This window comes from Heterocephalus glaber, unplaced genomic scaffold (assembly GCF_053883595.1).
Source record: "Heterocephalus glaber isolate CG9 unplaced genomic scaffold, H.glaber_assembly_v1.0 deba00001461, whole genome shotgun sequence".
In the NCBI taxonomy this organism is placed as follows: domain Eukaryota; kingdom Metazoa; phylum Chordata; class Mammalia; order Rodentia; family Bathyergidae; genus Heterocephalus; species Heterocephalus glaber.
In genome coordinates this window covers 46,988,050-47,060,138 of record NW_028258308.1, presented here as the reverse complement: position 1 = coordinate 47,060,138, position 72,089 = coordinate 46,988,050, and the positions used below count along the sequence as shown (strand labels likewise).

Here is a 72,089-nt window from a genome sequence, read left to right as displayed (position 1 = left end):
AAATTCAACTTAACAACTTCATCCCTTAAGACCTTGTTCTGCCTGTTAGAAGAGAATGTAGGGGCATTGATCCCCTCCTTCAGCTGGGCCAAAACCACCTGGATTTGACTCCTAATCTCAGACAACAACACAACCAAGCAAAAATACACATGAGAGTACGCTACACTAATTGTTTTTTTTAATAACAAAGACAAAAATGTAGAAAGTGAAGAAACAATTTGCAGACTGGGAAGAAGTGTTTGCAATCCATACACTAATATGTGACTAATATGGAAATGTATAAGCAAATGAAGCAACTCAATATGAAGAACACAAATAATCAAGTCCAAGAAGATATCACCTACATAGTTCTCAGAAGAAGATGTAAAGTGGCAATAGATACATGGAAAACATCTCCTCACTACCAGTCATCAGGAAATGTAAACTAAACCTGCAAGGAGGCATCACCTGACATGTATTAAGATGGCTATTGTCACAAAGACAAAAGGTGATAGTGTGGGTGAGGTGTAGAGTAAAATCGACCCTGGGCCCCTTTGGTGGGTTTGCACATTAACACAGCCATGGAAACAGCATGGAGGTTCCTCAAAACACTAACTACAGAGTTACCATATGGTAGAGGAAACTCCAGCCTTGTATCTATGGACTGTAATCAATCTACTGAAGGAATATCTGCCCTCTCTTTCTGGATGCATTTTAACATAGCTAAGATATGGAAGCAGCCCAATTTCCTCATCAGGTAAGTGGTAAAGAAAATGTCCCATATATACTGGGTGGAATAGTATACAGTCTTAAGAATGGGAGAAATCTTTTCATTTGCACCAACATGGCTGCACCTGGAGGACATTCTGCTATGAGACATAAGCCAGGCACAGGAAGATAAACACTCAATGAACTCATGTGTATATGAAATATAATAATGTTGAATTCACTGATCTACAGAGTAAAATTCATTTTACCGTATCCTTGCACAGTGTTTGATTGCAATGGGGAAATATTGAGCAACATACATAAAATTTCAGTTAAACAGAAAGAACTAGTTTTAGTTTTCTTCTTAGGGAAATACCACTATAAGAGTCATGCATTATATAGTTTTCATTTCCTGAAGTAAGTAGATTTTAAAAGTTTCACACTCCAAAGTGGTAAATATAATGGATGAAAGATTTTTTAATTTGTCTCATTTAAACATTCCACTTTGCAAAACTTATATCAATGCATAATATAAGTACATACAACTGTTATTTGTCAATGACAAAATGAACAAATAAATTTACAAAAAATGAAAAAATATATAAATAAAGTGATCCAGGGAGAGAGATTAAATCATAATACTATATTACCTGAAAATATAAAAACACATATTTAATATGGAATATTTTAAATGCCTTAATAAAAAATAAGTTCTATTTAGAAAGTGAACCCAAAGAAGAACTTGAGTGAAATAGGTTTGTAAATTAACACTGGAAATTAGAAATGAATCTACTTGTTCATTCAAATATTTGGAATAAAATCCTGGACAGAAAGTTTACCTATAAATTTATATAGAAATAAAGAAATAGGCAAAATAAATTCACATAAAACATTTAAAGATTCAGAATTGTTAACTCCCAACTTTTGTAAGAATGTTATTTAAATATAAATTTCAAAGTAATTTTTTCCCTTCAAAGCAGCTATGAACATGACCTAGGTACAGACACATTTTGAAAAGAAATGTGAATATGTTGGTTAGCTTGCTTGGGGAAAATATTTTAGAAAAAATGCAGAAATTAAATCAATATTTGCACCTTACACTCACATAATTTTCAATGTCACCTATACCTAGGTAAAGCAGGAGAACAGATGTAGCCTCCTCAGTGTTGAAAAACTGAAAGTTGAGGTATCTCAGGCATCAAAGGAGAGTGAGATCCTCACCTGAAAAAGAGCTCTGGATGACAGGAGGTCCATGGTGGCAAACACCACTTGCTTCTGTGAGGAGCAGTAAGTACAGAGATGCAGGGAGCCTGATGCACCTGTTGTTCCAGTGCTGGACTAGGTCTAAATGGGCACCAGAGCCTCGATGCTGAGATTTTCCCAGACAAGGCTTCTAGATCAAAAAGGAGGAAAATTTGGATTCAGTTGTCAAATAGAAAATTGCTAATATGTACTTCAGTTAGGAGAATGCAGGTTCAGCTCTTGAGAGTCAAAAAATAAAACATTTTTCATTTTGAGTTAATCCATTTGATGAGAAAAGTGTTCCACACAGTGCAAGCATCACAGGCAAATCACAAAGGCAGTCACCATTCCATCTGTCTCCATCCTGTGATCTGACTCATTCACTTCCTTATGCAGATAGCTTGAGTGAATTGGCATAGCTGCATCTTTTCATCCAGAGCACAGAGAGAAGCCAAACACTTCCAAACTACAATTTTTTAAAGGTCAGTTATTATGTGTCTTAATTTGCATTTAAGGAAGCAAAATAAATTCAGCAGATCCAGCAAAGTGACCTGTGAGGGTCTGAGTGTTGATTGTCCCATCATGTCCTCAGGTCAGAGTTGTCCCCCTGTCTAATCTCCTTGTTACTGATCCCAGCCTGAGTGGAAGACCAAGTGCAAAGGGCACAGTGCACACAATAGGGTCTTCTCAGAGGACCACTCACTATGGTTCTCTAGGTTGGGCAGATCCAGCACCTGAGATTTTTCTCTCAACAGCAGAGGTGTCTATTAAAGGGGGATACATAACACATACACTGCTCCCTAAAATGCCTTTGCTTTTAGATAAAAATCGTCCTAAATATTTTCAAACATTCTGTTAGTATAGACCAGACTTCTTGTGTCTCAGAAAGCAAGAAATATACAACAAACTCATCATGAAAAGTAAAACCATGATTTCTACTTCACCATAACAAATGCAGAGAAAAATATACAGACAACTAAAAGGAGATAATTTATAGGTTAGACTTCATTCTTAAAAACATACATCAAATATGAATTAAGCTACTTTCAACTGATACATTTCTATTTGTGTTTTAATTGAGAAAGACTTTGACTGGGAAATGAGAATATCTGTTGAATATTCTTTGCAAAGCAGCATTGATCTCCCTCTTGCAGAGACAGTATATGATGGGTTTCACAAAAGGGGGCACCACGGTGTAGAACATGGCAGTCAGTAGATTTGTAAGGGATGGTTTCTTTGCAGTGGGCCATAAGACAGCCACTGACTCAGAAATGAGAACCAAAAAAAGAATGGCCAGCTGTGGGATACAGGTGGATATGGCTTTCTTACGGGCTTCCATGGAATGCATGTTAAGAACTGTTGAAAATATACTAACATATGATATGAATATAAATGTTAAACATAATAAGACAATGCAAACACATAGAACAATGGTTACAAATTCAGAATACTGGACATCTGGTGATGATATCCTCAGAATTTGAGGAACATCACAGAAATATTGCTGGATCACATTGGTCTTGGTGAAGGGAAGCCTGAACAGAGCACCTGTGTGGATAGCAGAGTAGACCAGACCAGAGCCCCAGAAGCCAGCTGTGGCCTGGGAGCACAGACTCGGGGTGATGGTGAGCCCATAGTGCAGAGGGTGACAAATGGCCATGTAGCAGTCATAGGACATGACCACCAGGAGGGCAATCTCCACAGCTGCAAAAAATGTAAACAAAAAATCTGTGCAGCACACTCTGTCAGGGATATGGTCTTACTGCCTGTCATGGAATTCACTACAGACTTGGGAACAACAACCTAGATGCTGCCATGGTCTAGCAGGGCCACATTGCTTATAAAAAAGTACATGGGTGAGTGGAGATGTTTGTCTGTCCTGATGACAGTGACAGTCACAAGATTCCCTGTTAGTGTTCCCAGATAAATCTCTAAGAACAGCACACCTTGCAGAACCTCGAGCTCCCGGGAACCTGTGACATCCATGAGGAGGAATTCTGTGTAGATGGTGAGGTTATCCACATCTGCCCACCTGCTTTGATCTCTGCAGAGTCAGAGGTTAAAGTGAGCAGAGGATGCTATGAGCACAATGCAGAGCACCCATTAGAACTATAGTAAAATGCTCACATTGGTACCAGTGTATGGACTCTAATTGTGAATTCAGCATAGAATAAATTAAGAAATGTGTCCTGAAATCTAGTGAATTTACATCTTTCTGTTTTGATTTTCTTTTTCTAAATGTCTGATATCCAATTAGATGGCAAATTCATAGGATGAAATACTTAAGCACTGTGGTGGTTAAAATGAACTAAAGCCCCAGCAATGTTTCATTTATTCAGTATGTATAAATGTCTTTCTAATCCTCTCTGGACTCCTCAAGCAATTTTCTCAGTCATTTAATCTTCCCATGACCATCCCCTAGTTCCTCTATGCAAGCTTCCGTATTAGCCCTGGGGCTGGGGAATTTCACATCTCCTACTTGTTCTCTAGCTGCAAGGGCAGGTGAATGACTGTGATGTGGTCCTTCTGTGGCTGATGCTGTCCTCTATGCTCTTCTAACAGATCTAAGGCAGGAACCTGAGATTCCTTTGCCAAGGACTTTTGATCTAAAGGACACCAGGCTGGTCATGCCTCCCTATTCTCTTGCTTCAGGAGCTCTTCAGGACTCTTTGAGCCCTTTCTTTCCCTCTTTGCACCACTATCTGTGAAAGATGTGATCTCAGTGGAGATGTAAAATTCTATTTTCCTATTGGCAACTTATGGTCAGTTCCCCTCCTGTACATTCTGGATTGCATATTTTAATTTTAAAAATTCCCAAACAACATAAAGCTGTTTGAAATAGAGCTGTAAGTCCAAGCTTAATTTAGGAATGGATTCTAATATGTAATGAGGTTCCAACATTCTATGCAGACCTTTTCTCTACTTGCTTTCGTAGGTTTTGATAAAATCTCTTTGTGCTGGAATAATTAATATGATAAAATTTGCTTATGTGGGCTTGTTTGAAACATTTTAAATCATAAACATTCCATTTAAACATTAGTTTTGCAATACTAAAAATGGTTGTACTGAGAGTTGAATACCGCTATTATTTTATTTTCTTTGGTAAAACCCAAAATTGAGGAATTATAATATTGAAAATATTATCATCAGCATTTTTGTTAATACTTGAAATTTAATTAACTTCCATTGCAAAACCATTCTCATTTCTCTGTCTTTTATGTGCATAATAGTAATGGTTAGCTTACAGTGATCTCTTACATCTTTGTGTGGTTTTACCTAAGTATTTTCCATGAACTGCTTTCTCTGCTCATCCTCTGAGTTACCAGCAGTTTCTTCTCTTAGCCTTATTGCTCTACATGAAGAGAACATCCTCTGAGGACATGAAATTACTATGGAAACCAATGCTGATTGACTAAGTTAATAGTCCTTACCTGGTGAAGGTCACAGATGCAAACCACACTTCAGGCTATTTTTCATTTTCTTTATCATAATAAGAGATTAGATATGGTTCATTAGTAGTCTCCTTTCCATCTCAATCTCTCCTTATCACCTGTCCTTTCTCTGCAGTCCAAACAAAGCCTTAGGTTCCTTTTGATAAATTCACTCAACATTTCTACTTAACACAGTGCATGACAATCCTCCACAGAAGAGAAAATATCCCAGAATCTTGCCTCCTTCTTCATTATCCCAGTGATATTTTGAAATTATTTGGCTCACAATTTTAACTTGTGGGCTGAGGGAGGAGTATGATGCATAATTTCCCACAAATTATTAAATGATGACATATAATATCTAAAAGATCAACATTATGATTTAATACTTTAAAAGATTGAACAGTTAGAAAAATGGCCCATAATAATGACCATCCTAGACACTTCAACTTTTTTTGCCAATTCAAAGACTGTTTTGGCTCATGTGACATAGTCTCCATGAAATGCCCCATAAATTTTATCTGCTTATAGATTTTTTTCATTACTCTTTTAAATCTAAATCAAGAAAATAGTTTATGGGACCTGCTGCTTAAACCAAGGTAATTTCCAACCAGTTGAATTTCTGTCCTGTGAACTGGGACATATGTGAAATGCAGATCTTTGAAGAGGATTTGAGGAACTGATTTCCTAAAACAAACATTAGAATCAAGAACAATCTCTCTATTCTAAGAGAACACATACATCCTATGTGGCTGAAATAGTTAAATTGGCTTAAGAATTCGAAGTATTTCACAGGTATTTGTGTATGATTTATTCATTACTAATGTTAAGGAAAACACATTAGTTACTATGTAAAAACTTGCCTTAACAGTGGAGTAATGAGTCTAACCTCCCTGACATGAATACCGTTTTGCACAATGTTAAGAAACTTGGTAGAATCCTTGCTCCTGCTTCCTTCTTCAGTGAGTAAAACACAAGCTCCTCTTCTCAGTGAGACTCCCAGTACAGCCCACACTCAGCTCTGCTTCTAAACTAGTTGTGAGCCCAGTGAGTCTTCACCAAAGATGAGTGGGGGTCACACATCTGATGAGCTCCAGGGACCTGGTGATCCCAGCCTCCAAGTAGTCCACATTTCCTCCAGCCTCTAATTGGGAAGATGCTTTGGCCACACCATTGAGACCAATTAAATTTCCAACAGAGTTCTGAAGAGGTAGTTTGAAGGTGTGGCATTTAGTAACAAGGACGCATTCAAAAATATTTCATAAATCACTGGATTCCATGAATTTTCAAGTTCATGTCTGTTCATGAAGGAATTTACTTACACTATAGTAAATCCCTTTTGCATCACATAGCCCAATATACCATGCTTGGGGAGACTGGCTTTGGTCTGTGGTTTGCTATGTTTCAGAGAACCAGTACATCTTGCAGAAAGTCATGTACCTTGCTGCACACTAAAAAATTCATGTCAGAGTTTGAAATATTCATCAATAGCACTCAGTTCCCAATCTTTGATTATTCATTAATTTATTATAAGTTGTTCTTGTTCTGAGTTGGTATAGAATAAATGAAGAAGCCCAAACGCCCATCAACTGGAAACTGAATAAAGAAGATATGTTTTATAAAATGGAGTACTACTCAGCCATAAGGAATGAAAAACTGGAGTAATTTATAGCTAAATGGATGCATATTGAGGCCATACTCTTAAGTGAAATAAATAGGACACACGTGTGTAAATACTGAATAGTTTTTCTAGTGTGAGAGACTGATAGTGTAAATAAGGGTTAAAATGATTAAAATGAATAATTGATCATTTGAAATAGGAAAAAACGGTCCAAAGATGTAGGGGTGAAGGGAGGGGAAGGGAAAGGAAAATTATGAGAAAAGAAAAAAAATGGAAATGATGTCTATGTAAATAGGGAAGGGTGGAGGGGGTGAAGGGTGCACAGGTAATGGGGAAAAATAAGAATCAAGATACATCATGTATAGGTACAAGCACACAATGATACATGTAAATGAATTGTATACCTAAAATGTACCAATAAAAGAATTTAAGAAAAAAGAATAACTGAAGAATACCACCACTTATATGAAAGTACAATCACAATGCCTCTTCCTCTAAGTGTAAAACAATGTGAGGTAGGTCTTTGTGTGTATGTGTGTGTGTGTATATGTGTGTTCAAACAAGCCCACACAGTGCAACAGAATGAATGAAGAAATATGTGAATTCAATTGCCATCTACAGACCCAGAAACCAAGCATATTTTGAAAAGAATCAAAGTTTTCCCCTTCGCATTAATTTAATGTTAGTTTTGGAATGCAATGGATTTTCAAAAAAATCTATCTCTGGGATTATGTAACAGGATGCTCACATTTGTTAAACTGAGCATTGTTTGAGAAGACTTGGCATTAGTTCATTAAATGTTCAGTAGAGTTGTGGCTTGAACCTACCTGGTCTTTGGCTTTTATTTGATGGGATACTTGGTATTGCTGATTAAGTCTCTTATTATTTGTCTGTTCAGATTTTCCATTTCTTCTTTATCTGAATCTCAGTAGACTATACGTTGGTAAGAATATGTCCATTTATTCTAGCTTATCCAAAACATTGGAATATAATGGTTCATTGTACTACATTTTTTGTATTTCTGTTCCATCAAGGGCAGTATCTTCTCTTTCATTTCTGATTTTATTCTTTTCACTTTTTTCCTTCTTTGAAAATCATTTTGTATAAGTTTGATGACTTTTGTTTATTTTTTTCAAAAAAATCAATTCATAACTCTATTCCTTTTTCTATTATCTTCATATTCTCTATTTCATGTATTTATGGTTTATCCTTTCATATACCTATATCTTTTAATTTTGGGCATAGTTTATTTAATCTTTCTTGTTAAAATGTATATTAATTTGAGATATTTCTTTTTGGATATAGGTGTTATGAAATTCTAATATAGATTATCTTTGCTGCATCCTCTATTTTATGTGGCTTACTTCTATTTTCACTGATTTAATGATATTTTATAATTTCTCTTTTAATTTCTTCCTTGAAATTTTGGGCATTCAGGAACATAGAGTTTAAATTCCAAGTATTTGTGGGTATCCAAAATTCATCTGGTTTTTGAAGTGTGTTTTCACTCTATTATATCAAGAAAAAATATCTTACATGATATTAGTATTCCAAAAACTGTGAACATTTTTGAAGAGTAAAATATGATCATCTTTGAGAATCTTCCATGAGAGACTGAGACCAATGTGTTCTGTGTCTGTTGGATGGAACTGAGAACAGGAGATGGAGAAACACTGGATGGGGAGGACAAGGACCTGAGGAAACCAAGACAAGCCCTGAGAAAGCAGGAACTCATGGGATAGAACCTCATGGATGTCTGCTCCAGACATTAGCAAGCACAGAGTCTGTTCTCCTGACATCAGAGGCCTGGCTGAAAAGGGCAATGACAGGGTTCCACTTTCATGTGCCCAGCAACACAGCCCACTGAAGTCTGCATAGAAAGCCCTGAGCTTGTCACCTGTGCAGCTGCCTGCCCCAGTGCTCCCGCAGCTGGCAAGGCCTTTTCCTTTTTTTCTCTAAGAAGCTACCTTGGTTCATCCCCACTGCTGCTGTCCTATTGTTACTTCCCAATAGTTTTGTTTCAATATAAAACTCTTTGAGGCTGTCTTCTCAGTCCTGCCTCAGGTCAGTGACCTCCCTCAGCTTTGGTGGTCTTATGTATTTATCCCTTCTTCATTTCTAAAGGTGAGAATTGCACTGTAAAATAGTCATGATGGAGATTCTTTTCCCCTTCAGCATTTTGAAGCCATTGCCCCATTTTCACTGGGCTTGAAAGGTTTCTAATCAGAAGTCTACTCCACTTTCGGGAGATTGTTTTACCTGTATGGCTCTCTTTTCTCTTCACTGGTTTGCACATTCTTTTTTCTTTTGACAATTTATAATATATTTTGTAGTACGATGATTTTTTTTGTTTTTGTTTTTGTCATGGTTGGAGTTTTGGCACTTCCTGAATCTTCATGTCTACATCCTTCCCATGATATGGAAAGTTTTGGCCCTAGCAAAAATAAAAGACAAGAGCCCATGCCAAGCACACTGGTGGGGACCAGCCAGAAGGTGAGGACCCCTCACCACTGACCATGCCCTCAGCAGTGATCCACTTAGTCACACAGGTGCCTGCAGGAACCCCCCCTTCTCTGGCCTCTTGGCTGTACTGGTACCTGTTCCCACACTACAGAGACACAGAGGACACCAGAACACTAGACCACCATACTGGGCAAGTTGGTGGGATCAACACCTCCTATTGGAACCTGGACTATCTTCAGGGAAGGGCAGCTGGAACATAGAGTACAATATTGCACATTTCAAACCTACAGGAGGACAGGGAACTCAATGTGGGACTTGGAGACAGAAATCTGTCTGAATCTCATGGGTCTGTGACTGGCTTCCTGAGACTATTTGACTTATATCCGCATACTGCTGCACACATTGACCATTTTGACAGCAGAGACATACCCTGAAGGAGGCCCTTCATTTTCATTTTTACATTTTATTTCCAAAATTAATATTATTGTTTTTTTATTTTTTCCTATCATTTCAAGTTTTTATTTTTCTCTTCTTTTTTCTTTCTTTTCTTTTTCTTTTCTCTCTCTCTCACACTCACTCTCTTGCTGTCCCACATTGTTCTTCATCTCCCTTTTTATTCCTTTTCTAGCCCTAATTCAGATTTCATCTTCATTTTTCTTTTACTCTCTTTTTACTTCTTTTGCCTGTGTCCTCTGGTCCCACTGCTAACTTTACCCTATCCTTTTACTATCTATCCCTCCCTCCCCAACAACTTCTTCTAACTCCCCATCACAAAGGGTAAAGTTGCTATATTGAAGAGTTTATTCGCTATAACCATATGTTGGGTTGGTCCTCAATTTTGATTTAATTCACACAGTTAAAGGTGATAGATTAATAACTATTGCAAACTGACACTTTCTAAGATGTACTTGATGCTATGGTGTTGCTGATTGTATCATTTTGGCTGAGGTGTTGTTATTAATCTAGTCAGTGGTCCTTACTGGTATAATGAAAATGAGACAGCCTCAGTGTCATTAGAGGCTCAAAACCTAAAGACCAGCTATATTTACAAGACACCTCTGAGAAGCATTTATTCCATAAGGGTTCAAAATACAAGCAACAAAGATACTTATAGTAAGCAATTTTGAAGTATCAATCCAGGAATTAAACCAAGGAGAGTACCAAAAACAAAAATAAGAAGACATTTAAGCAAGGCATAGCCTTAGACTTCCACCCCACCAAGGGTAAATTCTGGGGGAAACGAGTTGGAAAAGTCTGACAATCAACCTGGGCACCCTGAACTGACAGCACAGAAAGTAACAAAACAGATGAATGTGGCTCTAGAAAAACTCAAAGCAGAAATAATCTCCCAGATAACTACAGAGATGGTGAGTAGAGTCAAAGACATTATTAGAGGCTCTAGAACAGAAACAGATAAAAAAAATACATGAGCTCAAATACATGCTGGAAGCCATGAATGCCCAGAATAAGAAAGAAATGGAAACCATGATCACCCAACATAAGAAAGAAATGAAATCCATGAAACAGATTCAAATAGATTCAAACAGATATTCAGGAGATTAAAAACTCCATTGAAAGTATGCACAGCAGATTAAGGGAATCTGAAGATAGAATATCAGATATAGAATACAGGATTGTGGTTAAGGATGATGAAAACAGAGATTTCTTAAAAATAGTAAGGGACCATGAGAAACCAATCAGCAGATGCTAGAGGATGCAAAGAAGTATAACAAAAGATGGATAGAAGTCTACAAAAAAAGCAGGAGAAAATATAATTGATAAAAAAAAACTGTTCACAGAAGTAATAGCTGAAAACATCCCAGACAGAGGTAGAGAACTGGACATACAGATAAGTGAATCATATAGAACTGCAACTAGCTATGATAAAAAAACTAAACCTAAACATATCATAGTCAAGATCCTAGAAACCCAACAGAAGAACAAAATCCTACAAGCAGTTAGAGAAAAGAAACAAATCACCCAGAAAGGAAAGCCCAACAGAATCACAGTAGACTTCTCAACACAAACCCTCAAGTCAAAAAGAGCCTGGAGTGAAGTATTTCAAGACCTACAAGAAAATAACTTCAAACCTAGACTGTTGTATCCTGCAAAATTATGATTCAAAACTGATGGGGAAATTAGATTCTTCCACATCAAAGAACACCTGAGAAATTTCATGAACATGAAACCAGCAGTCCAGGCAATTCTTAACAATATCCTAGAAAGAAACAATGAAGATCACAACACCATGAGGCTCAAGAGAGGGAAGCCACCAGGCAAGGTAAGAAACTATGCATAAAGGGAGGAAAATAAGAACAGAGCCAACAAAAGTAAACATCATAACATCAATTATATAAAACATCAATATCCATCAATTATAACCAGCAATGCTAATGGGCTCAATTCACCAATCAAAAGAAATAGGCTGGCAGAATGGATTAAGAAGCAATATCCAACAATATGCTGTATACAAGAAACACACCTAAATCAAAAAAAAAATCATATACTGAACGTAAAAGGATGGAAAACAGTTCTCCACATGACAGGAACCCAGAAAAAAGCAGGGGTAGGAATCTTATTTGCAGAGAAAGTAAATTTCAAACCAAAACTAATTAAAAGAGACAACATTGGTCACTACACCCTTGTGAAGGGAACAATCCAAGAGGAAGAGATGACAATCCTAAACATACACACACCAAATATGAATCCCCCCAACTAAATAAAAGATATATTAATGAACATGAAAAATCAAATAAGCACTAACACAATTACAGTGGGACAACTCAAAACCCTACTATCACAAATAGACAGATCATATAGACAAAAAATTAACCTCAAAATTCTGGAACAGAACCAAGCTATTGAACAAATGGACTTAATAGATGTTTACAGAGTATTCCACCCCACAAAATCAGAATACACATTCTTTTCAGCTGCACATGGGTCATTCTCCAAAATAGAACACATGTTAGCTCATAGGGCATATCTAACTAAATGTAAAACAATTTAAGTTACCTTCTGTATATTGTCAGATCATAGTGCAATAAAATTGGAGATCAATAACATAAGAAACCACAAGACCACCACAAAAACATGGAAACTGAATAATACACTCATGAACAACCAATGGGTCACAGACAAAATTAACAAAGAAATTAAACAGTTTCTACAAGTAAATGATAATGCCAGTACAACATACAGGAGTCTATGGGCCACAATGAAAGCAGTTCTATGGGGGAAATTCATAGAAATGAATGCACATATTAGGAAAACAGAGAGAACTCAAATAAAATACCTAATGCAGAACCTCAAGCTCTGAGAAAAAGAAGAGCATAAGAAACCCAAAGCTCATACAAGAGAGGAAATTATAAAGATCAGAGGAGAAATCTATGCCATGGAGGCTAATAGAATGATACAAAAAATCAATGAATCAAAGAGTAGGCTTTTCAAAAGGATAAAAAAAATTGATAAAGCTTTAGTCAACCTTTTCAAAGAAAGGAAAGAAAAGGCTGAAGTATATGCAATTAAGAATGAAAAAGGTGAAGTCACAACGGATCCAGCAAAAATCCAGAGGATCATCAATACCTACATCAAGAACCTGTACTCTAATTAAATGGAAAACACAGAAGGAAGAGACAGATTCTTAGATATATAAGAACTGCCAAAGTTAAATGAAAAAAATATAGAAATTCTAAACACCCCAATTACAATGAGTGAAATTGAAATTGTAATAAAAAGTTTATGAACAAAGAAAAGCTCAGGTCCTGAAGGCTCCACTGCTAAATTCTACAAGACATTTAAAGAAGAACTATCACCATTACTCTTTAAACTCATCCAGGAAATTAAAATTGAAGCACGGCTTCTGAATTCATTCCTGGAAGCAAGTGTTACTTTGATTCCAAAACCAGGGAAAGACCCAAACCAAAAAGAGAACGACAGGCCAATCTCCCTAATGAACATAGATGCAAAAATCCTCGACAAGATACTGGCAAACAGAGTACAGAGAGTCATCAAGAAGATCATACACCCTGACCAAGTCAGATTTATTCCAGCAATGCAAGAATGGCTCAACATTCATAAATCAATAAATGTAATACACTATATTAACTGAGTCAAGATCCAAAACCATATGATCATCTCAATAGATGCAGAAAAAGCATTTGACAAAATCCAATACCCATTCATGATAAAAACCCTATAGAAAATTGGAATAGAAGGTCTTTATCTCAACCTGATTAAGGCTATCTATGAAAAATCAACAGCCAACATCATACTAAATGGTCAAAAACTGAAAACTTTCACTCTAAAATCAGAAACAAGATAAGGATGCCCACTATCACCACTCCTGTTCAATATAGTTCTGGAAACATTAACCACAGCAATTAGAAAAGAGAAAGAAATAAAAGGAATAAAGATAGGAGAGGAAGAAGTTAAACTGTCATTATTTGCTGATGATATGATATTTTACATAGAAGACCCAAAATAACTCCACCAAAAGACTTCTGGACTTAATTGACAGATTCAGTAGAGTAGCTGGATACAAGGTCAACAATCAAAAAACAGCCTTCTTATGCACAAATAGCAGACTCACTCAGAGAGAAATTAGGGAAACAATTCCTTTTACAATAGCATCCAAAAAATGAAATATCTAGGAATCAATCTAACAAAGGAAGCAAAAGACCTCTGCACTAAAAACTACAGCACTCCGAAAAAAGACATCCAAGGGGATATAAGAACATGGAGAGAAATCACTTGCTCCTGGGTGGGAAGAAGCAATATAGTGAAAATGGCCATACTTCCAAAACTACTATATAGATTTATGCAATGCTAATTGAAATTCCAGCAATATACTTGACAGAACTAGAGAAAACAATCCAGAAATTCATTTGGAACTGGAAGAGACGTAGAATAGCAAAAACAATTCTAAGCAACACAGACATGGCAGGGGGTATCACAATCTCCAACATGAAACTATACTACAAAGCTACTGTAATAAAACAGCATGGTACTGGCAAAAGAACAGACCTAAGGATCAGTGGAATAGATTAGAAGATTCAGAAACAACTCCAGACATACTCACCTACCTCATCTTTGACAAAAGAGTCAACCACCATCACTGGAAGAAAAATAGCCTATTTAATAAATGGTGTTGGGAAAACTTGATTTCAACCTTCTAAAGATTAACTTTGGACCCATACCTATCATCATACACTAAATTAAGATTGAAATGTATTAAAGATCTAAATATTAAAACAGAAACACTAAACTTACTGGAAGATAAGTTAGGTAGAACTCTTGAAGACATTGGCATAGGAAAAGACTTTATGAACAAAACCTCAGTAGCACAGGAACTAGCACAAAGAATCAACAACTGGGATATCTTCTTATTAAAAAGCTTATGCTATGCAAAAGTAACCACCAACAGAGCTAAGAGACAACCTACAATGTGGGAAAAAATTTTAGCAGCTGTCTGTACCCCAGAATATATAAAGAACTGAAAAAAGTCAGACCCCCCAAATTAAAAGACCAATTCAAAAATGGGCATCTGAAATGAATAGACATTTCATTAGTCTATTCATCATAGAAGTAAAAGCATCAAATAAACATATGAAAAAATGTGTAAAATCACTGGTCATTGGAGAGATGTGGATGAAAACAACACTGAGATTCCACCTCACCCCAGAAAGAATGGCTGTTATCATGAAATCAACCAATAACAAATGCTGGCTTGGGTATGTGGAGAAAGGAACCCTTCTCCATTGTTGGTGGGAGTGTAGGCTGGTGCAACCACTGTGGAAATCAGTATGGAGATACCTCAAAAAACTAGGACTAGAGGTCCCATTTGACCCAGTTTTCCCCTGCTGGGTATCTTCCTCCCAAAATTAAAAGAATCATACCACAGCGATATATGTGCACCCATGTTTATAGTGGCACAGTTTTTAATAGCTAAAACTTGGAAACAGCCCAAGTGCCCATCAACTGGAAACTGGATAAAAAAGATACGGTGTTTTTATAAAATGGAGTACTACTCAGCCATAAAGCATGAGAAACTAGAGTCATTTATAGCTAAATTGATGCATATCAAGGCCATACTCTTAAGTGAAATAAATAGGATACACATGTATAAATACTGAATATTTTCTCTAGTGTAGGAAACTGAAAGTGTAAATAAGTGTTAAAATGATTAAAATGAATAATTGAAAATTTGAAATAGGAAGAAAATGTCCAAAGGGTTAGGAGTGGCTGGAAGTGATGCAGAAATTAAAGAAGGGAAAGGAAATATTATGAGAAAAGAAAAAAATGGAAGTGAAGACTATGTAAATAGGGAAGGGTGGAGGAGGTGAAGAGTGCACAGGTAATGGGGGAAAATAAGAACCAAGATATATCGTGTACAGGTACAAGCACCCAATGATATATGTAAACATATTGTATACCTAAAATGTACCAATGAAAAATTTAAGAATAAAAAATATAATGAATCAATTAATGAAAAAAATTTAAAAAAATAAAAGGCAAGTTTATTCACCATAACTCTGGGATTGGGCTAAGACCCACATCCTATGATCCAGCCCAGGCCCCAAGAGAAAGCAAGAGGATTGGGCCATGTGTATTCATAGAAAAGTTCTGAATGTCCCCTAAATCTCTAGGAGAGTGTCTGCTGGAGGTATGCTCTGCCCAAACCTGGAGTAGGGGACTTTTTCAAGTAAGACACCAGCTTGGCTGGGGATTTATCTCAGTGGTGGTGCCACCTGCCTCACAAATGCAATGTCTGAAGAGCAAAGAAAAATCTGAAAGAGCTCAATGAGCTACAAAACACAAGAAATTTCCAACCAAATAAAAGCAAGAAACACACATGTGAACAAAACAGATTTTTCTACAGAACCTGTAGAAAAACACAAGGACTGAGTCTCCCCCCCCCCATTAACTTTATTGGTACATTTTAGGCATACAGTACAGTTACATTCATCTTTGGGATCTTGTACCATTACATGAGTATCTTGGTTCTTATTTTGTTTCCCTTTCCCTTGACCTCCCTTCACCCCCTCCACCCTTCCCTATTTGCAAAGACCTTGTTTCCATTTTTTTCCTCTTCTCATATATTTTCCTTTCCCTTTTTTCCCTTCCCCTACCCCTCCCAATTCCCCTGTTCTTTTAGACCTTTTCTTCCTCTTACACAATATCAGTTATACATTTTTAAAATTACAATATTAAGATCTAGGAGACATTACCACAGATTTTACATAATTTAAAAGGATATAGAAAGCATATTACAAAACTCATTTTTGAAATAAATTTGACAACTTCTAAGAAGTAATTTAGAAGACAAATTAATGAAACTAACTCTGGAGGAAATATAAAATTTGAATAGCACCTATTAAAGAAAGTATATTCCTAGCTTGAAAACCTACCTATATGAAAACAGCAGGCTCATAAACATTTTAACTGATAAATTATATCAAACAATTAAAGCAGAGAAAAGAAGGAACACTTCTCCCCTCATTTTAGGAACTTAACATTGCACTAATCCTAAAACTGGATAAAGATAATAGAAGAAAAATGTATGAACATAGATAGAAATTTATTTAACAAAACAAACTCTTAGAAGTCGGATCTGACAGGATGGAGAAAGTGCTTTTGTTATAGGGATAGCAGTGTTGCTTCAGCATTGGAAGATCCACCCCCCAAAGTAATCATTTTAACAGAGGAAAGGAAAAAGCCACATGATTCTGTCACTAGTTGGAGAAAGAGTATTAGACTAAATTCTACAGCTGTTCATGGTAAAAGCTATCAGGAGACTAGGAGTAGAATAGGAACTTCTCAACAGATCAAAGACATGTACTCCATACTTCCAACAAAAACTCCTTCTATGAATGGAGAGGATACAATGCTTTCTCCCTAAAGTGGGGAACAAGGGCATACAAGCCTACTCTTCATCTATCCATTAGACTTTGAAACGTAGGTCTAAACCAAAATAGTCTGGAAATAAAATGACACAACTAAAATAGGATTGGCACGGCAGAAGCAAATTCTTTATATGTCGATGAAATGATCATCTACAGAGAAAATACTAAGAAATCTCTAGGAGTCCCTAGAACTTGTACTTGAATTTAGCAGGATTAGAAAGCACAAGGTATATATAAAAATTCAGGTCTGTGTATAGTTGCTATAAATGAAGAACTGGATATTGAAATTTAAAAGGTGTGTAGGAGTACAAAGGACCCAGAAAAGCCAAAAACAAAAACAAAAATAGTGTTGGAAGATGTTTAGCACCCAATTTTAAGACTTCTTCTAAAACTACAGTAATCAAGGCAGTGTTGGTGTAAGGAAAGACATATAGATCATTGGAATAAAACAGAGAATCTAGAAATAGAACCACACATATATGGTCCACTGAGTTTTGCAAGATTATTTAACATTAGCATTTTATACAATATAAACTCAATTCAAGAGCTGAGGAAGAGAGAGTGTCTTCAGCAAATGGCACTAGAACACCTGATATCCTTATATAAAAAATTAACCTCAATCCTTTATTTCCATACATGAAAATAACTTGAAGGGATCTATGAACCTAAATAAGAAAGCCTAAAAGCATACAACTTTAAAAAGGAAATTATAAGGGAAAATATTTATGAATTCAGGGTAGGCAAGAACTACCTAGGATACAAAAGACATGATGTATAAAAGAAAAAAAATTGATGAGATTCCATCAAAATTTAGAACTTTAAATGACATCATTAAAATGAAAAGTAGTCCTTAAACAGACCATATTTACAATGCATATAACCTATGACCAGAATATATAAAGAATTCTTAGAGCTCATTAATAGACAACCCAATTAAAATGTAGACATAAGAAGATGTTAAATAACCAGTATAGCACAAGGAATGGTGTCCAATTCTAGAATCAGAAAAATACTAATCAGTACAATAATAAGATTGAGTTATACACTCATTAGGGAGATGAAGTCAAAAGTTTTAAAAGCCTTGTCATGACTTTTTCTTTTTGTTGGATTCTCCCCCTTTGCATTTAATTTGTCACTCCCAATGGATTCATTCTGCTGGGTTTCCCGGGGTTGTGATCCTCATTGTCTTTTCCTAGGGTATTGTCTAAAATATTTTGGAGTGCCAGTTTGGTATTCATGAAGTTCCTGAGGTGCTCTTTATCATGAAAGTATCTTATTTCTCCATCAATTTTGAAAGATAGTCTTGCAGTGTACATCAATCTGGGTTGGAGGTTGTTTTCCTTTAGGGCATGAAATACATCACTCCAAGCTCTTCTTGCCTTGAGGGTTTGCATTGAGAAGTCTGCTGGGATTCTGATGGGGTTTCCTTTGTATGTGGTTTGCTTCTTTTCTCTCACTGCTTGTAGAATTTTGTTCTGTTGGATTTCTGGAATCCTATTATTTGCCTATATGTAGATTTTTTTTTATCAAGTCTAGCTGGAGTCCTATATGCCTCACTTATCTGTATGTCAAACTCTTTTCCCCTCCTTGGGAAGTTTTCTGCCATCACTTCTCTGAACTTTGTTTTTTATGTCATCTGCTCTCTCTTCTCTTTCTTCATTGACTCCAATCAGTCTTATGTTATTCTTCTTTGCATCATCTAGCAACTGCTGGATTGATTTCTCAAGTTCCCTTACAATTTTAAAGCAATTTTTCTTTTCCTCCTCACTAATTGCAATCTTCTCTTCTATATGTGAAATTCTATCCTCACATTGATTCATTCTTCTGTGCAGACTTTTGATGGAGTTTTTAATCTCTTGGAAATCTGTTTGTATCTGTTTTATGGATTCCATTTGTTTCCTATGTTGGGATTCCATCATGTTCCTCAGATCTTCTATTTTTTTAATCTGTGTTCTCTCTAGATTTATTAATCATGTCTTGCACCATGAGCAAAATTTTTGCTAATATCTGAGTAATTATTTCTGATTTCCTTTTTCCCAGATCCTCTTTCGTTGCCAGTTCAGAGAGTCCAGGTGGTTGCGTATCAGATTGTTCCATCTCATTTCCCTTTGGGGTTGCTATAGGTGATCCAGAAGTCTGTTTTTGAGACTTTTTTATGTGTCTTCTCATTTCCATGGGGGGAGGGGTGTGCTTCTGGCACCCATGCAGCTCACCTTCTGTACCCTAGGAGCCTGGGATGGCAGCAAGGGTGCTTCCTTCTGGGTGCTGGGACCAGCTGAGCTTCACAGCCCTAGGAGCCTGGGATGGAGGTGGGGGATCTTCCTTCCAGGTGCTGTGACTGGCTGAGCTTCACTGCCCTAGGAGTCTGGGATGGAGGCAAGGAACTTCCTTCTAGGTGCTGGGACCGGCGGAGATTCACTACAAGTACTGAGTCTTAAAAGCCAAAAATATATTAAAAGAATATTTATTCAATTATGGATCAAAGATGTTTCACTTCCATATTCAAGGTGGAGAAGCTATCATATCAGTGAATAATTTATTCTCCTCATGAATGCCTGTGAGGAGGAGATTCAAGGAGAGAAGTATAAATCTAAGTCCGAGGCCATGAGCCTGAAGCTTCCATGTCTTAGGGCAGGAACAGATGGGTGTTCAATCTCACAGGGAACCCACTCCTTTCACCCCTAGGTTTGTTTATCCCAGCCCTCACTGTGTTCAAAGACACTGGCCTGCATTAGTGAGGCCAATGTTCTTTATCTATTCTGTTGTTTCAAATGTTCATTTTTCCCAGAAACTCCCTCAGTGAACTTCTGTTAAAAATGTTCTACTTGAGGCCTGGGGATTTAGCTCAGTGGTTCCACTGTGTGCTCCACAAGCTCAAGGACCTCAGTTCAATCCCCAGTACCAAAAAGTTTTACTTGATATCTGGGCCTTCATGAGTCCTGTAAAACTGATGAATAAAATTCACCATCACATGTGATTACTGCTTGCAAAACTTTTTTCCAATATTGCTCTGATATGTTAAACATGGCACATCTTCAGTATTTTGAATGGTACATGAAATAGAAATGTATAACTTACCACACTTAGTTTTAATAATAAAATATACTTATGATATTTCAAACTTACAAAGTTGTCAGTAGAAAAACTAACATAGTATGGAGTTGTGTAATGTGTCATCTGGATACATAACCCAATCCTAACTTAAAGTTAAGTGAGTTACAAGGAAATAAGCGCAATATATTTACACCTGAAAGATATCCTCCAAATATGGAAAAGTTTTGTTTTTCTTTTGAAAATGGTACAATGGTGAATCTGAGCAAAATTTGTACAAGCAGTTTAATTCTAGGAACTAATGAAAAAACATAAGAGGACAAAAGTACAATTCTGACCATTCTATCCTTTCACAGGACAGTGAGATTAATGATATAGGCACTGTTAGGAAACATGTTCTGTCCCAGTGAGAACAAAGTGTACCACAAGAATGCCCAGCATTCCTGAGAAGATGTCAGAAAAAATTATGAATTTCAGGTTGCAGGGGTTACATGGTTGGCTTCTGCCTGCCTTCTAGTGATCACTGGAAATGAACGTCACTAGTGATCAAGAGTAAGCTCTGTGACTGATGTGTGTATATAAAATTACTCCAAACAGTGAAGGAAATAGCTCTCTATATAAGTATACAAGCAAGGTAAGACACAGCTTTCTCAAGGAAAAAGAACAGTGTGTGAACATGAAATAGCTAACTGTGGTGTCAGGCTGTATAATATTTGCCAAGGTGATGAGTTCAGCACAGGTCTGTGTGTGTCTGGATGGAACTTACTGAAGAAGGAAACCCCTCCTGGTGTCAACTTGTAGCCTGGAAGGAATAAGAAGGTAAAGAAAAGGGAATTCTCCCATTTGCTCCTATGCAGGAGCTCCAGTCCTGGCCATCACATTTGGATGTTACTCTCCAGCTTCCACTGCAGACTCTTCTTCCTTCTAGTGGGTTCTGAGCATGGACTCATCCAGGACACTGCAGGGAGCTCAAGGCCTTTGCCTATCTTGATCCTCAAGCTCTGCAGGGTGCTGAAGACCATTTTGTATAATTACACCAGTGACTGTGCAGGTGGCACTGTAAGCCTACATTGTGACTCCTTTCTACCATATATGTATAAATGGTTGCTCAGTGAACTATAACTGATAATTGATATTCAAGCTTTCTTTGTTTGGGAAATAGAGTGACTGTTGTAAATAGAATATTTTTTTCAAAATAAGGACCTGTAGGGAAAATTAGTATAAGAAGGTGGTGGAAATAGTAGAATATGAAAGTTGTGAAAAGAATTTTAGATGTGATTGAAATGAATGAGGAGAGAAAGAAAAATTTGTATATACTGAAAATTGAGCATTAGTGCAAAAATACCTTGATGTGAAATATGAATATTTTTGGAGAATTAATGTGGTGCCAATCAAAAACTTTTACAGTTGTCTTCTTGCACTTTTAGGTAATTGACTTATGCAACAGTGACTCTTGGTTTTACCAAGAAAATTTCCTGTGTTTCATATCATCCTTACAAAGTTGCTGGTCACCTACAAAATCTGAGTCTTCTCAGTTAAAAGAGTCAAGACTTTTCTACGATTGCATAACTTTCTGTATTTTCATTTGAAGTCTTTCAGTTATCACTATTTAAGAAAATGACTTCTGGTCACAGAATTTTTTTTTTTTTACTTTAATTTTTCTTAGTCCCCGTATGGAGTACATAGTGGTCACATTAATCGTGGGGAGATGGCACAGGTACACAACACATCTTAATTCTTGTTTGATACCACCCCCATGCCTACTGGGACTCTTCATACTTGCAAAAGGTCTATCTAGTTATTTGTTATTGTTTATCTTTAATCTTTTATTTTGCTTTGTATTTATTTTTGAGTTTCTTACAAAAGAGATACTATGCAATATTTAAGCCATATGTCATTTTTATCTAATTTAAAAATATTATCTCAGAGTGTATCCATTTTGCCACAATGACTGAAGTTTATTCATTATCATGGCAGAGTAGTTGAGGTACCTCAGTCATCAAAGTAGGGTGAGCCTCATCCAGACCTGCAACAGGGCATAACTTCTGGATGACAGGAGATCAATGGGGCCAAATATCACTTTCTTCTGCTAGGAACAATAAGTACAGAGATGCATGGAGCCTGATGCTCTTGTTATTCCAGTGCTATACTGGGGTTAAATAGATACCAACACCTCAATCCTGAGGTTTTTCCAGACAGGGCTTATAGATGAAAAGGGAGATTTTGGATTCAGTTCTGAGACACAATAGCATATGTGTGTAAACCACAATGTTGCTAGTTCACTTCTTGGAATCAGAAAAATAAAACTCCTGGTTTTGTGTGAATCCATCTGTATGTCCTATTTGATACAAAATTGCACCAAACACTGCAAGCTTTATCTGCTAATCTCCAAGGAGATTCCAGTAGAAGTTATCATCTCATTTGTCTCCATGCTACACTCTGAGTTGTTTTTGTTCCTTATCTGCAAATTTGAATGCATCAACCTTGCCCTGCATCTTTGCATCACGACCACAAAAAGAAAACACCAACTTCTAAGCTAAAAGTCTTTCAAGGTTAGTTTATTTGTGTACTAATTTTCATAAAGTGAAGTAAAAGGGTTTTAGCAGATGCAGAAGAAGGGGAAGCACAGTCTCAGTGTTCATTGCCCCATCCTGTCCTGAGGCCTGAGTTTTCCCCTATGTAATCTCCTTGTCACTTATCACACCCTGAGTGGAAGAGGGAGTGCAAAGGGCACAGTGCAGCCATCAGGGTCTTCTCACAGGTCCACTCAGTGCACTTCTCCAAGTTGGTCAGATCCAGCACCTGAGGTTCTCTTAACAGCGCAGGTGTCTGTTAAGGTGGAACACATTCATGTGGTGCTCCTTATGATGTCTGTCTTATTTCTAGCTCAACACCCTTCCAAATATTTTCCCAACCTTCTGTCAATGTACACTAGATGTCTAGAGTTTTAGGAAACATTGATAAAATATATAAACAATTGAGCAAGATATTTGACAGGAAAATTTATACTTCACCATATAAAGTCCAGACAGTGTAAAATAGAGAAGTAAGCATAGATGACCCACACAGGTAGATACTAACTTAAAAACAAATCTCCAATATGAATAAAACTACTTGCAAAAGATAACTGACATTTTGTTTTAGTCGAGAACCCTTGAGCAGGAACTCGGATTATCTACTAAACATTCTTCACAGAGCAGCATTAATCTCTCTGTTGCATAGACAGTAGATGATGGGGTTCATGAATGGGGGCACCATGGTGTAGAACACAGCAGTCAGCAGATTCTTAAGGGATAGTTACTTTGGCATGGTACCTAAGACAGCCAGTGATACAGAAATGAAAAACACAAGGAGAATCACCAACTGTGGGGTACAGGTGAATATAGCTTTGTTTCAGGCTTCCAGTAAAGTAATTTTAAGTACAGTTGAAAATATATTAATGTATGAAATAAATATAAGAACATTACATGAAAAGACAAGGCTAATACATACAACAATGTTTACAAATTCAAAATACTGTACATCTGGTGATGATATCCTCATTATTTGAGGAATATCACAGAAATATTGCTGGATCACATTAGTCCTGGTGAAGGGAAGCCTGAACAGAGCACCTGTCTGGAATAGCAGAGAAGACCAGGTCAGGGGTCCAGGAGCCAGCTGTGGCCTGGGAGCAGACTCAGAGTGATGATGAACCCATAGTGCAGAGGGTGGCAAATGGTCACATAGCATCTCCACAGTTACAGAAAGGACAAAGAGGAAAATCTGTGCAGCACACTCTGTCAGGGATATGGTCTTACAGCTTGTCATGGAATTCACTATGACTTTGGGAACTACTGTTCTCAATAACTGAGATGCTGCCCAGGTCTAGGAGGGCAACATTCCTTAAAAAAATATTACATAGGAGAGTGCAGACCTGTGTCTGTCATGATGACAGTGACAGTCACAAGATTCCATGTTAGTGCTCCCAGATAAATCACTAAGAACAGCACACCTTGCAAAATCTGGAACTTCTGGGAGATTGCAATATCCATGAGAAGGAATTCTGTGAAGACTGAGGTTGTCCATGTCTGCAAACATGCCATGGTCTCTACAGAGTCAGAGGTTAAAGTGAGAAGGTGATGTTTAAAGAAGAGTGTAGAACACTCATTAGAACCACAGCATGGCTTCTAATCAGGAACTTAGGATAGAGTAAATGGATATAATTATTTTGACATCCAGTGAATGCACATTTTTCCATTTTTATTTCTGTCCCCAAAATCCTGATGGATATTCTATTACATTCTGCAATCCTATAATGAGAGAATTAAACAATATAGTATTTATAGTGCAATGAAATCTCAGCAATCATTTACTTTTTCAGCATAATTCCTTTTTTTACACTCCTAATCCATACCTCGAGTATTTTCCCCATTCGTTTCAGTTTTCCATCACTTTTCTTGACCTACTGTATGAGAGCTTTTGTTACAACCTCAGGTACCTGAAATCCCACATCTACTCCTCATTTTCTAGGTCCTGAGCTGGAAAATGACTCTGATGTGATCCTTCTGTGGCTGATGCTTTCCTCAGTTTTCCCTAACAGATCTGATTCATGAACCTGAGTTTCCTTTGAGAATGATTTTGCACAAAAGCACACCAGGCCAGCCACGTGACCTCATTCTCTCACTTAAGGTGCTCTTCCAGACCTTTGTATGAGCCCTTTCTTTTCCCCTTTTCACTGTTTTCTAAGCAAGACATTATTTCATGTAGGAAGTAAAAATTCTGTTTTCTTATTGGCAGTGTACAAGGTGTTCCTATTTTTTATGGCCTTCTCTGTGTATTTTACAAAAAGAAGACAGAAAGGAAAAAGAAAGAAAGACTATTTGAAATAGTCTTCCTAAATCCAGCCTTCTTCCAGGAATATATATTCAATTAGTTGCCCACTTTGTACTCAGTCTTCCCTTCTGCTAATTTTCATATCTTTTGCTAAAATCTCATTAGTTTTAAATCATTATTTTAAATTTAATTTATTTACCTGTACTTGTTTTGAAGCTTTCAAATAATAAATGATTTGTTTACAAATTGTCTTTTCAGTATTAACATTAGTTACACATAGGTGTTTAATCTCAGTATTATTTTATTTTCATTGGTAAAAAATAGAACTGAGAGATTATAATATTGAAAATATTGTCATGTGCACTTTAATACTACATAAGTAATTACTTTGCCATTACAACAAGATTCAGAATTCTGCTTTGTGTGTGCATAAAAATGGTGTACTTACTGTAGTATATACATATGCCTTTTCAACATTTTACAAAAAATATTTTATAGGATTTTTTGTCTGACAATTCTTTGAATTACATGAATTTTTTTCTCAGCCTTATTTCTCTGTTAAAGGGAAAATTGTTTGAGCATAGAATGTTAGTCTTAAAACCAATGCTACTAGATGGGGGTAACATGGTATAGATCACTGAAAACCACACCAAGGTGACTTTTAATTTTCTTCATTAAAATAACAGATCAGGTAATTCAAAACCTGGTTTACTTTGTCCACCTGTTCTTATTACATCTCCTTCCTTCTCAGTGCAAATTCTCAAGTTTCCTTGAGATGAATTCACCTTACATATTGATTCTACACAGTGCATCTTGATCCTGTGGAGAAGAGGAAATCCAAAGATTATTCCTTGTTGTCTATGACCTCAGTGATACTTTGGAATTATTTGGCCCACAATTGTAAAATGTGGACAACAGAATGAGGGTGATTAGAAATTCTGCGTACAGCCACTGCTCCCAGCACAGAGGAGATGAGACAATACCAGTGCCCAGGAGGAGGTTCCCGGGCCACCATTCCACCACTCCCAGTGCAGAGGAGTTGAACCACTCCCAGCATCCAGGAGGAGGCTCCAAGGCAGCCATTCAACCACTCCCAGTGCAGAGGAGGTGAGCTGATTCCAATGCCCAGGAGGAGGCTCCTGGGCCATGATTCCACCACTCCCAGCACAGAGAAGGTAAGCTGCATGAACACCAGGAGCACCACCCTGCATTGAAATGAGAAGGCACATAAACAAGTCTCAAAATCAGACTTTCCGATCACCTACAGCAACCCTAAGGGGATATGAGATGAAACAATGTGATACTCAACCACCTGGACTGCCTAAACTGGCAAGAGAAGAGGATCTGGAAAAAAGGAAATCAGAAATAATTTCTCAGATAACAGCAGAGATTGTGCCCATAGTGCAAAACATGATTAATAAATCTAGAGAGGACACAGGTTAAAAAAAAGAGGAGCTGAGAAACATGATGGAATCCCAACATAGGAAACAAATGGAATCCATGAAACAGATGCAAACAGATTTCCAGGAGATTAAAAACTCCATTGAAAGCTTATGCATCAGAATGAGCCAATTTGAGGACAGAATTTCAGATATAGAAGAGAAGATTGCAAGAAAAGGAAAAATTTCTTTAAAATTTTAATGAACCATAAGAAATTAATCCAGCAGCTCCTAGACGGTGCAAAGAAGAATAATATAAGATTGATCAGAGTCAATGAAGAAACAGGAGCGAATGCAGATGACATAAAAACAATTATTCAAAGAAGTGATCACAGCAAACTTCCCAAGCAGGGGAAAAGAAGTTGACATACAAATTAGTGAGACAAATAGGACTCCAAATAGCCTTGATAAAAAAAAAAATCTGCACATAGGCATATAGTACTTAGGATTCCAGAAACCTAACAGAAGAACAAAATTCTACAAGCAGTTACAGAAAAGAAACAAATCACATACAAAGGGGAGCCCATCAGAATCATAGCAGACAAGGCAAGAAGAGCTTGGAGTGGCATACTTCAAGCTCTAAAGGAAAATAGCCTCCAACCCAGACTGATGTACCCTGCAAAAGTTTCTTTCAAAATTGATGGAGAAATAAGATATTTTCATGGAAAAGAGCACCTTAGGAACTTCACGAATACCAAATCAACACTCCAAAACATTTAGACAATATCTTAGGAAAAGACATTGATGATCACACCCCAGGAGGACCAGCAGAATGAATCTATTTGGTGTGACAAGAAATTAAATGCAAAGGGGGGGAATCCAACAAATAGAAAAAGTCATGGCAATGATAAGTCAATACCTATCAGTTATAACCATCAAGGTTAATGGTCTCATTTTACCAATCAAAAGAAATAGACTGTCAGAATGTGTCAAGAAGCAAGATCCAACAATATGTTGCATACAAGAAACACACTTAATTCAGAAAGAAACTCATTGAATGAAAGTTAAAGGGTGGAAAACAATACTCCATGTGACAGGAACCTGAAAAAATGCAGGAGTAGTTATGTTTTTTCCAGATCAAGTGGATTTCAAACCAAAATCTGAAATGCTTCTGGTCCCAAGAATTTCAGATATGGGACAGTCAACTTGTATGTATGAATCTATTGTGAACATGTGTTTTCATTCCTCTTAGAAACAGAAATGTTGGTTGTTAACATTAATATATGTAATTTCTATATTGTTTTCCAAAATGTTTTTATCATTTTCCATTCACAGTAGCAGCATTTGAAAGTTCTAACTGGTTCACACCTAAGCTGACATCTGTTCTTTTAAAACTTTTAGTTTCATCTCCCTAATGAGTATATAATAAGATATTTTATTGTACTGATTAGTATTTTTTTGATTCTAGTGTTGCATACCTTTCCTTCTGCTGTACTGGCTATGTATCATCTTCTTGTGTATACTTTTTAATTTGGTTGTCTATTAATGAGCTGTAAGAGTTCTTTATACATTCTGGCCATAGGTTATATATATTATAAATATGGTCTGTTTAAAGACTACTTTTAATTTTCTTAATGATGTCATTTAAATTTCTAAATTTTGATGGAATATCATTTATCAATTTTTTCTTTTATATATCATGTTTTTTGTATCCTAGGAAATTCTTGCCTACCCTAAATTCATGCACACTTTCCCTTAAAATGTCTTCTTAAAGATTTATAGTTTTAGTCTTTCATATTTAGGTTCATAGATCCTTTCAAGTTATCTTTATATATGGAAATAAAGGGTTGAGGTTAATCTTTTACATACAGATAACAGGTGTTCTAGCACCATTTGATGAAAACACTATCTTTTCCTCTGCTCTTGAGTTTATGTTCTATAAAATGTTAATGTTAAATAATCTTTCAAAACTTAGTGGACCATATATGTGTGGTTCTATTTCCAGATCTTCTGGTTAATTCCAATGATCTATATGTCTTTCCTTATGCCAACACTGCCTTGATTACTGTAGCTTCAGAGGAAGTCTAAAAATGAAGTAATGAGGGCCCAGGATTTAGCTCAGTGGTTCTGATGCCTGCCTCACAAGCACAAGGTCATGAATTCAATCCCCAGTACCAAAAAACAAATAGATAATAAATGACTTCCAACACTGTTTTTTTTTTCGTTTTACTTTTCTAGGTCCTTTGTACTCCTACATAACTTTTAAATTTCAATATCTAATTCTTCATTTATGACATGTATAAATAGACCTGACTTTATATAAACCTTGTGCTTTCTAATCCTGCTTAATTCTAATACAAGTTCTAGGGGCTTCTAGAGATTTCTTAGTATTTTCTCTTTAAATGATCAGTTCATGTAGATATAAAGATTTTACTTCCACCTTGCCAATTCTAAGCTAATTATTTCTTTTTATTCCAAGAATATTTTGTTTGGGGCCTATGTTTCAAAGTTTAATGGACAGACAAAGAGTACACATATCTGCCCTTGTTCCCCACCTTGGGCAGAAAGCACTGTATCTCTTCCTTTCATATAAGGCATTTTTGCTGAAGTATGGAGTACATGTCTTTAATCTGTTGAGAAGTTTCTGTTCTACTTCTAGTCTCCTGATAGCTTTTACCATGAACAACTGTAGAATTTAGTCCAATACTTTTTCTCCAACTACTGACAGGATCATATGGCTTTTCCTTTCCTCTGTTAAAATAATGACTTATGGGAGTGGATCTTCCAATGGTGAACCAACACTGCCACCCCTGTAATAAAAACACTTTCTACATACTGCCAAAAAAAGAGAAATTCTGCATACATTGTGAAATGGGTGAAATATAGTAACATATCTAAAATCAGTATTATGATTTTTATACAATATGAAATCCAGTTACTATAAAAATTGATCATAATAATGGTTATACTAACATCTGAACATTTGTTGTTAATGTAAAGGCTATGTTTGCTTACATGGTTTTATTTTTATGAAATGCCCTCATAAATTTCATTACCTTATAGATTTCTTAGTTACCCTTTCAGATCCAGTTCAAGGAAAAATTAAATTTGCATGTGCTGATGCTCTATTTCAGGGTAAATTTCCCTCACTATGATTTCTGGCTTTAGACCTCAGCCACATATGAAACACAGCACCTAAGAAAATATTGGAAGAATTAATTACATAAAATAAACACCAGAATTTGATAAAGTCTATGTATTCTACAAGTACACATACATCATATGGAACTGAAATAATTACCTTACCTTAAAATTTTAAACTCTGAATTTCACAGGTACAAGTATGTGCGCTATGCATTACAAATGTTACTAGACATGTAGAAATTCACATGTACAAAGTTACCTGAGCAATGAAGCACTGAGTCTAATCTCACTAATGTGAATGTTGCTTTTGCTCAATACTAAGAGACTTGCTGAGATCTTTGCTCCTGCTTTTTTCTCCATGAGTAAATTCAAGCTCACTTCTCAGTGAGACTCCCAGTGTGGACCGTGCTTGCAGTGCTGCTTCTGAAATATATTTGAGCCTGGTGAATGTTCATCAAGGACCTATGGGGTCACAGTTTTGAGGAGCTTGGGGACCTGATGATCCCAGCCTCAAAATGCCCACATTTCCTCCAGGCTCCAATGGGTCAGGAATGCTTTGACCACATCATTGAGACTAATTAAATTTCCGACAGATTTTGTCAAGAAGTAGTTTATATGTGTAACACTTAATAAAGAGGAATAATTCAGGTATGATTTGCATGTCACTGGAGATTCAGTGAATTTTCCAGTGTACAACTTATTATAAAATTAATTTCTGTACATTACAGTAAAAAAACTCCTGTTTAGTACGATGCTGTGGCTCTCTATGGTCCATCCCCTAAAACACATTCCCCAATGTGAGGAGCATGAGAGATGATGGACGGTTAAAGAGGTTCCCTACAGAGAGGCAAATACATTTTTTGTTAGAGTCATCATAAGAGATTCATAGAGTGCCTCCAAAAGTGGCCTGATTACCAAAAGTTTGCTTCAATTGAGCAACCTGCCCTCAGTACTCACCAGCATCAGTGTCCATGACATGCTTTTGGAAATCCAGAACTTTTTGATAAATAAATAGACTGAAAGGGTAAATTCATCACCACAGGAATTTTGTTATTCTGAGGGCAAAGCAGACCAAGACACAGGACACACACAATGTTGAGCTCAGTTTCCTGAAGGAAAGTGACTGTACAGTAAAACAATTTCCCTATGTTATAAGATATTGCAAACTCATTTCATTTGTTAATTTATAGCAAATACTGTAGATCATGGCATCATACAAAGGTTGGAGACAACTGCTCCTGTGCTGTGTGTACTGTAAATTTGTTGGTCATATTATTAAACAATATCTCAATAGCTTAGAGACAGCCTTTTTTGCCAAACTAGACAGAATAAGAATTTTATACAAAAATTTGAATTTCATGTTGGCAATGAATTCACTAAAACAATTGCCTAGGAGACCCTTCATTGTTCTTCATCTCTGCAATACCAGGCTCTCCATTCCCTTCCTGTCTCCCAAGACCAACCAGACCACAGTTTTCTGTATACAGTGTTCATGTGTAATAATTTTATTTCTAGTAGAAACCTAGTGAGGAGGGAGAACAAATTCTAGAGTGGTGGAAATAGTTAACTTTCCCTTTGCTGGAACAAAATACTCAACACACACAGCACAGAGGAGGACTTTACTTTACCCTTAGATTTTAGGTGATTCAGTCCATGGTTCACTGGCTCCAAGCAAAAATGGTAATGCAGAAGTGATCTCAGAGGAGAGGTGCTCACCCTGTGGCAGCCAGGAAACAGATACAGAGAGGAGGTTCTGGGAGAAGCATTTTTCTTCAGTGACCACCTCCAACCCAGTCCCAACTCCCTGCAGGACAGTCAGCTACTGAACTCCCCAAGATGAACAGACTGATGAGGAGAACAGGCATGATCCAGTCAAGATCCAAACATATGAGTCTCAAGAGGCAAAATTTAGTTCTAAACTGCAAAAGGGTTTTTGATGTGGTCATAAAAGTGTGAATAGGGGCCACTAGAAGTATGGCCAACATGGCATTTAATGCATAGTGCATGTGTTTGTTTGTGTGTGTCTGTCATTGAAGGTCACACTTGTGCATCTTGATTGTCTCAGGTATACTTACAAATCTCATTGTTTTATGTAAAATTTCACTTAGCATTTTTCAATCATTGAATCAGGGAAAGAGCTTGAAAGAGAGTTCATTTAAATGCAGATTTCTTAGAGACTATTTTTATTCTGTAGAACCAAAGAGGAAAAACTTCAGACCAACTATTCAACAGATCACTGGATTCAGTTCTAGAAACCAGCATCCAGGGAGGGAAAGCAGCCTCTGGTGGTACAGGGCTTTTCTGTGACTGAGAACATCAGCCCAGCACTGTGACTCAGCTCCCTCAGAAAACCCCATGTAACAGGCCTGGGTCCTCACTACAGAAGACTCTGCTGCTGTGACCACTGAATCCTGCACAACCTGAGTTCTCTGCATCCTGAGCTTCTCAGGCAGTCTGTAAATAGCACACCTTTGCACAACCACTTCTTGTGAGCATCTCCTGCCATGTCACTGGTGTAGGGTGAACCAGAGACACTGAAGTTCTTGTTCTGTGATTTTTTATTCTTAGAGTGTCTAGTTTATTATGAAAAGATTCTTCAGTATATACATAAGAACCCAAAGTATCAGTTTACCAATTTCACCTTCCCAACACACACACACATACACACACACACACACACACACACACATACAGGCATATCAACAATATCAGTGTTCCTTCACAGTTCCTAGAGAAACTGTATCCCACAGCCCCAGACAACTGGCTAGCTGCAAGATTGCTGAAATAAGAGCATTCATCTATGTATCTTGATTTTACATATTTTTAAGCGGTGTAATAAATCTCTTTCAACATAGTAGCCTGTTAATTTAAAAGTCATCTGACCAGATTCCTTCTCCCACGGCTAAGAAAGAATCTTGTTTATTCCTCACTTGTAGGTGAGGATACTGAGATTCCAAAATCAGAAAGCCAGGACTAACTACTATCCAAGTCAGTGGTTCTACTATACCAGCAACATACATCAGAATTACTGGTTATTAAATCCACATTCATAAAACTCTAATTTGAGTGAGGTCTAAGTATAGACCAGGTGTATCTTTAAAGATGATTCCTTGTACCCAGATGTAAAGAATATTGAATGCTCAGTACTGACAAGCAAGAGGCTGCATCATTCCTCACCCACACCACCATTTTTAATAGCTACATAAAACCAGGCAAATAGCTCACTTTTATTAACAATAATCATGTGGGTATTATATTCACAGGTACCCAATGTTCACTTCAAAACTTCATGTGGAGTCTTGGTGGCAATGTTCCTTTATACATTAAATCCCACACTGTGCTTTGTGAAATAGTTTGTAACAGAATTAACTCACCATAACCCCCCTCTGCCATGAGATGAATAGCTTGGTCAGCCAGATCTTAATAAAGAGAAGAAAGGGCAGTAAATCAATGAAGCAATACCTTATGGTAGAGATAACCAGGTATAATTACCATACCCAAAGGAAAACTAGCCCATCTCAATCTGTAATTAGACTAGCATGAACACCACTTAATCACAGTGCAACAGAAACCTTCACTTAACATCAGTCCTTAGAAGTCACAATTACTTGTGTCAAAATTATTTTTCCTTTAAAAGCAAAATTGGCAGTGCATACAACTTGTCCTTCGCTAAGGCTATGTGGAGGAAACCTGAATATCAAGAACAAAGGATTTACATGATTGATTTGGGTGCCACAGACATTGAAATAACTATCCCTGTTGGTTACCAGAAATTATTCTCCCCACAACAAAAATAGATTTAGAGTTCGATAATTTTAAGTCAAAGATCTTTTTTCTCAATAGCTCGGCCAATTCTTCCTTGATGTGCTGTGTAGAATCCCCATCTCTTTTCAGATCTACTTGCTTCAGTGCTTCCTGGTGGATCTCTTTTACTTGTGTGTATCATTCTTGGTGTATCAAAATTGCAACTAGATTACTGAGTACAGTAATGTGCAGCTCAGGATGATTTATCTGGTCTGCCAGTTCTGATGCTATTTTCATATAAACATTGGCCTCATCAAAGTGGCCCTGTGCATCCAAGGTAGTGGCCAGGTCACTCATCAGCACAATTGTCTGTGGGGTCTTTCTCCTTATATTTCTTCAGAAATCTGCAGAGCATTTTCAGACATCCTCTGTGCCAGTGATGGCTGTTTGGAAAACAGACGTTATCATGCATAGGCATCTAGGCACATGCCCAGGAGGAGGTAGATATTAGCTTTTATTTCCACTGACATAACATCTTCTGCTAACTCTGTTTCTCCTTCAATTTTTTCCACTAGTGTTGAAATGTAGAATTCATATCCAGCAAGAACAAATTCTTGTCTCTTCTGAGCAGCATAGATACTGGCCAGCTTCTGCGATATTTCAATTATTATGTTGTCTTCCTGCTTCATACCCCCTCCAAGCAGGTAACTCATTTTTGCTTAAAAAGTTGTTCAGCATCTTCAAGCTGACCTCCTATAAATCCTCAGTTGGCCATCACATCATAAGTGTAAGGGGTAGCCTTATTGTTATCATTCTGATAGGCAAGGTGAGAGCATCATGCAAAATTAACTCAGCCTCTTCTGGGTCATCTTTCATGATGCTCACCTTCTCTCTTTTTAGCAGCTGGATGATCTCTGCCTGGGTCTCATCTGATGGATCCCATTGGCTGCAGCAGGCCTTTAGAATCAGGCGAGTGCTGCCAGCAGTGGGAGCAGGCTAAGACATGGAGCTCCTGGCTTTCAGCAGCCTGGGAGCAAGTGCACTGAGCAACCCACAGTGCAATAACACCCTGTGGCCTGAAGAAGGGCTCAGCTCAGCATCCCACTCAAGAGCCAGAACATGTGTTTTGTGACTTTTGATTCCCATAGGAACTCAGTCTTATCCAATAAACCTCTTCTCAAATTGGTTTCTGATCAGACCACTTCTAAATATGGTTCCACTGCAGTGGATTTCTTCTTCAAAGCTAGTCTACCATGCTGAAAGTGTCACTTTCAGAGTAAAATCTACTCTGCTTTGCATCTTGCAATAAGCATTGTTTTTCTTGGTGCTACAAGTGCTTGTCTGTGTTTTCTCAATGGGACTACAGGTTCTTTCAGAGCTTATGTTGTGCCTGCTGGATCAGCTTCTGGAGGGAATTCTTTCAAATTCAAGTTATGTATCCAGCACTATCCTCATACCAAAGTTAAAAAAAGACAGTACAAGAAAATAAATTGCCAGCCAGTATTCCTCATGAACATACATCTAATATCCCCAAGAAAATCCAGGCAAACTCAATTCAACAGCACATTAATGGTAAGTTTAGCATGACCACTTGGGATTTACTCTTGGGAAGCAAATTTGGTTGAATGCATGCAAATAAATATAAATGATAGAATAGATTGACGGGATGAAAGACAGATTTATAGATCACCTCAATAGATGCAGAAAATCATTAGACAAAATTCAACAATCTTTCATGTTCAAAATTATCCACAAAGAGTAATCCAGTTGTCACAAACCTATAATCCATATATATTCACACATCCTAGTTTCAGACACCTCCAAAAAGCCCCCCATGTATGAGGCATGAGGCTTTATGGGGACAACTAGATACAAGCCAAAGCACATATCATAGAGCAATCCCATCACTGGTATATCCAAGATACTGAAATCATTCCACTGGAGAAATATCTTCATCTCTTATTAGCTGCAGCTTTGTTGACATGGAAGCAACCTAGATGTCCCTCATCTGATAGAGGAAAAAAAATCCAGCACATACACTAATGGAATGGAACTATACAGGGTTAATCACAGGGAAGTCCTGGCATTTGCACCAACATGGCTGAACCCTGAGGGCTTTATTCCAGGTGAAACATGCCAGGCATAATCACTTCTATCTGGAATCTCACAGAGTTGAATTCATACATCTAGAGAGTAAAACAATTGTTACCAGATCCTGGCAGAGGAAGTTCAGTGGGTAACAGGGAAATATTGATCAAAGTGTCCAAAATTTCAACTACACAGAAAGATTAGGCTTTAGTGATCTATTGCACAGAATGGTGAACATACAGTCTCATGATATATTTTCAGTAGCTGAACAAAGTAGACTCTGAACGTTCACACTTAAAAATGTTAAGTAGAACTGACAATGGATTTGATAATTACTCTCATTTCAACATTCCTCTTTGAAAACATTGAGGATTGAGAAAGCATCTTTTATATGTGTATGATTATTATGTGTAAATAAATACATGCATAAAATTATTCAAATCAAAAACTAGAAATAAAAATTTCTTAGTGTAAAGGACTTGGGTATTATATTTTAAAACTTCTCATAATAGTATTTTCATTTAAAATTCTAAAATATACTGATGTGAAATTTCATAAATCCATTAATAGAAATCATATGTTCTAGGTAGAGAGTTAAAACAAAGAACTGGAGTAATTTATAAAATGAGTATGGAAATTACAAAACAATCTTCTTATTCATTCAAATATCTGGAGGAAAATAAATCTTGACAGAAAAATCTAAATAATTCTAAGTAAAGAGATAAAATAGGACAAAAGAAATTCATATTCATTCAGAATTGTTGACATTCTACTTTTGCAACTGTGTCATTTAAATATAAATTTGAAAGAGATCTTATTTCCTTGAAAGTAGCTATGAAGATGACCCTGATACTATTATATTTTAAAAAGAAATGTAGATATGTTAGCAAGCTTGGTTGGAGTAAATATTTGATGACAAATACAGAAAGTAAAACAGATTTGCACCTTATATAAATACATAATTGTCACCTATACCTAAATAAAGCTGGAGAACAGATGTAGCCTCCTCAGTGATGAAACATTGAAAGTTCCATCTCAGACATCAGAGGAGGGTGAGCCACATCCAGACATTCACAAGGATATGAACTCTGGATGGCAGGAGGTCCATGGGGCCAAACACCCCTTGCTTCTGTCTGGAACAATAAGTATGGAGACACAGGGAGCCTGATGTGCCTGTTGTTCCAATGCTAGACTAGGGCTAAATGTGCACCAGAGTCTTGATGCTGAGGTTTTTCTAGACAGGGCATCTGGACAAAACTCTAGAAAATTTTGGATTCCGTTGAGACACCAAATTTCCAATACTGTACTTATTTTAATCTCTAGGTTGCAGGATCAGCTCTTGGGTATCAGAAAAATAAAAACATCTCCATTTTCAATCAATGCACTTGTATGCACTATTTTATGAGTAAAATGTACCACACATGGAAGCATTACCTGTTACTCCCCAGGTAAATCCCAGGAGTAATTATATTTTCATCTGTCTCTGTGCTACAATCTGATAACTATTTTCCTTCATGAACAAATTTTAGTAAATAAAGCACGAGGTTCATCTATTCATTCAGAGCACAGGGAGAAAACAAAACTTCCAAAATAAAAATTTTGAGAAGTTCACCTCTCTCTACTTACAAAGACTTTGTTTCCAGTTGTTTTGTGTCCTAATTTTCACTGAGTGAATCAAAAGGGTTTTAGAGGATGCAGCAAAGGGTCCTGTGCAGTTTCTTAGTGTTGATCACCCATCTTGTTCTCAGGCCTGAGTTGATCCCCTGTCTAATCTCCTTGTCATTTATCCCATCCTGAGTGGAAAAGTGAGTGCAAAAGAGCACAGTGCAGAGAGCAGGGTCTTCTCACAGGACCACACACAGTGTGCTTCTCCAGGTTGGACAGATCCAACAACTGAGGTTATCTCAGCAGCACAGGCGTCTGTTAAGGTGGCACACATAACTCACACACTGCTCTCTATGGTACCTATCTTTGTTTTTACCTCAAAATCATCCCAAACATTTTTGAGACAATTTGCCAATGCACACCAGACTTCTACTGTTTTGGGAAATGTGTATATAACATACAAGTACTGAAAAAGAAAATTTAGACATGGATTTATAATTCATGCAGAAATCAAAAATGTACTCAGTCAAATAAAATTAGATAATTCAAAGGTATAGATCCCAATTTAAGAATACGTATCAAGTATAAAATAAAATACTCCAAATGATAGTTAATATTTTGTTTTAGTCAAGATAATTCTTGACTGTGAACAGAGAATATCTGTTGAACATTCTTCTCTGACAACCACTGATCTCCCTGGGGTGTACACCATAGATGATGGGGTTCAGAAATGGGAGCACCATGGTGTAGAACATGGCAGTCAGAGGATTCTTAAGGGATGATTTCTTTGCAATGGGACCTAAGAGACCTATTGCTCCCCAAATGACAAACAAAAACCAAATGGCCAGCTGCATGGTACAGGTGGACATGGCTTTGTTAGGGGATTTCACTAAATTGGTCTTAAAAACACCTTAAAATATAATATAGGACACAAACATAAATGCAAAACACAGTAAGGCAAAGCAAACACACAGCAATGATTACAAATTCAGAATACTGGACATCTGGTAATAAGATCCTCAGAATTTGAGGAATATCACAGAAATATTGCTGGATCACAGTGGTCATGGTGAAGGAAAGCCTGAACAAAGCACCTGTGTGGATAGCAGAGTAAATCAGATCAGAGCCCCAGGAGCCAGCTGTGCCCTGAGAGCATAGACTCAGGCTACTGATGAGCTCATAGTGCAGAGGGTGACAAATGGCCACATAGTGGTCATAGGACATGACCACCAGGAAGGCAAATTCCACAGCCACACACAGTGTGAACAGGAAAATCTGTGAAGTACACTCTGTCTGGGAGATCATCTTACTGCCAATCATAGAATTCACTACAGCTTTGGGAACAATAACTTAGATCCTGCTGAGGTCCATGAGAGCCACATTGCTTATAAAAAAAGTGCCTGGAAGAGTACAGATGTGTGTCTGTCAAGATGACAGTGACAGTCACAAGATTCCCTGTTATTACTCCCAAATGAATCACAAAGAACAGCTTTCCCAAGCTCAGAGATGGAGAATAATGTCCTCTGTAACCATGAAAGTCTCCTGGTCCTTTCTTTATACAGGAAAAGATAAGGTTCAGTAGGAATTTTTAATTCATAGGTTCTTCAGAAAGCTTAGCTGTCCTGTGTCTTGGTCTCTTTTGTGCTCAGCATAGCACAGTACCTGTGGGGAGTGCTTCATTTTCAAATGTATTTTAGCAAACAGTTCTGGAGGTCAAAGTCCATGGCTGGGGCATTAATGCTGGTGAGTGGCCCATGGGAGAAAAAGTAATGGGAAGAAGAGAAGAGAGGAGAGGAGAGGAGGGGAGGGGAGGGGAGGGGCGAGGAGAGGAGGGGAGAGGAGGGGAGAGGAGGGGAGAGGAGGGGAGGGGAAGCAAGGGAAAGGGAGTGGAGAGGAAAGGAGAAAAGAGAAGAGAACTGGTGAAGACCTCAGCTTGGTCTATTTAAACAACACTCTCTTTGGATAAACATTTGCTTCTTTGTTAGTCTTTTTGGAGGATTTTACCCATAAATTATTTAACTCTCACCAGGCCCCACATCCATAGGTTCTGTCATCTCCTGTTACCCTTACACTGGGGAGCAGGGCACACAAATTTTGGAGCATGGACTGCATACAAGCCTCAGCATCAAGTTAGAAGGAAGCATTTTCCTGATCTTAAAGATTCTCTGGTTTATGTCTAATGAGTTTCATTGATGTAGAAACCAAAATGTTTCATCCTTTATGGTTCGGTTTTTATGTTTACACACTCAAATTGCTAACTTTAGTTTAGCAACAGGGAGATTCTACATTGATGGCTTTATGAGTAAATTACACCAGAAATTGACTAAGAAAACCAAATGGAAGATAATGCAATAGTTTAGAAAAAATTCACATCCCTAATCTGATAATCTTCAGTAGCATTCAAGTGTATCTTAGACTCTGATAATGGAGCCTGAGAAATTGATATTACTAGTGCTTCCCTAAAGGTGGAAATGAATGCCCAAGGCATCCCACAGGGAGCTCCCTTCTGCCTCCCCAGGATCCATTTCATCTGAGAGATGTAATTACCCACTGTTCATGTGGGAAAGTTCATGGGGCAATGACTGGGAAGAGACTTGATTAGTACCATTTTCACTCCATGGCTAAATGAAATTGATTATTTTTCTATAACTCTTAATTTGCATGAAGAATAATTTAGCACATATAAGGGGGCATCTTTTTAAAAAATGCTCCTACACTGGTTTTGAGTAAAAGTAAATAAAATTAACATAAGATAGATATCTTATTATTTCAAACATTGGATACTATCACTAAATCTATTGCAAAGACCACAGTTGCCCTGAGAACTCCAATTCTCCTGCTAAATTTGTTTTAGATAACATGAATTTTTTTCATTATTCCTTATGTGAACTAGACACAATGGGGTGGCACCCAACACCTCCTGCTGTAGCTGGATACATACATCCAGTGTGGTAGAATCTCTGCTGAAAGAAACCAACACCCCAGATACTTAATGTCAACATTGCAAATCCTTCTTCTGGCTCATTCAGTGTGTGTTTCCATGTGCTTGGTGGATTCATGAATGCTCTTGCTGAGTGTGCTCAGTCACTTAGCTACTCCCTCCCACTAGGCATTCTAATTGTCTCCTCTTTTGCCCTGTTTCTCTAGGTGTTGCATGCTCATATATCTGGTACATGTAGGTGTTCTCACCAAGGTTAGAATAGTGAACAAAATAAGAATGTAAAGAATCACCCAACTAACTGGTAATTATCAATTGTAACTTCCATACTTGGACCAAATACATAAATTATCATGGTATCAAATAGTGGCATCCATGTTCAAGGATTTTCCCATTCTTTGAAGTGTGATACTGACTACATCAGAAGCCACCTAGAGGATTAGTAAAGTACATTTATGGGTGTGTGAGGTTCATGGAGACATGACCTGAAGGTCTATATTGAGACTGTGATGCTTTCCTCTCTTGTGCTGTTTTCTTGCTGTTTCCTGTTTTTGTTTTTTTTCCATGTCTTTTGATATCCCTGTCTTAGAGCTAGGAGACCAAGGACTGAATTCTTTGAATCCAAGAGCAAAATTTAACCTCTACTCTTTTAAGTTGTTGGGAGATATTTGCTGGCATAGATGAGAAACCTGACCAACTTAGGTTATAGGGACCAGGCATAGGGGCTGCCCAAACCGTCTGGAACTCACATGTTATAACTATTTTCCCTAGATGCCAGGCATGGAGTTAGAAGACATATTGAATGTGCTCATGAACATAAAATACATTTTTAAAAGATAAAGCATAAAGGACCGACCTGAAAATTTAAAATTAGAAGTGAATTCAGGGCAGTATAAAATGCAAACCATCTCCCCAGGAACCTGTCCTCCATAGTACAGACAAGCACTGCTCGCCCCCCGCCCCCCCCGCCCCGTCCTGGCACTGAATCTTTCAGGAGACAATGCCTTCCTTCAAGTGGTTCCATACAAGTTTCTAGTAAAGTACAAAGTTAATGCAATTCCTCATGCTGTTTTAATATATCATATATTATTATATTATTATTACTTCTGTGCTATAGGGGCAACTTTATTTTCAGTCATTTAAAAAGATATAAAAGCAAGAAACATTTTTAGGATTTGAAGAGATTTGGAATGCACAGTGTGTATTTGGTATTCATATTACTGTATCCTAAATCTTATATCTCCAGGAAGCCCCATGAGTATGGATCAGCATCAGCCAGAGGTGGAACCTAAGCAGGCAGCCAGGTGTTCTGAGAGAGGAGTGAGAGAATCACAGGGTTTCCTCCTGCAAATGTGGATCAGGCTGGGGTGGATTCATGCTGCTGTCTGCCCAATCTGGGCACAGAGTCTGACACAATTCCCCTTCTCCCACTCCTCAGGGAAATGCACTGCCATGGTGGACAAGACCTGTGGGTCCCTCCTCAGCCTGCACCAAGGATGAGCTTGCACTGGGCTGGTCCATGGGGGGAGAGTCAGCATGTCCCAAGTGGGTCCAGACACCCAGGCTTACAGTGGCCTACTTCAGCTCTCCATGCATAAAGGTTTCCATGCAGGTGCTGCCATGGTTTCCCTGACAACTGAGATGATTGTGCACCAGTGATGGCCATGAACTGCTAATGTGACCTGTGAAGCAGCCCAATCAGGCAGTGGTGGGTGGAGAAAGATGCATGACTGGGATGCATCCATGATTCCTAGGAAAACCTCAATTATTTACAATCATTATTCTTTAGAGTAAAGTATTGCCCCCAAGACAGGTAATTTTACTCATTACTGCTTTAGTTTAAATATAGTATATTTAAATTTAAAAGAAATTCATTTTCCAAAATGCATTAGTGTAAAACATTGATTACATATTTTGTACATTTTTAAAAGACTTTTATAATCAACAGATTCATATGAGTTAAAATAGTGTTTATCTAAAAAAAAATGTACTTTGAGATCTTGTCATGTAATTGCACTCATTTCCAAAAATAAATAAATGTTCTCAAAACAGAAGGGAAAGGAGGACATAAGAAAATCTATGTTGCACAGTTCATGAGGAATTGGATTCTCAGATGTTGCTTCTTCCTTTCATTCCACAGGAGCCCATCTGATACTCCCCTCCTGTGACTCATCCCCAGGGTTTACAAATGTCCTGGGTTCCCTTCACACCCAGAGGCATATTCCTGAATTACTGTGTAAAGCACTTCTGGGTGTAAAATTGCAGCCACTGCCCCCAAAACTCTACTTCAAATTCAGTTTCAAATTCACCATTCTTATACTAATTACTGCAAACGTTTGCTAAAATTATCAAATTAAACACAGAATTATTTCAACCTAGATGGTAATCTACATGACAAAAGGGCTCATGCCTAGGAATCAGCATCATTTTGAACACATTATGCATTGGCATGAATATATTCCTTCTCCTGTATAATATAATTCACATTACTATGTCCATATAAAAGAATGTACAAATGGATTCCAATATTTTCCATGCTCAGGTAGCTTCTCATAGGTCTAGCCATGACACATGTGCCTTTTCTAAGTAAATATGTATCTTTCAAATGTGAATTTTTCTGTAAATATCTTGGATAATTTAAGATCAAATACCATCTCAGATTTTGAAATATTATTTGAGTTTATGCAACTTTTTATGGAAAATTTATTATATGTCATCACTAATATTAAACTAACCATAATTTCAAGAATAGAGAATCATTTAAAGTGTACCAGAGTCATACTATATATCAAGTAAAATTAATTTTAAAGCGAGGGCAGGGGAATGGGGAAAAAAATAAGAACCAAGATATATTATGTAATGGTACAAATTTCCAGTGATGAATGTCATTATATTATATACCTAAAATGCACTAATAAATATTTTAAAAGTAATTTTAGATGATGTCAGCCATTGTGTGGATTATCAATTTCATGATCAACCCACATTAGGCAACAACCACATTTATCCCCTCCAGAATTGCATGATATTTTATATTTTAGATATTTAAAACACCTTCAAGTTTTTTTTTTAATTTGCAAAGATTCATTTATTTTTCTCAGGTAGAACAACAAGTTAGGGAAAGACACATTTTACAGCTCATTAATATGTAGTTGGTCCTAATCTTTCCTGGCACAGCTGTCAAAAACAGTGCTTTAACATAAAACGAGGTGCCTGCCCCTCCCCCAACAGAAGGTATACCACTAATTCTAGAGGACTGAGTGTTTTTTCCCTGAGAGAAGCATAAGACTAACAGAAGTCACTGAGCACTATCCAAGCAGCCTCTCCATTTCCATTTTGAATGATTTTGCCTGAGCTAAGCAGCCAGTCAGCACTTTGTAAGACCATGTACCTCTTCTTCCTATAAATCAACTACAGTTCCCCCAACCTCCCCCCACAAGTCCCTTTCCTCAATCATGTGGACTCGGTAAGCCTCAATGTCCTGGACCCAAAGCACCAACTGAGATCCCTCCTCTATTTCAGCCTTGATAACCATCAACTGGGAAATGAGGCTCCTGTACACCATTCACACCTGTCCACTTGTCTTCACAATTGGATATGGGAAGAGAAGTTTTTCAGTCACCTTAACCAGATTGTAAGATTAATTAAGATTAATTAAAAACTACATAAAGTACTTTTAGATTGAGAGAGACAGATATAAATAAGTGGTTTGTGATCAAGAATGGTAAATACATAGGTAAAGATAGCTCTAGGAAGATGACGTTATGGCTCCAAGAAGGACAGGCAGGGCAATCCTTCTCTTACATTCTCTGTCATTTTATTCACATCTATTTTTATCTGGAGTGCAGACTGAAGGTGGCCCTGAGACTGAAGCTTTCAAATAACTCTAGCTGCACAAGAAGCTTTCTTTAGTTGACCAGCAGCTCTTATGTAACTCTGGGGTTTGACACAGCACCCTCCTTCTAAAATTTCAATAAGCATATTCAAATGCAAATATGTTAAAGGAAGAAATGTTATCTCTTCTGAAAATTCCCAAGAGGATTTTTGAAACCTTCTTCCCAAAGGTAGGATGAAAGGACTGCAAGGATACCAAGAACAGGAAGTCCCTCCCACACCTATGACTGTTACCTTCACAACACCCATGGTGCTCCTAACTCCCAAGGGATAAAGTCCATGATAGGTGAAGGTCTGTGAGCTGGAGCTGGGTGGGGTGGGTTAATTAGGCTCCTGGTAGGACTTCATAGTGCTGAAAACTAAAAGGGCAAGTAAGAGTTCAAAGATGGCAGGGTAATGATGGAGAAATGCATGTAGAAATGGATGTAAATATCTGTACAGGGAGCAGGACTAGCAGCATATATTTCAAAGACAGAAAATACAGTAAATTTGGTAGATCAGATTAGAGACCAGAGATGCCAATGCAAAAATTCAAAACAAAGCTTGGGAATCATTGATGGAAAAGAAACTGTGAAGTATTTCTTTTATTTACATAGGAGGCTTAAACCTGTGTTTAACAAGCAAGCCCAGTACTAGCACCACTAGATTCTGGCCTGTTTTTGTAAGCCATCATTTTACAAACTAAATAAATAAGGAATCAAATATCTCTCACACACAATGCTCACTTGGAACAGCTGAAAATTTTTCAGTGAAAACTTTAAAGATGAGCTCATGAACTCAGTTTTAAGTTGTGCCAGTTAAATTTGGTCAAATTTGAGAACTCAAAGGAAGTTGTCTAATCAGAGCCCACTATTTGTGTGACATCAGCCCACCTGCCCCTGAAACCTATTTAAGGAATATTTACCAAAACCAGACAGAAAAAGCCCTGCATGGCTATGAATCAGATTTGTTCCAGCACAACCCGGTTGCATACAAGTAACTATAGTTAGTTCTTTATACAATCTAGAACTGACCAGGACAAAGTTCTGAGTAGAAAACTGTAAGAAATACAGCTCCACCCTATCGTCTTCACTAAATCTGGAGTGTTTCATGGTCTGGCAGTTTGCTTGTTGCTGAAACTACACTTTGCTTCTTTCACACTATGACTCTGGAAGGGGATGACTTTTCCCATTACTGGTAGCCATAATTTTCTAGGTTTCTGCCATCTTTGAAGTTGCTGCTTGGACAGCTTCAAGCCAAGCTTCATAAATACTGTGATTTTGACCCAGAAGGAGACTCTCCCGCTGCCATTCCATGCTCCCAGGGCAGAGAAAGTGAGCCATTCCCAGCACCAAGGAGGCTCCACCACCACCAATCCATGTTCCTAGGGCAGAGAAGGTGAGCCAGTCTGAGCACCTGGAAGGAGGCTCCACCACCACCATTCCACACTCCTAGGGCAGAGAAGGTGAGCTGCTGTGGGTGCCAGAAGCACACACCCACCCACCCCCAGGGGGAAATGAGAAGACATGTGAATAAACCTCAAAAACAGGCTTCTAGATTACCTACAGCAACCCCAGAGGGAAACAAGATGGAACAATCTGATACTCAACCACCTGGACTCTCCAAACTGGCAACAAAAGAGGATCTAGGAGAAATGAAATCAGAAATAATTTCTCAGATAACAGCAAAGATTGTGCTCATAGTGCAAGACATGATTAATAAATCTAGAGAGGACACAGATGAAAAAATACAGGATCTGAGGAAAATGATGGACTCCCATCATAGGAAACAAGTGAAATCCATAAAACAGATGCAAAGAGATTTCCAGGAGATTAAAAACTCCATCAAAAGCCTGCACAGCAGAATGAACCAATGTGAGGATAGAATTTCAGATATTGAAGATAAGATTGCAATTAGTGACCAAGAAAAATTGCTTCAAAATTGTAAAGAGACATGAGAAATAAATCCAGCAGCTGCTAGACAATGCAAAGAAGAATAACATAAGACTGATTGGAGTCAATGAAGACACAGGAGAGAGTGCAGATGACATAAAAAATTGTTCAGAGAAGTGACGGCAGAAAACTTCCCAAGGAGGGGAAAAGAACTTGACATACAGATAAGTGAGGCATATGGGACTCCAGCTAGCCTTGATCAAAAAAAAATCTACACATAGGCATATAGTAGTTAGGATTCCAGAAATCCAACAGAAGAACAAATTTCTACAAGCAGTAAGAGAAAAGAATCAAATCACACACAAAGGAAAGCCCATTTGAGTCACAGAAGACTTTCTATGCAATCACTCAAGGCAAGAAGAGCTTGGAGTGATGTATTTCAAGCCCTAAAGGAAAGCAGCCTCCAACCCAGATTGATGTACCATGCAAAACTGTCTTTCAAAATTGATGGAGAAATAAGATACTTTCATAATAAAGAGCACCTGAGGAACTTCATGAATACCAAACCAGCACTCCAAAACATTTTAGAAGATATCCTGATATCCTAGGAAAAGACAATGAGGATCACAACCCCAGAAAGCCCAGCAGAATGAATCCATTGAGTGCAACAAATTAAATGCAAAGGTGGAGAATCCAACAAAAAGAAAAAGTCATGACAAGGCTTTTAAAACTTTTAACTTCATCTCCCTAATGAGTGTATAATTCAATCTTGTTATTGTACTGATTAGTATTTTTCTGGTTGTAGATTTGCACACCTTTCCTTCTGCCATACTGGCTATTTATCTTCTTATGTCTACTTTTTAATTGGGTTGTCTATTAATGAGCTGTAAGAGTCTTTCATATATTCTGGTCATAGGTTATATGCATTGTAAATATGGTCTAAGGACTACTTTTCATTCTAATGATGTCACTTAAAATTCTAAATTTTGATGGAATCTCATTTATCATTTTTTTCCTTCTATATATCATGTCTTTTGTATCCTAGGCAGTTCTTGCCTACCCTAAATTCATATAAAAACTTTTTGCTTATAATTTCTTCTTAAAGTTGTATACTTTTAGGCTTTCATATTAAGGTTTATAGATCCCTTCAAGTTATTTTTATGTAAGGAAATAAAGGGTTGAGGTTAATTTTTTATATAAGGATACCAGGTGTTCTAGTGCCATTTGCTGAAAACATCTTTTCCTTGGCTCTTGAATTGAGTTTATATTCTATAAAATGTTAATGTTAAATAAACTTTCAAAATTCAGTAGACTATATATGTGTGGTTCTATTTCTAGATTCTCTGTTTTATTCCAATGATCTATATGTCCTTCCTTACCCCGATACTGCCTTGATTACTATAGCTTTAGAAGAAGTCTTAAAATTAGGTAGTAAACTTCTTCCAACACCATTTTTTTCTTTTTACTTTTCTAGGTCCTTTGTACTCCTACATAACTTTTAAATTTCAATATCCAATTCTTCATTTATAGCAAGTATGCATAGACCCGAATTTTTATATATACCTTGTGTTTTCTAATCCTGCTAATTTCAAATACAAGTTCTAGGGGCTCCTAGAGATTTCCTAGTATTTTCTCTGTAGATGATCATTTCATCTACATATAAAGATTTTGCTTCTACCTTACCAATCCTATCCTAATTGTGTAATTTTATTGCCAGACTATTTTGGTTTGAGCCTATGTTTCCAAGTTTAATGGACAGATGAAGAGTAAGCAAATCTGCCCTTTTTCCCCACCTTATTGAGAAAGCATTGGATCTTCTCCATTCATATAAGGCTTTTTCCCTGGAAGTATGGAGTACCTGTCTTTAATCTGTTGAGAAGGTTCTGTTCTACTTCTATCCTCCTGATAGCTTTTAGCATGAATAGCTGTGGAATTTAGTCCAATAATTTTTCTCCAACTAGTGACAGGATCATATGGCTTTTTCCTTTCCTCTGTTAAAATGATGACTTTTGGGGGTGGATCTTCCTTCCAATGCTGAACCAACACTGCCATCCCTATAACAAAACCACGTTCTACATCCTGCCAGATCTGGCTTCTAATAGTTTGTTTTGTTAAACAAATTTCTATCTCTGTTCATACTTTTTCTTCTATTATCTTTATCCAGTTTTAGGATTAGCACAATGTTGATTTCCTAAAATGAGGGGAGAAGTGTTCCTTTTTTTTCTGCTTTAAATGTTTGGTATAATTTATCAGTTAAAACATATACAAGCCTGTTGTTGTCATCATATAGGTAGGTTTTCAAGCTAGGAATATACTTTCTTTAATAGATGCTATTCAAATATATTTCCTCCAGAGTTAGTTTCATTAATTTGTCTTCCAAGGTACTTCTTAGAAGTTGTCAAATTTATTTCAAAACAGATTTTTGAAATATGCTTTCTACATCCTTTTAAATTCAGTAAAATCTGTGGTAATATCTCTTAGGTCTTGATATTTTAATTTTAAAAATGTATAATTGATATTGTGTAATAGGAAGTAAAGGTCTAAAGGAGCAGGGGAAGTGGGAGGGGTAGGGGAAAGGAAAGAAGGGAAAAGAAATAATATGAGAGAAGGAAAAATTGTAAACAAAGTCTTTGCAAATAGGGAAGGGTGGAGGGGGTGAAGGGAGGGCTAGGAATGGGGAAAAAATAAGAACCAAGCTACTCATGTAATAGAACAAGATCCCAATGATGTATGTAAATGTATTTTATGCCTAAAATGTACCAATAAACTTAATGGGGAAAAATAAGTAAATACTGTGATTTCACAGAAGTATATTGTTTTGGTTCCTGGGGTTAACAGTCAACTATTGAACTGACAAGCCTATTTTATTTGATATGCCAAACCAGCTCCTACTCCAGCAACACCTGCAAAAGCCAGCAGCACATTTCTGATGCAGCCTTCCAGATCCTCTATGTGGAAGAACTCCACAAATCCATCCCAGCCTCTTTGTTTGATTAGCCCGTCCCTTTGTGTTTGTACTCGAACTTTTGAGGTACTTTCTGCTAACAGTTAGATGCAGCTTTCTTGGTTTATGCTCTTCAAATGTTTGGCCACAGAGGCACCGAAAGAATTGAGTCATAATCCTGCCACAGTCTGTTATGCCATCACTGAAAACATGGACCATCACTTGTGACAAGGATTTGACATCGTCTTAGTTTTTGATGTCCAGTTTTCAAAGCACTCTTTGGAAGGCTGCATAGTGGTTGCACTGCACGCAGTCCCTGACCCTCCTCAGCTTCTGCAGTGCGTTCATGCACCCCTCCCCTGCCCCTGGCCCCGCCCAGCAGCTTGGAGTCCTTGGATCCTGTGGCCTGCTCCTGCAGGCAGCACAAGGTGATCTTCAGCGACTGCCTATACAGCTCCTCCTCCTCCCCTTCTGCCCAGGGTGGCGTCAAGGGCGGTAACTATTGGCGCTGGGGCTCTTCCTGGCCTCCCCAACCAGCTCCAGCAGGGGCACCATGGCTGGCCACTTCCTAAGAGGCTACAGCTCATACCCTTCCAGCTCCTCCTCAGACAACATGATGGCGCCGGCGGCATGGGGGGGCACATCCTGAGGCTGCCTCATGCAGTGGGGGTGAAGAACAGCCGCCTGCCTGCGGGGGGGGGGGGGGGCGCTCACACCTTCATGTTTTTAAAAAATACTTTGCAATAATTTGAAGCCACACTCACACTTTTTTTTAAGGAGAAAAACTGATGATCTACCATTCACCTCTCTTTTAAACTCATTTTAATCAAACAAAAATTCCTTCTCAAGGTCTCTTGTAGAAAACCTCTCTAAAATTACAAATTGCTCATTCTAGTATTTTATTATTTCAAGTGCTTCCTCCAGAGCCTGAATCTCCGGAGAACTGCACACAAATGCATTCTCAGAGCCCAGCCCCATCCTCCCTAGACCCAGGGTGCCCAACCCTGACCCCACCTGAGCAGAACCTCTCTGGGCCTCCTGATTCCCGCAGCCCACACCCACCTCTTCCAGGCTTCTCCACAGTGAGCCAGGCCTGAATCCAGCCATCCTGACGAGGGTGCTTTGCAGCCCACGTGCTCTGGGGAAAGTCCTCAGGGACAGGACTGCAGAGGCCACATCCTGCTCAAAGGCTGCCTCTGGGCCAAGGCCTGGAAGGAGCCCGTGGGTCCCCAGTGCTTCCTCGGGTGCTGAGGGTCATAGTCCAGGGAGATCCTGGTATTCTACTCACACTCTCCCAGGGTCACTGCTTCTCAGTCTGATTGGGCCTGTGATGAAATATTCCTCATCCATCCTGCACATCCTAGAATATGTCTCCTTGGGTTTACCAGTTTTGATTTCACTGCTCAACAAACTTACCATATTATAATTTAATATGATAAATTTGACATTAGCACACTAGAAGAAATTCTTGAAATACTTGACATTTGAGGAGTAACCTTTAATTTGCTTTATGTAGTATTTATGATCAAATTGGTCTCATATTGGTAATAATTTTTATATCATAGAAAACATACTAAGTATTAAAATGGATGACAAAGAGTTAACATTTCTCACTTTGGTGGGATGCTTTATAGGAAATATCCACATTACATTTCATTGCAGATAAAACATTAAAGTTTTGTGATGTCTTTTTCATGATCTCTAATAACTGAACTAATGGGAAGTGATCCTACTGGCTTAGTATAGGTTTATTTTTTCTAAATTTGTTATTGTCATAAACCCTATGTTAAATAAAATTTGATTTGATTATTTGTGGTGCTGCTATTCAATTCCATTCAGCAGATTCTCATTTTTGTGCAACCATCGACACCTTGAAGCTCCCAAACCTCCATCTTACATAGTTCAAATTCACAACATAGAAAAGGAGCTGCTCATTCTCCCTCTCTGTAGTCCTGTTAACTCAGTTGCTCTGAGTTTACGAGTTACTGCTTCTGTTTCTTACAAAGATTGAATCATGCAGTATTTGCCTTTCTTAGTCTGACTTATTGTACTTAGAATAATATTCCCGAGGTTCATCCTTAGAGCATGTGTCACAGTTTTATTCCTGTTGAAGGCCAAATAATTCCCCACTGGATGTACATAGCTTATGTACTTTTCATTCATCTCCTTCAGACATTGGTTTGAATTCCAACTTCTGGCTCTTGTGAATGATGTTGTTATAAACATTGGTGCAGCAACACTACTTTGAGAGCCAATTCTTGAATGACCTAGAATTGCTTTAAAATATGATACTTCTATGCATAACATGGTAAGGAACTACTGCACCATTTTCACAGTGGCTCACACTTTAAATTCCCCTCGGAAATGCACCAAGATTCTTCCAACTCGCCAACACTCTTGTCACCCAATCCAGCACCTGGTATTTCCTCTTCTTTTATTCTTTCTTCTTTTCCTTTTTAATGGTAGGTTTCCAACTGGATGTGAAGGTTTTTCTTACTGAAGTTCCCATTTTCAGTTTTCTGGAAAAGTTGACCATGTTCCCATGTACTTACTGGTCATGTGCACATTTTCCTCAGAAGTATGTGCCTTCAAATCAAATGCCTAGTTTTGGACAATGCAGGGTGGTGAACCTAGAGCCTCACACCTGCTGCTCCAGTGCCCTACCACTGAGCTACACCAGGCCTTTGCTCTGTTTATAAAGATTGTGTACTTGCTTCTCTAGTCACTGTTGCTCTTCAGTAGGAAGTTATGTAGATACTGCTGATGTTTATGCCTATAATTTATACAAATACTTCTCCAAGTCCATAGAGTGTCCTTTCCCTCCATTGAAAGTGTTCTTTAGGGAGTTTAATTTTAAAATTGACAAAGTATTATGTATCTGCTTTTATATCTGCACTTTTGTTGTCATACTCATGAGGTCTTTGCTAAAATCTATGTAAATAAGATTTTATATGAAGACTGTATTTCTCATGAGTTACATATCTTTCATTATTACATTCAAGGCCTAACCCACACACAGAAAAATTTATATATATATATATATATATATATATATATATATATATATATTTAGAATGCTTGAAATAGAATGGTTTCATGGTAATACCAAGTTTGTCTAGTATATTTATTGAAAACAGTATACTTTTCTCATTGAATAGTTTAAGCACATTTGTGGGAAATAATACAATCATTTATGTGATTCTTTTTTCTGGGTTCCACGTGCTCTTCAATTGGTCCTTGTACCTTTTTGTCACTTCCTCACTCTTCATGACTGTCACTTCACAGGTGATTTGAAAGTCAGAAAGTCTAATTTGTCCCACGCTGGGCACTCTAAAGGTTGCTTTCATGCTTGGGGTCCCTGCCTTTGACCCCTGTCCCAGAACACGACCCAGTGCACTCAGAGTGCTGGGTTCAGTTTTTCCCCAAAGCACAGGACACTTTGGACCACAACGGGTTTGAGGTCCTTTAATATGGTGTGGGGTGCGGCTGCATCACAGAGGATTTCTATGGGGAAGAAGACATCAGAGTCAACCATGTCAATGTCCATTCGAGTCACATTCATTGCTCAGGAGCCCAGATAGGAAGTCACAAAGCCATGTGTTGGTGACACTGAGGGGCTGGGGTCCCAGTCCCAGGGATCCCTCTACCTCTGAGGGCCCCCCATGACCCCACCTGACCCAATGAAGACTGAAGCCCAAGTAAGTGCCTTGCTCTGCTCTGAGCAGTCCTGATCCCATGCTCACAGCTCCCAAGGTGGCAGCTGAGGAACCAAAGCCAGGCCATGGTGCTGTGCATGAGCCTGGGGGTGAGGGACTCACACCTGCCCCACAGGCCCCACAAGACAATGGACTGGGCCCTGGTGCTTGGGGCTTAGTTCATCCTAAGGGAAGAGAGAAGCGAATGGGACCTAATAAATACAATGACAATGTGTGTGAGTGTGAGTGCCTGTGTATATATATATATGTGTGTGTGTGTTTGTGTTTACAGCTGTGTAAAATTTTTTCTTCAGTCAACCTACATTGTTCACTAAATCACACATGTCCTTTAATGATCAGCATCTATGCTGAAAATGACACATCATAGATTCCCAAATTTTACTCATAATAGCCCCAAATAAAGTACATAGACCTGATTCAGCAGAGGGAATAGAGAACATTAAACTTTATTTTGTATTTCCTCTCTCTTTAGCCACATCTTAAACTGTAGAAGTTCTAGTATCCATGCTAGGACTCAAATAAACTCTTATCTGTCTCAGCCACAGCCTAAGTGCATGAGCAGAGACTTTGATGGGAGACTTTCACTTGAGAAAGGTACATCCATCCAAGATTAATGGATGCCATAGGGCCAAGGTCACCGAGTGTCCCTCTGGCCCTCCTGTGACACCCAGTGGGGCACCAGTGGCACCTTTGCAGGACAGATCTCAGGCACATACTGGGCATTTTGTGTGCTTGTGGAGTTTCCGATGGGATTCTCCATACTCCAGGGAGATCCTGCCATCCTTCCTTCTACTACTGTCACTGCAGTCCTGGGGTTGGAAACCAGGACCTTGCACAAGTTAGGAAAGCACTCTACCCTGTGCTGCATGCTTGCTTTCTATATTACTATTTTTATTATTTCTAAATTTTGAGACAGGATCTGTTTAAGTTTTGCAAAGTGGCTTAGCTCTTACAAGCCTCCTCCTTCAGCCACCTGTGTCTCTAGAAAGAGGCATGTGCCCCTGAGCCTGGCCATCATTTGCCATTGATGTTATACTTTCTGTTCACAGTAGATGAGTTTATTTATGTGATTTCAGCCAAGATGCACAGTGATTCTGTTCCTGATTCTATTTTGATTCAGTTATAAACTTGGTAGGAGACAGAGATGCTCCATGCAGTATTTGGTCATTAACCTTATTCAGTAAATGTCTGTTTTTCCATCAAATGAGTTAATTCTGTGATGTGAGGGAAATGTTTCAACATCAGGCAGCTGATTTCTTCCTAAAGTTTCTTCTCCATCTCCACATATTTCACATTGATGATATCATCCACATCAGCTGTGTTTCTAGGCACATCCAATAATTTGACTGACTTGAGTCACAGTAAAAACAGTACAAGATATGGAATGTGTGCCATAAATAAGCAACAAGATTCCCCTATTATATTTTAATTTATTACTATATCATTTACAAAATAGTACAAGTCCAAGTTTAATAGTTAACACAACTCATGTGATGGCTTAGGGTTTGGGGCTGGACAGGAGATCAGCCAGTCATTCTCACTGGCTGCATGAAACACAAGCTATTGATCCACTCATTTGAGAAAAGTCCATCAAAGGTCACTGTTTTGTATGAACATCATAAAGTCCCACAAAATGGTCTCTAAAATGTTGACCTGGTCTGGAGAAATAATTATTTGCAAGCTTCCTCAGTGGCAATATGAATAAGTAGTAGAATAACACAACTTAGCTTAGCCTGTGTATGCAATTTGAAACATCAGTCATACTTTATCAGAGAAAATCAAGCATCTGTTGTCTGGGACATAGATAAATAAATAAAGTTACATCCCTATACACTTCTGCCTCATGTTCTCCTCCTCCTCTTCCTCCTTTTGTTTTTATTAAACTTTGTTTTAATAGGTCTAAAAATTCTGTGACAGATTTTTGGTCAAGTTGTTTCTGTTAAAAAGTGTTGATTTTAAAAACTAATAATTTTAAACTACCACACAAACACATACAAACTTAAATGGACCACAAAGCATTCTCCTTTCTTTATGAAGGTTTTAGGATTCAGTGTCATCATTAATGTCTTTCATTATTAAAGTTAAATAGCCAATTGGAGATGCAGCTCTGAGGCCACTGTTTAGCCTGATGAAGCCTGGGGTGGCAGGGCAGGGATAATATTCCTTTAGCCTTCTGAGCTCTCCGGGCATACTGACCAGGCCAGCTCCCCCAGGCTTCTTGTCCACTGCTTTGATGACACCACAGTAACTCTCTCGTGAACAGTGAAATGACCCAGAGCAGGAGATAACCTCTGGACACACACAGGCTGGCCTGGAACCCTGTCAATGACAGCAGCATCAGGAGATTTTAAGAATTTGAGCCCTTCTTCCATCTTCTTACCAGACTTGTGATCAATCTTTTCGCTCAGCTCAGCAAACTTGCAAGCAATGTGAGCTGTGTAGGAATCCAGCACAGGCACAGCCAGCATCAACTTGGCCTGGATGGCTCAGGAAAATCCCCCAGCAGGAAAACAAGCTGCTTCCATGGCTGGGTCATTTTTTCTGTCACCAGCAGTGTTGCTGCCACAAACATCTTTGGCAGACACATTCTTCACATTGGAGCCCTCACTGTCCCCATGAAGAGCTTCACCTAAATCCTCACGGTTCATTTCAACAGACTGTATGACAGCTGTGACACTGGAGCAGAGGTGACATCATGCCTGGTTTGAAAACACCAGTCTCCACTCAGCCCACAGGGATGTACTGATACCACCCATGTTGTGGATCTCCTGGAGGGGCAGCTGCAGAGGTCTGTCAGATCAGCGACTGTGGCAGGATGCAGTCCTAAGCTTCAAGCAGTGTGATTTCATTGGCATTGCCATCTTTGTGAACGACCTTCCACCCCATGAAGCAAGACATCTTAGCACTTGGCTCCAGCATGTTGCCACCATTGCTCTGTGCCTTCACACTGTGTTAGTGAGAGTGCCAGATGTACAGTAGTAATCGGCATGTGTAGGTGAAGATGTGAATTCAGATAGTTTTTCTTTATATATTCCTACTACACAGCAGAAAATTCAATATCATGACTTATCCAATCACATAAATATTTGAGTGGTCAGAATAAGAGATGTAGCAAGGAAAATGGAATAAGTGTGCTCAAAAGAGTGTGAGTAGTTTGAGAGGGATTCACAGCAATGTTCTTTTTACTGTAATTTTAAAAAATTAAAATATTCCACAAAGATTTTGATCACACAACATATTTAAAAGGACTGCAAGGTTTTCTTCATTTTCCATTTCAAAATTTCCATAGTAAAACAATACTGTCCTCAAAATGATGAAATCTTCAGGACCAATATTTTTAATGCAAAGGTGAGACAAAGAAAGCAGAAATGTATATACATGCACACATATTTTTTATCATGTCATATCTCAGAATTATTGCATCGTAACCCCCAAATTCTAGTTTCTGAGGCATCAGAAATAAATATGTTTCTAGTGACTATGTAATACTGAATAGACTGAGGCAGAAATTTACCTACATTGTTGTAGAATGGAACATCCCTGCCACTTTTCCTAGGGCCCCCAGCACCTCCTTGTTCCTCAGACTGTAGATCACAGGGTTGAACACTGGGGTGAGGATGATGTAGAAGACAGCCACCACCTTGTCCTCTGCTGGAGACTGGAAGGACTTTGGATGGAGATAAGTGTAAGCAAAGGGTGCAATGTAGAAAGTCACCACAGTTAGGTGGGCACTGCAGGTGGAATAGGCCTTCTTCTAGCCTTCCTGTAAGTGCATGCAGTAGACAGCGAGGAGCACTTTCCTGTAGGAACCTAGGATGACCAGGAAAGGGAACAGGAGAAAGAAGATAGTGGTGAAGAGCACAGTGTACTCATAGACCTGGGCGTCCCCACAAGCCAGAGTCAGCATGGCAGGGATATTGCAGAAGAAATGATTGATGGCCCTGGACATCCACTAAGGGATATGGTGGAAGTAGACTGTGTGAGGAAAGAAGTTGACAACACCCATTGCCCAGGATCCCAGGATCATCAGCACACACACTCTTCTGTTCATGTGGATGGGGTAGTGAAGAGGGAAGCAAATAGCCACATAATGATCATAGGACAGAGACATCAAGAGCAGTGCTTCTGCCCCTGTTAAGCTCATGAAGAAGAAACATTGAACCCCACACCCGATGAAGGAGATGGACTTGTTTCCAAATAGGGAACCAGAAGCCATCTTTAGCACAGTGGTGCAGATGTAAATGAGATCCATGAGGGAGAGCCGGCTGAGCAGGAAGTACATGGATGTGTGGAGCCGGGCATCCAGGAGGATGAGCAGAACCATCCACAGGTTGCCAGCCAGAGCCCACCAGGAAGATGGGCATGGTGAGAGTAAAGAGGAAAAGGCCAAGTGCTGATGGGAGAAGCAGGCCTAGAGAGGATGAAGTCAGTAGAGGTCTTATTGGAATTTTCCACCTGGCATTTGTTCAGCTTTTCCTGAGAGTGCCTGCAATGGCATGGTACATATAAATAAGAAGTTATTTCGATGCATTGCTTTACTAAGGCTGACATATTCAAATATTTTAGCTCTTTAATAAAGAACAAATTTCTGAAAAAAGACTTCCATTTCCTGCCTCACATATTTGCCTGAAGATGGCAAACACATTTTAACAAAATGTAATAAATCTGTAAATTTATCAAAATAACATATTTCTCTAATGTCTTTATTCAAACTCAGATAGTTTGTTCACTGACAAAATCAGATGTCATCCAGAAGAAAACTTACATTAAAGGTGCACATATGTAAATGAATGGAAGTGTCTTAATTATAGACCCATATTTTCATACATGTTCATGACAACTAGTGATGCTTTTACTTCTTATGTGAGAACAGATTTTTATAAATTGTTATCATTTACATTATTTTTTTGTAATTTGGAATTTTTAAGTTTGGTTCACTACAAATTTGACAAGGAGGTGAAAGTTAGACTTTTAAAAGAATAGAAATATCAAAAAAGAAAACAGAATAAAATAATCAAGAAAATTCTCCACAGTGTTTTGCCAACAGCTCACATCCTCTGTTTTACTGCCTGGTAGGTTATCCTACTGACCCCGAGCTTTGCAGAGGGGCCCTTCCTAATCACCTGCAGACAGTAATTTTATAACCCTGGGACCAGATCAGCCTTCCCAGGACATGGAACCCATAGCTCCCAGTACATGTGTCTCAGCTCTCAAAATCAGACCATGCCTGTTTCTGCATGCCCACTTATGAGAATGAAGTCAAATTGGCAGCAGGTCTGTGAGCTTGCAGCCATATCAAATTGAAGCCAAGTGACCCAGAAAAATGTCCTCTGCAGGATCAACAAGCATTTTTCTGTGGTGTCCTGGAACTGAGTCCTTCATGAGATGCCTCCATCCTTCAAGGGCTTTTATACTAGATTCTAGTAAAAAAGAGAAAAGAATGTAATTTCATGTATGGTTTTATTATATATCATGATAGTATCTTCAGATGTATCAAAGGAGTTTTTGTTTTCAGCCATGTAGAAAGATACAGAAACAAGACAGAATGTTTTTAGGATTTAAGGGATTTGGAGTGCACAGTAAGGATGCATGTTACTGTGACCTTCTAAGTCATAAACAACAGGAAACACCAGGAGGATGGAGCAGCATCAGCCATAGATGGAAGGTAAGCAGGCAGCCAAGTGTCCTGAGAGAGGAGTGAGAAAATCAGAGGGTTTCCTCCTGCAAATGCGGGTCAGGCTGGGGTGAATTCACACTGCTGACTGCACAATCTGGGCACAGAGTCTGACACAATTCCCCTTCTCTCACTCAGCAGGGATGTGCACTGCCCTGGTGGACAGGACCTGTGGGTCAATCCCCAGCCCGCACAGAGAATGAGCCCACTTTGGGCCAGTCCGTGGGGGACAGTCTGCATGTCCTGAGAGGGGCTGGATGCCCAAGGCTGGCCTCAAGCTCTCAGCAGCCCTGTCGGCTCCCAAGCACCTGGCTCCCCATGGCCTCTCTGAGAGAGCTACCACTCGCATCTCTTTCTAACTCAGCTCATGGGCCTAAGGTGTCTGTGCAAGTGCTGCTATGGTTTCCTGACAACTGAGATGATTGTGCATCAGTGACAGCCACGAACTGCTAATGTGACTTGTGAAGAAGCACAATCAGGAAGCAGTCAGTGGAGAAAGACAGATGACTGGGACACATCCATGATTCCTAGGAAAATCTCATTTATTTACAATAGATATTTTAAAATTTAAAAAACACAGTCTCCCCCCATTATTATTTCATCTAAATGTGGTCTTTAGAAATTAATAACTTGTAAAAGAAGCTTTAGTGGAAAGTTTCATCATATAGTATTTTATAAAACGTACATGAAAAAGCTTTTATAATCAATAGATTCCTATCAGATAAAATACTGTGGAAATAAAAATGTATTTCCTTTGAGATCTTATTTTACTCATAGGCAATAAATAAATAAATAAACAAAAACAGTGAACTGAAGTAAAAAAGAAACCTATGTTCTGTAACTCTTAAGGAGAAGCAGGACTCTCAATGCTGCTTCTTCCTTCAGATTTCACAGGAGCAGCCTGAGCCTGGCCACACGTGCCCCAGTGTCATTGTCACAAACATCCTGTGCTCCCATTGAACCCAAGGCCTTATTCATAAGTTAGTACAAAAAGCACTTTCAACTGTAAACTTGCAGCAGCTGTGCCTGAAACTCTACATCAGCTTCATCTTTGAAATTCATCATTTTTATAGTTTCCTGCACTCATTTTCTAAATTAAATGAAATATGGAATTCAATATGGAATGGTAGATTAAATGAGGAATCTTTCCAATGTAGACAGTAATCCACAGGACCAACGGGATTCATACCATCTGTTTCAAAACCTCATGGACCTGCATGAAATACTCCTACTCCTGGAGAAAATAATTCACCTTACCAAGTCCAAATTCAAGAATTTTCAAATTGTCCCCAATGTTTTCCATGCCCAGAAGTTGCAACACAGGTCTATACATGATACACCTGCTCTTGCTACTTGAAGAGTATGTATTCTGAAATATGGATTTTCTTATAAATATCTTAGTTCATTTAATGCTCAATGAAATCTCACATTTTGAAATACCTGAGTTTATATAAAATTCAATACATATTGTACCACATAGTGTTGTTATTATTTAAAGCAGCCATCCTTTCAAGAACAGAGGATAATTTAATGTATACCACAGTCTTACTATATTTAAAATTCAAGAAAGGTAATTTATAGACAGTATCACCATTCTCTGTATTTGTCAATCAGTTTCACTATCAATTCACATTACATATTCAGAATCACTCTCATCTTTTTCTACATTTTGTGATAATTTATGTTTTATATATAAACCAACTACTTATTTAAAAACTACTTTGTTATTTAAAGAGCACATTCATTTTATATGTTTTAAGGAAAAACCCATCAATCATCTAGCTTCTATTTATATATCTATCTTTTAAAGTCAGTTAGCCAAATAAAATTTCTTTTAAACTTGTCTTGTTAAAAAAGTCTAATTTAAAAAATGACTTATCCCCATATTTTATTATATTAAGGGCTTCCTCAAGAGTCTGAACCCCCTGAGAACTGCACCCTAATGCACACCCAGACCCCAGCCCCATCCTCCCCTAGACCAAGGGTGCTTGAGCCCTGACTCCTCATGAGCAGAGCCTTCCTGGTGCTCCCTAGTCCCTGCAGCCTGCATGAACCTCTGCCTGGCACCTCTGCAGTGAACCCCGAGCCCTGAATCCAGCCTTCCTGATGTGGGTGCTTTGTGGCCCATGTGCTCCCCAGAAAAGTCCTCGGGGACAAGGACTACACAGGCCACATGCTGTTCACAGACTGTGCCTGGCCCAAGGCCTGGAAGGGCCCTGGGGGTCCTCAGTGCTTCCTTTGATGCTGAGAGACAGAGCCTGGGGAGATCCTGGTATTCTAATCAGATTCTCCAAAGGTCACTGTATCTCAGTCTGATGGGACCTGTGATGAAATATTCTTTATCCATCCAGCACATCCCTAGAATGCATCTCCATGGGTTTGCCAGTTTTGATTTCACTGTTCAACAAATTTGCCACATTATAGTTTAATATGATAAATTTAACATTAACAAACTAGAAGCAATTCTTGAAATATTTGGTATTTGAAGATTAATATTTAATTTGCCATAAGTACTATTTATTATCAAAGTTTTCACATATTGACAATAATTACTAAATCACAAAAAAGTGTTTTAAGTGGTAAAAAGGACAATAAAGGGTTTGACTAAAGGTTTATCAATCTGTTTATCTTTTCAAAAAACCTATTCTTTGTTTCATTGATCATTTGTATTGTATTTTAGTTTTTATTTTATTAATTTCAGCTCTGATACATATTGCTTATATTCTTCATTGATTTGGAGTTTGAGATCTCGTTATTTTATTACTTTAAAATGTATCATTAGGTTGTCTCTTTGATATTTCTCTAATTTTCTAACACAGACACTAATACCAGTAAATATCTTCACAATATCTTCAGGGTTTTACATAGTTTCTAGGGTGTTTTATTTTCATTTTTATTTGACTCTATGAATTTTTAGTCTTCCCTTTGATACCTTCAAAGACACACTGGTCATTCAAAAGTGAATATTTTAATCTCCAAATATTGCTGTATTCTTGTAATTTCTAATATTATTGATATATCTTATCCTTTCATCATTATTTGATATACAATGAGCTATATTAATTTTTAGCTGCTAAATTAAGGCCTAAACACGATTTAACCTATTTGGAAATAGTTTGATGAACTGGTTTTGTTGGAAAGAAAATTCTCAAAATGTCTGTTAAGTACAATTGAGTTATACTGTAGTTTAATTTCATTATTTCTTGTGCATTATTTTTTGGTTTGTATGATTCATCTATATATGAGAGTAGAGTATTGAATTTAATCATAAGTTCTATTTTGGAGCTTATCTTTTCTTTCTGTTCACTGATGATTGTTTTACAAAACTGAATGCATCAAACTTCATTGCATATGTATTTATCATCATTAAAGATTTGTATTAGATGGTCCTGTCCAAATAAGTTGTATTTTTAAACTTTTCTTATTAAATTTGGGTTGAGGTGTTTATCTAAATATTCTGGCTTGCTTTCAGAGTTCATTTGCATGGAATATCATTTTCAATCCTTTCATTTTCAGGATGTGTGTATTTGGGATGGTGATGTGTTTCTTGCAGGCAAGATACAGTTGGATATAAGTGATAAATATGTAAGTAAATAATCCAATTTATCAATGTGCCTTAAATAAAAGTTAAAGCCATTTAAATATAGGGTCATTATAGAAAAGTGTGTCTAGAGAGAAGCCCAGCCATTCCCAGCACCCAGAAGGAAGACCCTCCCCCTCCATCCCAGGCTCCTAGGGCAAAGAAGCTCAGCCAGTCCCAGCACCCTGAAAGAAGCTCCCTACCTCTATTCCAGGCTCCTAGGGCAGAGAAACCCAGCTGGTCCCAGCACCTGGAAGAAAGCTCCCCTGCTGCCATCCCAAGGTCCTAGGGCAGAGAAGGTGAGCTGTGTGGGCACCAGAAGCACCCCCCTCCCCCGTGGAAATGAGAAGACACATAAACAAGCCTCAAAAACAGACTTCCAGATCACCTACAGCAACCCCAAGGGGAAACGAGATGGAACAGTCTGATACTCAACCGCTTGGACTCTCTGAACTGGCAACAAAAGAGGATCTGGGAAAAAGGAAATCAGAAATAATTACTCAGATAACAGCAAAGATTTTGCTCATAGTGCAAGACATGATAAATAAATCTAGAGAGGACAAAGATAAAAAAATAAGGATCTGAGGAACATGATGGAATCCCAACATAGGAATCAAATGGAATCCATAAAACAGATACAAACAGATTTCCAAGAGATTAAAAACTCCATCGAAAGTCTGCACAGCAGAATGAACCAATGTGAGGATAGAATGTCACATATAGAAGATAAGATTGGAATTAGTGAGCAGGAAAAGAAAAATTGCTATAAAATTGTAAGGGAACTTGAGAAATCAATCCAGCAGCTGCTAGATGATGCAAAGAAGAATAACATAAGACTGATTGTAGTCAATGAAGAAAGAGAAGATAGAGCAGATGACATAAAAAAAAAAAAACCTGTTCAGAGAAGTGATGGCAGAAAACTTCCCAAGGAGGGGAAAAGGGCTTGACATACAGATAAGTGAGGCATATAGGACTCCAGCTAGACTTAATCAAAAAAAATCTACACATAGGCATATAATAGTTAGGATTCCAGAAATCCAACAGAAGAACAAAATTCTACAAGCAGTGAGAGAATAGAAGTAAATCACATACAAAGGAAACCCCATCAGAATCACAGCAGACTTCTCAATGCAAACACTCAAGGCAAGAAAAGCTTGGAGTGATGTATTTCAAGCCCTAAAGAAAAAAAGCCTCCAACCCAGATTGATGTACCCTGCAGAATTACCTTTTAAAATTGATGGAGAAATAAGATGCTTTCATGATAAAGAGCACTTCAGGAACTTCATGAATACCAACCCAGCACTCCAAAAAATTTTAGACAATACCCTATGAAAAGACAATGAGGATCACAGCCCCAGGAAACCCAGTGGAATGAATTCATTGGAGGTGACAAATTAAATGCAAAGGGGGAGAATCCAACAAAAAGAAAAAGCCATGACAAGGGTTTTAAAGCTTTTAACTTCATCTCCCTAATGAGTGTATAATTCAATCTTATTATTTTACTAATTAGTATTTTTCTAACTCTAGAGTTACGCACCATTCCTTGTGCTATACTGGCTATGTATCATCTTCTTATGTCTACATTTTAATTGGGTTGTCTATTAATGAGCTGTAAGAGTTCTTTATATATTCTGGTCATAGGTTATATGCATTGTAAATATGGTCTGTTAAAGGAATACTTTTCATTTCAATGATGTCATTTAAAGTTCTAAATTTTGATGGAATCTCATTTATCAATTTTTTTTCTTTTATACTTCCCGTTTTTTGTATCCTAGGTAATTCTTGCCTACCTTCAATTGATAAATATATTCCCTTATAAATTCTTCTTAAAGTTTTATACTTTTAGACTTTCTTATTTAGATTCTTAGATGCCTTCAAGTTATTTTCATGTATGAAAGAAAGGGTTGAGGTTAATTTTTTATATACAGATACCAGGTGTTCTAGTGCCATTTGCTGAAAACACTATCTCTACCTCAGCTCTTGAATTGAGTTTATATTGTATAAAATTCTAATGTTAAATAATCTTTCAAAACTCAGTGGACCATATATGTGTGGTTCTATTTCTAGATTCTCTGTTTTATTTCAATGATCTATATGACTTTCCTTACACCAACACTGCCTTGATTACTGTAGCTTTAGAAGAAGTTTTAAAATTAGGTACTAAACGTCTTCCAACACTGTTTTTGTTTTTAACTTTTCAACTTTTCTAGTTCCTTTGTACTCCTACATAACTTTTAAATTTCAATATCCAATTCTTCATTTAGAGCAAGTACACACAGACCTGAATTTTTATATGTACCTTGTGTTTTCTAATCCTGCTAACCTCAAGTACAAGTTCTAGGGGCTGCTAGGGATTTCTTAGTATTTTCTATGTAGATGGTCATTTCATCTACATATAAAGATTTTGCTTCTGCCATTCCAATCCTATCCTAGTTGTGTCATTTTATTACCAGACTATTTTGGTGGGGACTAGTTTTCCAAGTTTAATGGACAGATAAAGAGTAAGCATATCTGCCCTTGTTCCCCACCTTAAGGACAAAGCATTGTGTCTTCTCCATTCATATAAGGCATTCTCGCTGGAATATGGAGTGCATGTCTTTAATCTGTTGAGAAGTTTCTGTTCTACCTCCAGTCTCCTGATAGCTTTTACCATGAACAGCTGTAGAATTTAGTCCAATACTTTTTCTCCAACTAGTGACAGCATCATATGGCTTTTTCCTTTCCTCTGTTAAAATGATGACTTTTGGGGGTGCATCTTCCAATGCTGAACCAACACTGCCATCCCTATAACAGAACTACTTTATACATCCTGCCAGATCTGACTTCCAATAGTTTGTTTTGTTAAACAAATATCTATCTATGTTCATACTTTTTTCTTCTATTATCTTTATCCAGTTTTAGGATTAGTACAATGTTGAGTTCCTAAAATGAAGGGAGAAGTGTTCCTTCTTCTTTCTGCTTTGTGTGATATAATTTATCAGTTAAATTGTATATGAGCCTGCTGTTTTCATATAGGTAGGTTTTCAAGCTAGGAATATACTTTCTTTAATAGGTGTTATTCAAAGTTTATATTTCCTCCAGAGTTAGTTTCATTAATTTGTCTTCTAAGTTACTTCTTAGAAGTTGTCAAATTTATTTCAAAAAAAAATTTTTATAATATGATTTCTATATCCTTTTAAATTCTATAAAATCTGTGGTAATGTCTCCTCGATCTTAATATTTTAATTTAAAAATGTATAACTGATATTGTGCAACAGGAAGAAAAGGTCTAAAAGAGCAGAGGAATTGGGAGGGGTAGGGGAAGGGAAAAAAAGGAAAGGAAAAAATATGAGAAAAGGAAAAAAATGGAAACAAAGTCTTTGCAAATAGGGAATGGTGGAGGGTGTGAAAGGAGGGCAGGGGAAGGGGAAAACAATAAGAACCCAGATACTCATGTAATGGTACAAGTTCCCAATGATGAATGTAACTGTATTTTATACCTAAAATGTACCAATAAATTTAATGGGGGGGGAGAAAAGTATGTCTAATTTCCTGTACATTTTAATTGTTTGAAATATTTTTTGGTTTTTTTTACCCTTGTAATAGTATTTATTCTTTTCTGTGAACACTCATTGTGTGTATATTATTATTCTGAGAATATTATTCCTTTAAATATATCATGAAAATTTACATGAGTAGTCATGAATTCCTTTAATTTATACTTATCATAGAAGACCTTTCTTTGTCTTTTAATTCTGAAGGATACTTTTGTAGGATACAGTAATCAAAGTTCACAGTTATTTTACACTTGTTCTTGAACTACATCATTATTCTCCTTCTTGAATTTAAGTGTTTCTACTGAGAAATCTGCTGTATTTCTGCAGAGTTTGCTATTGTAACTGAGTTGACATTTCTCTATTGAAACCTTCAATGCATTTTGAATATAATCCACAGTGGACAGTTCCTTTTCTGCCTGTCTTTTTTTTGGGTTATAAATGTCTTTGCTACCTGAATGTTCATCACAATTCTGAGATTTTGGAAATTTTCTGATCCCATTTCATTGGATAACTTTTATGTTTCATTAACAAGTATGTCTTCTCCTTACTATCAACTCCTAATTGTCTTATTTTTTTAAATTTTGTACTAGGATCTCGTATAGTCATTTTATAGATTCTCATATGGTCTTTTTTTCTGTATTATTGTACCTTATGTTCAAGTACTCATATCCTTTCCTCTGTTTGGTCTAGTCATGAGACTTTCAACTGAATTGTTTATTTAACTTAATGAATGTTATTTCAACACAAGGGCTAGAACATAAGGACCTCACACAGAATTGCTAGCACTTTCAAAAAGATTTTGAGACAGAGTTTCATTAAGTTGCAAAATTACAAGCCGGGGATCAAGCTCACAATCTCTCTGATCAGCTTTATGAGTGATCAGATTATAGTTATGCACTGACCAACTTTGAGCTTCTCATTTCTAAAACTTCTGTGTTTTTTCTCAAAAATTTCTGTATAGAAATGCCTTTTCATAGTTTGTATTTTTCTCCTCAATTCTTTCCACTTTTTAAAATTTTATCTTTTGCAATTCATTATTTTAAGAATCAATTTTTTAATTCATTTTCCAACATTCCATCGACTGTTGTATCAATGGATTTAGGTATGGAACCATTTCTTACATTGTGTTCTCATGGTTGTTGTGTGTTTCTATGTTGAGATTTCCATCTGTTGAGTTGGGAATCTCTTCCACATTTACTCAGTAGCATTTGGAAAATTTTCTTCTCTTAACAATGTGTGCTGGACTATTGTTTAGTTAAGAAGTATTAAAATTAATTATAAATGAACTTGGTAGTGTAGTAACCCCATTGTTCTCTCCTTGTAATGGTGGGTTTTGATATGGTTCATACTCTTTTAGAGGATGAAGGACACAGTGTTTGCATAAATCATGAAAAATCAGAGTCCCCCTTATGATTCATTCAAGGGTATTGTAGAGAACAGATTATGTGAGGTGCTACCTTGCTGGTCCTTTATTCTTGACTATAATGTTCTCTGTTTTGCATTGTACATAAAGTCCTTTGAGGTGTGGCATCTGAAACCATTGAACTATTTCTCTCTTGTTGCAAAGAGAGTGAATGTGTACATCCTCCTTAGCCATGATGACATGTAGATGTGGTATCATATGAGGGCTCTTCTCTGCTCTTTTAAATTAAAGTAGCTAATAGGTAGACATGTGACTAGTTGTGGTTGGGTTAGGTATGATTTTTCTTAAGTGTAAGGGGTGAGGGCCAACTACAAAGAAACCACTACTCGGTCCACTGCTCCAAGCTTGATCTTCTCCACTGGAGAGGAAGGAAACAAAGAGTAGCAACCACAATGCAGAGACAAACTAACTATAAACCCACAGGATAAAAACTGTAAAAACTATAATAATGTTAACCAGATCAAAAGAGAAGGTGATAAAATATTATAGAATAACTTGAAAGGTTAAAAATTCTTAAAGTCAATTTTAGCATAAAAATTAGAATAATGAAACACTTAGATGTGTGAGACAATATCTCACTAATTATAATACAAAAAATGAAGCACAACAAAGTTAAAAATAATGTAATAGATGGGTAAAAGGAGGAGATAAAATATTCTAAATTCTTCCTGTAGAGGTGAGTGGATAAGAGCTTGTTCTTGGCTGTACAATCACTCATTCCAGGAGCCTGTGGCAGCTGCTCTCCAGGATAGGGAAAATCCTGAGGCTCCATAAAGGCCTCTCACTGGCACAGCTGCAACTCCCCATTGGGCAGAGCTGCCTACCCACTTGTGTGCATGCACACTTGACTGTGTGCCTGGGTATGGGGAAAATGCTCAACCTAAGCAATTCCTCTCACAGGCCTTGACAGGAGGCAGCAAATATTGGCCTGCTGGCCTCAGTCTGTGCACTGAGGGCTGGACAGGGGTCCAGAGTGAACATCCATGTGCCTGCCCAGCCCTCTTCCAAGCAGATACTCAGTACCACAGGGCCACACTGAGGGGACAAGGTGCACTCAGACCATAGTATTCAGTCCTCGGGCCTGCAGACATGACAGCTCTCCACACCACAGTGAGTAATACTTAGTTGGCCAATAAGCCCTGGCCTGTAAACCATGAGGGTGACAAAGGTCCATGCCATGTGGAGCCTCTCACATGCATAGCTTCATGGGTCACGCTCAGAGGTTTTGCACACCCAGCACCATGGATTCCACAGCATCAGTCTGTGCTCCACTGGTAATTGCAAATATCTAAGCCCCTCCTGGTACTCACAATGAGTGGAGGGATCAGTCAGAATTCTGAGCTGTGCACTTAGGTGTGAGGCACAGGCACTGAGTCACTTGCCTCCCAAAGTTTTGGCTAAATTTCTGCAAAAATGAAAACACATTCAGAAATAATATTTAGGATTACTGATCTCAACACAGTGCACTTGAATGTGAAATTTTAAAATATTCAAAACAGTTTTTGAATGTCAACTTTTATTATTTACTTTTCCCTGATTGGGAAGTCCATATCTTTAGGTCTTTATGACAGTTATATATAGAAAAGTTTCAGTGGGACACCAAATCAGTCCGATGCAGACAGGCAGGTCTGCACACACCCTACCAAGGTTCTGAGTTGTACAGAGCATGCCAAAGCAGCCCGCTGTAGGCAGGCAGGTCTGTGCATGCCCTACCTAGGTCCCAAGTCTCAGGGAACACACGAATCAAGCCCGCTGCAGACTGGCAGGTTTGTGCATGCCCTACCTGGGTCCCAAATCTTGGGGAGCATGCAGAATCAGCCCACGCCCCAGCAACAATCCACTGGACCACCCCACTCCTCTGTATATCCACCTGGTTCCACACTACAAAGACACAGAGGACACCGGACCACCAGACCATGGTACTGCATCCCACTGCTCCTGGCCCAGAGGTAGGGGTTTCTGAGCCACCGTCCCACTGCTCCTGGTCCAGAGGAAGGGGCTTCTGGGCCACCATCCCTCCCACTGCTCCCAGCCCACAGGAAATGGCTTTTGGGCCACCATCCCTACCACTGCTCCCAGCCCCTGTCCCACCTCACCCAGCTCAAAGGAGGTAATCCATGCAGGCACCAGCAGCCCCTCCCAAGTCAAAATGAGAAAACACATAAATAAATCTCAAAACCAGACTTCCAGATCACCTACAGCAACCCCAAAAGGAAATGAGATGGAATATCCTGATACTCAAACACCTGGACCCAGTGAACTGGCAACAAAAGGGGATCTGGAAAAAATGAAATCAGAAATAATTTCTCAGATAACAGGACAAATTGCACCCCTAGTGATTAATAAATCTAGAGGGGAGCTCAGGAACATGATGGAATCCCAACAGAAGAAACAAATGGAATCCTTAAAACAGTTGCAAATAGATTTCCAGGAAATGAAAAACTCCATTGAAAGTCTACACAGCAGAATGAGCCAATGTGAGGACAGAATTTCAGATATAGAAGATAAGATTGCAATTAGTGACCAGGAAAAGAAAAATTGCTTCAAAATTATAATGGAACATGAGAAATCAATGCAGCAACTGCTAGATGATGCAAAGAAGAATAATGTAAGGCTGATTGGTGTCAATGAAGAGACAAGAGAAAGTGCAGATGACATAAAAAAATCTTTCCACAGAAATAATGGCAGAAAACTTCCCAAGCAGGGGAAAAGAAGTTGACATACAGACAAGTGAGGCATATAGGACTCCAAATAGCCTTGATCAAAAAAAAATCTACACATAGGCATATTATTGTTAAGATTCCAGAAACTCAACAGAAGAACAAAGTTCTACAAGCAGTCAGGGAAAAGAAACGAATCACATACAAAGGAAAGCCCAACAGAGTCACAGCAAACTTTTCAACACAAACCCTCAAGGCAAGAAGAGCTTGGAGTGACATATTGCAAGCCCTAAAAGAAAACAGCATCCAACCCAGATTGATGTACCCTGCAAAACTATCTTTCAAAATTGATGGAGAAATAAGATACTTTCACAACAAAGAGCACTTAGGAACTTGGTGAATACCAAACCAGCACTCCAAAGAATTTTACACAATACCCTAGGAACAGACATTGAGGATCACAACCCCAGGAAGCAAAGCAGAATGTACCCATCTGGTATGGCGAGAAATTAAATGTAAAGGGGGAAAACCCAACATAAAGAAAAAGTCATGGCAATGACAAGTCAATACATTTCAGTTATAACCATCAATGTTGATGGTCTCAATTCATCAATCAAAAGAAATAGACTGGCAGAATGGGTCAAGAAGCAAAATCCAACAATATGCTGCATACAAGAAACACACTTAATTCAAAAGGAAACTCATAGACTGAAAGTTCAAGGGTGGAAAACAATACTACAGGAAACCGAAAAAAAGCGGGAGTAGCTATCCTCTTTGCATTTAAAGATGACTTAGTTAAACATTGCTTTACTTGACATTTAGAGTGCAAATCTGTTTTCTTAATACATGTAAAAATTCTTAGAAATCATTGCCATTTTAACTTTTTATCCTCAATTTCTAATAGAAATTTCTTTTTAAATTGTTAATATTTTTTCTTTTCGCTTCTCTTTAACTTTGAGCAATATTCCCATAATATGCTATTTAACACATCAAATATTTCTTAAAATAAGAAAAACTATTTTACTTTCATCTTAAACTCATACTTTCTGTTTCCATGTTTTCTGACAATTATTTTTAATCTTGCTTGTTGTGTACACAGACTGTTACACACAAATTGTTAGCATAATTTCTTCCACTTTGTTTAAAGTACTGTTGTAACCACCTTCTCTTCTTCCATCAATGCCTATGATGTTGATAATCTAGTTTCAAACTATTTAATTAGAGGAACTATAACATTTTCAAGGGTGCTCTCTATTCTTCATGATCTGTCATTAAATTTCCATGTTTTCATATAAATCTTTCTGTAGGCTGAAACCCTTTTTATTTTTCAACAGGCAATAATAACCATTAGTAATTGTGCTCCATACAACCCCATAAATTGAATAAGTACCATTGCTGTCAAGGTTATAAAGGAAAACAGATATATAATCCCTGTCCAGCTCACACTCTGATGAAGAAAATGAGTGAAATAAAAATAAGGATTCTACTTATACCCTAATACAATAAATTTCCTTATTAGTAAATTGCTTCTCTTTTTTTTTGATAACCATACAAATGAGTGAAAATCTGAGACAGGATGCAAAAGCCAGTTTGGGTCAGTGTGAGGCTTCCCAGGAACACACACCTCTAAAGAGAGAGCAGAGTTGTGGGACCCGCATACCTGTGGCCCAGGCTCCCCAAGGCTGTGAGGGGCTCTAGTGAACAGAGAGAGGAGGTTTTGGGGAAAGCAACCATAGCTCCTATGTAACCTAAGAAGAATTAATATGCCTGCTTCTTTAGTGGAGTTTATTAGCTCCACTACCAATTTTTCACAACATCTTCCTTGAAGTACATGCACATTTCAATACAATATATAGTACATGATGAATTTATACAATTTTATCACTTAAAATGAGTAAATAAGCAAGACAAAAGGAATGAATTTCTCCCTATCACTTCAGCTATAATTTCTCCTAGTATTTCATAATGTGCATCTTTGAATTTTTAATGTGTTACATTCCATCCCTCTTATTTTTCTCTCATTCAATCTCTGCTTTATTAAGAGATGGCTTGATCCACATACTCTGTGAAGACTTTAGCAACATGTTTCATATTCCACATTTTCTATACATTTTTATATACATTTTCCATACTTTGCTCCATGGCAAAGGAATTTGGCCTAATCAGCGCACATTTCTGGACCTCGGAATGGTTTGTTCATCTGCAAATATTAATGTTCATTTCCTTCCAGCAGTATCTGGTAGATTAATGACTTTCAGCACTCATAGTAAGAAATAATGGAAACCCTCATTGGCAGGCACTTGAGAAATCCATTTGTTGTTGAGACTGTTCAAACTGGAATGAACTCCACATTAAAACTCAGCAAAACTACTTTAGCTGCAAATTGTGTAATTAAGATATCTCCCAAGATTTTTACCTAGAATCCCTACTTACCTAGGTTACACTGTGAAGCCTAAATTCTACTCCTAGAAAGAATGTACATCAATATTTAATGATTTTCTTAGCTTAAGACAACTAAAATCATGACAAAACATAACCTTTCAAAAGGATTCACCTGATATAAAGGTTAAAACTTTTGAATTTGAAATATATTCTTCCTGGGGAAAACATCTGAACTGGGTGATCTGAAGATTTATGTACAGATACATATATATTTATGGAATTACAAGTAATCTCTCT

At 37.8% G+C, this 72,089-nt stretch overlaps 3 pseudogenes; all 3 read right to left on the bottom strand.

Moving 5' to 3' along the window:
* Nucleotides 1-33,487: 33,487 nt before the first annotated feature.
* On the bottom strand, nt 33,488-34,372 carry LOC101723244 (tetratricopeptide repeat protein 19, mitochondrial pseudogene; annotated as a pseudogene).
* Nucleotides 34,373-48,684: 14,312 nt separating this feature from the next.
* LOC101722895 (induced myeloid leukemia cell differentiation protein Mcl-1 homolog pseudogene) lies at nt 48,685-49,481 on the bottom strand (annotated as a pseudogene).
* Nucleotides 49,482-54,577: 5,096 nt separating this feature from the next.
* Nucleotides 54,578-58,560, bottom strand: LOC110346974 (uncharacterized; annotated as a pseudogene).
* Nucleotides 58,561-72,089: the final 13,529 nt, after the last annotated feature.